The following is a 72,089-nucleotide window of genomic DNA, read 5'->3' as shown; positions in this document are numbered from 1 at the left end:
GTGAAAGCGGCTAACCTTGAAGCTATCGAATCGGGGGTTGGACAGGACGAAGTTGGAGAATCCGATTCACAAGGTTCTGGGTTCATTGTAATTGTGTGCTGATGATGGGTGTGATGAGGTTTGGAGAAGAGTTGCTGAAATGAGGAGTTGGGCTTGGAGGGAAGTGAGGAATCCGGAGAGGGGGATTTGAGGGAATTGGGTCTGATGGTGGCGGAGAGGATTTGTCGGAAGAGGAAGTGAGGAGGTGAAGAAGGAGAAGAGTTGGAAGAAGAAGAAGAAGAAGAAGATAAGAGTTGCCGAAATGAGGAGTTGGGTATTGTTGGTCTCCTCTGAGGTTACTATTCACGACGACATCTCCGGACTTTTGGTTCGATTCTGGTGCTGGCTTAGTCACAGAACAGGAATTGATGTTCAAATTGATTGTCAAAGGTAAATCTAAGTTCTTGGAATGAAACTGTTCTTCATTTCTTGTCGAAAGTTTGATTGGATGGAAACTGATTGGAAAATTGAGTATGGACTGATATGTAATTATATTGAATTGGCTTTGGAATTCGAAATATGTTACGATTATTCTTGGCAGTGAAATCTTGAATTTTGCTACTGAAGTGGGTGATTTACATTTGGACTTTGAGTTCGGGTCAAGTTTGTTAATTGGACTTCGAACTCTGTATAGCAAAGAGGTTAGAACAAATTGATTAAAGGTAGAACTTGTTGTGTTGGAATTGTTGTAGCAACTAAGGTGATATTGTTATCTTGGTCTAAGTATGTTTACTGTGAAATTAATTGGGAAGTGGGCTTGGAGGGAAGTGAGGAATCCGGAGAGGGGGATTTGAGGGAATTGGGTCTGAGGGTGGCGGAGAGGGTTTGTCGGAAGTGGAAGTGAGGAGGTGAAGAAGGAGAAGAGTTGGAAGAAGAAGAAGAAGAAGAAGAAGAAGAAGAAGAAGAAGAAGAAAAGAAGAGAAAAAAGAGGGAACAAAAAAAAAGGAGAAAAAACTAAATTTAAAAAAAAAAAACAGTAAGCGAGGGTAGAATAGACATTTTACAGCCAAAAGACTGCCACGTCAGCAATTTAACGGAATTTTTGGATGGAGAGTAACGGAATAGACCTATTGGTCCAAAATTGAGAGTACAGGGAGTAAACGTGTGAAATTAGAAAGACAGGGACTGAAGTGTTTTTTTGGTAAAAGTTCATGGAGTAAATAGTATTTAACCCTATATTTTATCTTCTCCATGTTGCTCTCCCATTGCTGACTTTATTTATATATAAGTTTCACTTTATCAGAGATGTGTTCATTACTTGTGTTCATAACTACTTTTAATTCAAAAAAATTATTTGATGAGTATTTATTGCCTTTTATTCAAGAGAGAAACCGCGTTCAAAGTTTTATATGAGAGAGAAGCATTTTTTTTTCTCTTCTGGTGGAATATAAACTTTTGTTGCAATAATCTTTTTTTTTCCTTCATTTTTGCTTGAGGGGTAGAACGGGAATTAAATTTATACAAAAATTGAAGGACATCTAAATATCAAATTTAGAGGTCTGACTAGAATCACCTATTTTCTAAACTTGGAGGAAAAAAAAGTGAAAACATGGAATTGTTGTTCCTAGTTTCTCTCAGTAAAAACTAAAAATATCTTCTTCTTTTTTCACGTTTTTAGAAAAAGATTGCCTAACGTTTTTTCACCCTATTTACATGCTTCCCCATCACAACTATGAACATCATTGCCAATCACTGCAACAAAATAGTTGCTAATTTCAACCATGTGAGACAAATTGTTGGACTTGATTATAGATGCGGGGAAGCTTTTATAGAATATTCCACATTGGAATTGGGGGGCCGGACTTGGTGAAAGATTTGCATTACTATAAGTTGTCTCTCAAGAAGAGTGGATTAGACACTGAATCACACATGCTTCAACAAGTTATTAGGTTGGCTAAGAAAAAGCAAGAGCAATTTGTGAGTTTTGTGTTTACCAATATGACAACACTTAGTGGGAAAGAGATTGCAGTGGTGGGCGTGACCTATAAACCTAACCTCTCTGATCTGACCAACTCACTTGTCATAAAATTCTGTGAAGCACTTCAAAAGGAAGACGCTTTCCTTTGAATTATCGATCCTTTAAGAAACTAATATCAAATTATGGGATGTTTTTCTAACCCCGTACGAGTTCAAGTTGCTGATGACATAAGAGAAGCATGTGATGGAGCCCATGCAGTTTTATTTTGTGTGCCAACAGATATGCAATTCAATTTCCCAGGAATGATGGCTAATATGGCACAACCACCGAACTTGTTTTTTGCCCACAGCCTGTTCAATATTGACTACCAAGCAGTTAGGTAGATGGGATTTATAGTCTATGTTTTTGGAAATTAGTATGCAAGGAGATATGAAAATAGAGTTTTTTGTAAGTGTAGGAACGAAGAAATGCTAGCTACTGCTTATTTACATATAGACAGTTGATTTTGAGCCTGACCTACTACCCCTACAAAATTATATTGCAAAAATAGATTGCATAAAAAAAATAAAATAAAAAGAACATGCTTCTCTAATTTTAGACTTGGTTTTCAATTACTTCTTTAAATTGTTGAAGGACTAGCGACTATTTCACCAAAAGAAACAAGATGCAACTCGTGCAATGATAAAGACGTATCTAGTTCTACTAAGTAGCTTCATGGACAACAAAGAAAAAGTAGGACCGCTAATTGAAGTCATTCTGTTTGAACCAACTGGAGCCAAACACATTCTATATATGCATCTTAAGCTATATCTTGAGGAGGTTGTTACGCATTGCTTTGCTCGTTCATGTTTTTAATATTGTTTTACAATTTATCCAAAAGCAAATATTTATACACTTTCAGGAGTTTCCAAATGTACTTGCACTTAAAATCATCGACATTTTTCCAGCATGAGAAGAAGGAGGTTTTTAGATCATGCTTAGAGGCTCTCGAACATTGTATCTCAAACAGTCAAGAAAAACTAAAAGTTTGAATTGGAATGATAACTCGAACACTTTTGGGGACATTATGTCTAAGATTAAATATGCAAACTAGCATTTCAACCATACTCTGTCATTGCTGCTTTAGATTCCATTGTAAGTTGCACAATCTCAACTACTCTCAAGCATTTCTCAAAATAAGATCATCTAGTTTGTGCTAGTCTTCTTTCATTATTATCAAAATAAGGCCAGTGTGGCTACGTTCAACCATTTCAGTGGCTTTATAACCCAATTAATGCTACAACTCCATGTCTCACTTAATTTTCAAGAGTTAAAGTCCAATAGAAAAATCTATACACCAAATTCAAACTTTTTAAGCCGATTAACTTCACTTCAAACAATGAGTTGGGTTAGAGATCCAAAATCTTACACCGAATTAAAATTAAAATTTGGTGTCTCATTCATTTTCCTCAAATAATTGATACATTTATATATAAAACCTGAATTGATATTGAAATCATGGCCAAACCTTAGGTTGCTGCATCCTGATCTTGAATTTCGGCTGCCAAACTTCATAGAAACATGGGCATGTTCGGTAACATTCATAAAAACGATTTCTAAAAACAATTTTGAAAAATAAAAACAAGAAAATGAGATTGTATTTTCTAAATTTGAAAATGAGTAATTATATTTGCACATCCTTCATTTATAGAAGTACACCCTGAAAATTTTTTCATCCAAATTTTCACTCAGTCTCCCTTACATTTAAAAAACAAACCTAAATAATATGATTTTTTAGAAAAATAAGTGCATACTGTACAAAAACCAAACTTGTTTTATATTGCTATATGGTAATCATTTTTTATTCGAAAAACTGCAAAAAAATACCCGAACTTTAGAGGTCATTTCAAATAAATACCCCATCTATAAATTCTTTCAAATAAATACCCGGGCTATTTTTAATCCCACAAAATCTCAATTCTGTCATATATCCCATTAAAACAACCGTTAATTGCCGACGTGGCATGTTTGACATTTTCAATTCCAATTGACTGGACCCACCAACGAGGATATTACCGGAATACCCTTTTCTGTCAATAAATAAAGAATGAATCCCAAAACAATACCCCAAATCACCATAGAATTGAACTCTTTCCTTAGCATTCAAATGCATCTCGTTATCTTCTAAAATTGTCTCTTCAAGACAAAGAAGCAAGTTTGATTATCCTAAGCTAGTTCTTGAGAAAGAAGCAAGTTTGATTATCCATCTACATCAAGACATGCAACACGACAAGAATACTTGTGTGCAACTAGCTTGAGAATACTGCCTCCATTATCAAGTTCGTTCGATCATCCGAGTGTTTCAGGCCTAAACCATGACAGAAAAGAGAAGTAATGTCTATCAACATTTGATAGAACAGTTGTGGAAATAAAGGTGTCCACTTTGGATATGGCATTGGCCTACTAACTTTGAAATGCTCCTGCAATCAAATTCTGCAATCTCTACTTCAAATTGAAATGAATACATTCTGGGTGTATTAAGATAAAAGTGGAACTTGAATTTTTATAGTTGATGAGATAGCCATGGTGAAAGACAATAGCTTAGGTTATGGAGTTTTTCTTTTGGTCTAAATATACAATATAATTTCATTGTGATGTTGCTTAAAATTGTACTAAAACAACTAAAGTGACAGCAAAAAAATGAAAGAAAGAGATTTTGGTATTGAGGATTGGTTTAAGAGGAAATCAATACAGCTAACTGGTCAAGTTGTAATAACCATCTTAATGCATCTCGTGCATCAAACAAAACACAAGGCCACTAGCTTAACAATAGTATGTCTTGATCACTTAATCTGATCCTGATATGTAAGGGAGACATGGAGCGGGAAATAAATTTTGTGTTGCTTAAAATAAATTCTATCTATTTACATGTACTGGCTCCGTTTTTGGAGGAAGCATTGAACTTAGATTGTAGTGATTTTTTGTACCTACAAATTTGCACATGCACATAGTGATTTTTTGTTGAACAGTCGGTCCCTGATTCTATTTTTTAACTTAAATAATTCATTAATATAAAAGTCGTTAAATGTAGTATGAATAATACAAACAACAATCATTGATGGGCCTACTTATAACAATAAGTTTGACTAACAAGTTTGAACTTAATTTTCTATGTCCAAAAGGACAATAATAGAGCTACGGAATGTCTAGCGTATGGTTATTTTTTGTTGAACAGTCGATCCCTAACTCTATTTTTTTAACTCAATAGTTGATAGGAGCATATTTATGTGATATTAATAACGTTAACATCCATACTTTCTTTGTTAATTTAGTGTATTTTCTAGTTATTTACTTTATTTATTTATTTTATAGGTAATTGGATCAAAGAAGAAGAAAAGAAGCAAAAGAGGGATTGAAAGGCAAATTGTTGGATCATGATTCATATACATTTTTGTGCCCTAAAACATGAAAATTATTTGTTCTAAAGTCCAATTTAATGTTGACTAATCCAATTCCATTATTCCCCCAATCTTGTACTTTTGCTTAACCTTTGTGTTTATTTATATATATATTTATTATGTGTTCCTTATCATGGTATGAAATGATGGAGAAGTATGGAAATGCACTAAAAGTCAACCTTAGCACATTTTCCTTGTCCGGCTAGGAGAAAGCGAGCTAGACAAGAAAAGAGGGGTGGAAGCCTAACCAAAAGAACTCCAAATGAGTTGAAACTTTTCAGATCCATTCTAGACATCCTAAGGATCATTTATTATGAAGAATACAAGAGCTAGTTCAGAGCGTAAGGCCTTCAAAAGATCGGACCTGTACGGATTTCGGCAGCATTTGCGGCCAAACCACAGTGAACTAAACTCTGAAATTTTACCAGAATTATCTACACTTATCAAGAAACATTTAGTATGAAGAAGTCGAAGGCCAATTCCGAAGTCTCGGTGGAGATTCAATTGAAGAAAGCTTCAGAAGCAGAAAACAAAGTCAAAACATGGCAGTTTGGCCTAGAACCTTCTTTGGACGGATTTCTTGTCCATTTTTGGAAAGTCTATGATGCTGAAATTATCAAGGAGAGCCCTAGGAGAATTCTACAAGATTATGGTAAGATGAGTCCATCATATTATCCTTTGGATAATAGACATCCATATTCACCTTCTCTCCTTTGGTTGCCAAATTGACTTTGGTGACTCAAAACCACTCCAACACTCTTCATTTCTTGCTTCCCATGCATAATAAAGAGACCTAGCTGCTCCTCTCTTCTCCCTTAGCCATATTTCTATACTTTACTCTCTTTAATAGCTCATCATTACTTCCCTCTTCTTATTCCATCTCTTCCATACTCCTTTCCCTTGTTTTTATGATCTATTACCACTCTCATACTTCACCTCCATGCTTCTTATAATGCTTGAGCTGCTCCCTTTTGCTTTCATTCATCATTTTACTCATCTCTCTTTTCTCTATATAAGCATCACTTCATCATACTCTTAAAGCATCACTCATTCCACCCCATTACATCATTTTTGTCTCTATGTCCACAACAAAACCTCCATCTCCACCTCCTAAAATCCATACTACTCTATCTCCTCCATCACCACCACCATTTCTTATCATCTACCTCTATTAATACCACCACTACTACATCATTTCTCCACTCTTTTCTATCATCATTTTCTCCATCTACTCCACCTACTCACATAATACATAATACAAGCTTCAATATATTTTATCATCAAATCTTCAAGGCAAGAAGGGAAGGGAATCACCACCAAGACGTGAGCTTGGGGACCATCCGACACACCACTAAGCCAACTCTATCCCTCTTGACTCTAGATTATATTTGGTGTTTAATTTGATTATGAAGTTAGTATATGTAATTATGAGTGAGTAGTACTTTGTTGGGGCTAGGGTTGAAAGCCCTATCCAAACTTGTATGAATTGTTGTTTTAATTTACATTTGATGTTATTTGTATTTTCATCTTCATATGCTAATTCAAGAAGTGCATGCATTCATTCAAACTTAACTACTTTGAATGTGTTGTGTTTGTCATCTCATGAAAAAATGTTTAGGGAGTAGTTAACCTTGAGCATTGATAGCATGATAGCACCCTCTATGTGCATATGAAGGTTGTGAGTTAAAATCACCTAGATCTAGGATTGGTTTGCTTACATGATTATCTAAACTCAAAGCTTTATGCATCTAGGAACAATTAATTAAGATTTAACCGGTAATAGGATTTGTTCTTAGGTAGTTAATTCTAGACTTATCCTGTTGGAATTGATAACATTAAAGGAGTTTAAGCCTTTGTAGTCTTATCCGGATGCAAATACGGTAATTGGGAAATAAGAATAGCATCACTTGTATTTGAACTTCAATACTTGCAAGGGAGGTTAGTGGTAGACAATCCAACCCCTAACTTCATCTATTTGATCATTAGTTTAGCTTAGAGTAATTTAATTTCCATTTGAGCATCTAGCTATTTTTCAATTCAAAACTATCTTCAAAAACCAAAATCAAATCACTACTCCATCTTACACATACTCACCATGAGCCTAGACTTCCTTGTGAATTTAGGTTTGTGATTGTACATTTGCATATTCTAGCTCTCCTTAGGTTAACATCCTAGCTAGTAAAAGGAATTCAATCCTCGTGGGTTCGACAATCTTTCTTAAATCCCTATACTATTACTTGTACCCCTTATACTTGAGGGTGGCTATTTGGCTAACACAAATTGGCAAATCTGCCTGTGCAAAACAGTCAACTTCGACGGAGCACTGAGACCAGCACAAGATGAACTAGATGATGATATTTATATAGATGGAAAGCCTAGGATATCTAGTTTCTATATCTTTTTACAGTTTATCAATATCATTTTCATAGAAGAAGTTATTACCGATTTAGTACAAGAAGGTCAAGCTGCGAGTGAATCTGTAGTTGGACGGGAATTTATGTTTCGAGGCCCAAATCACACCAAGAAGCTTGAGATTGAGTTTATGCTTCATATTCTAACTTAATATCGATGAATTGCGTGACGTGAATGGTTGGAATGAGTCATCAAGTTCAACAGCCAATAGGAAAATTCTACCTAAGCACGCTAACCCTAATTCTTTTAGGTTTTGGATTTCCTACACAACAAGAAAGATGAAGGCAACCTCTAATCATATAAAAGGGGATCCATATGCAGCAGCTCTCTCTCCCTCTTCCTCCCTTCTATATGTTGTTTTATTTCTTCCATGTTTAACTAGTTTTTATTAGTTAGGTGGCTGCTTGAAGCCCCTAGACATGAACTACAAGATGACCGGACTTTTGATTTGTTTTTCTTTTAATTCAAGATGAGACTGTAGTTTACTACTTTTCCATTGATGAATTCTTACTTGTGTGCTTTAAGTGCACGCTTAGTATGCATTTTAGGATTCTACCGCTTTGATTTTTTGATGCCTGTGTCAATAGTTGGACTCCTCAAACCTTCTAGAGAAGCAATTGTTAGTTTTCACTATCAAGTAAACTAAGTCCTAGGTTTAGCAAGGCGCTAAGTTATTTGCAATCCTTGTGATGTCTCAAACTCTTTTAGAATTTAATGATCTGCATGTTAAATCTAATAAGTGTACCTTTAGGTTGCATTTATTGTGAATAGTCTAGGTGTAGAGCACTTCCTGCCTAGCGTACGAAGTAAAAAAGAGTAATAGGTTGAGTTCAAGCGTACCGAGCCAACCTGAGCATCTTCATCTAGATTAATTGAATTAGGATTGAACAGATTGTCTTATGTGTGATTGTCGAGGGTGGATGCATCTTCCCTAGCTAGCTTTATTCTCATTGTTTTCTAAAAGCAAAACAAAAATCTGTTTTGGTCACTTTCTGTCCTCTATATTTTTGTATTTTTTTAGAATAGTAAATCAATTCCAAAAATCACCAAATTTTGTGTACTCGACGCCCTGTGTGTCTAGTACATCTCTGTAAATATTTGTATTTTTCTGAGTAGTTTAGATTAGGTTTTTAATTAGGTTTTCAACTGCTGTTCGCTAGGAACAATGGTCACTTTTGTGACATTATTTTGAGTAGTTAGAACTATAGTCTTCTACGAGAATGGCCTTTGTTTAACCTTTGCTACAATTGACAATATTAAGTGTGAATAAGGAAAATCAATAGGTTTTAAATGTAGTTATCAATAGTTCATTAATATAAAAGTAATCATTAAGCGTAGTATGAATAATACAAACAACAATCATTGATGGGCCTACTTATAACAATAAATTTGACTAACAAGTTTGAAATTAACTTTCTGTGTCCAAAAGGACAATAATAGAGCTACGGAATGTCTAGTGTACACGTCGAACCTAAAAAGATGGTCATGCTAGTCGTTGGTGAAAACTATCATCACTTGATCGTCGGTGATTTGCATTTAAGTGACAACACGACCGCAGAGGATTTGACTTATCTAGTTTAGTTTTCCGGTCATGGAAATTGAGGGAAAAAGAGTGAGAGAAACTGAGAGTGTCTAGTCATTTTAGTAGCGTAGAATACTAATTGGTGTTATTAGTAGTCCCAACATGAAATTCCAAGTCCAAGAACTACTCATAACTAGAAAAATGGGATTGGTAAGTAGATTTCACTGTAGACATGGCTTTAGGCTGGAGATAAATCCCACATACATCAACCCATAACTCCACTGCTACGACAACTAATAAACCTTGAATTATCTCATATTCAGTGATGAATGTCTCAATATGAATGGTTTACTTGATGTATCGTGTCATCAATGTACTGTACACGAATGCAACTAAAATGTTCAGTAACCATATATAGGTAACACACTAGTGCTGGGGAGCTATAGCATATTGGTTAGGGAAAATGGTCCGTACGATACCCAAACTTTTCCTCCTTATAACTTTTGGTACCTGAACTTAAAAAAAATATCAATATGGTACCTGAGGTTCTTCACCCGACCGAATATTAGTACATATGTCCGTTAGCTCCGTTACGGAAATTGCCAGCTATCAATTTTTGATGGGTATTATCATCCTTTCATGCCTTAATTTTTTTTTCTTTTTCTTAAGCATGTCTCTCTCTCTCTCTCTCTCTCTCTCTCTCTACCCCCCTGTCGCCTTCAACCCGAAAGCCCCAGGCTTTTTTTTTTTCCTTGATCTGGAAAATTCAATAAAGAAAGGTCAGATCGGACCCGATAATAACTTCGGAATCCTTCGGTCTCTGTGAACAACCTGCCAAAGACCGCCAGCCCAAATCAACCAATTAACCCCGATAGCGATTAACGCCGGAATCCTTCTATGAAATCTGGGTTTATGTTGAAATCTCGGTTCATAAAATTGGATCCTCAGTTCCTGCATAAATCTGGGTTCTATAAGAACTCAAACTTTCTCTCTCACTCACCAATTTACTTTTGTCTTTACATTCCAATGGAATTAGTTGCTTTGTTAAATCATCTCTTGTTTTTCGGTTCATTTCAAATTTTCTTTCTTTTCTACTTCACTTCAATTTTGATGAGTGTGTCCCAAAGAAAAGAAATCATGGCCCTGATAGTACTTTACACCGCCGCCAGCCACCTAACTGGAATTGCCGCCATGGAAAATGAAACGACCAAACACTAAGCGAATTTGGAATTGGATTTTTCGACTGAAAATTCTATCCCAAATCATCACGACCCACCATCGAACTCAACGAGAACAAATTCATTCCAAGAAACGACGAAAGCAGCTTTATTGGCCAAATCAATCTTACTCAAGAACAAGATCTCTGCAATGACCACAAGAACCATGACGAAAGGCATAAGATTGGACTGCGGTTATTCGCTTGTCGCCGACTAAACCCCGGCGGAGACCGGCAAGGCTTCGTTAGTCGTCGTTGTTCTCGGGCTTCTTTGAAATAAAAACACACCCATCAAACAAAAATGGCTCCCTCCCTCGTGGGTCTGTTTTTTTTTTTTTTTCAAGAAAGAGAGGAAGAAAGGTCAAGAAATGGGGGTTTTAGTAGAGAAGCATTATGGGACAAGATTGGAATCAAATTGGGGAAGAAAACCCAGAAAAGCAAAGGTGGAAAGAAACCCAGAAAGATAAGAAGAGGTTTGAAATTTGATGATTTGGGTTGGCCTTTATAAGGTGTGTCTGGATTCTCTCTCTTGACTGAAACTTGAAGAAGATGGTTCAAAGTTGAAGTGGGGCAAGATAGAGAGGTTCAATCCTTGTTGTTGCTGCTGGCTCTCGAGGATGATTGAAATGAAGAAGTAAGAAAGAAGAACTCATAAGCAAGAAGGAAGTGACTATGAACCTTCAAAAAAATATATAACAAAAAAAAACCATTTCTTTTGTTTTTTTTTTATTATATAAAAAGAATAAATAAGAAAAAAAAAGAGTAAAAGGGTAAATTTGTCATTGTAAGTTCAAAATTGCCACCTGGCAATCTCCGTAACGGAGCTAACGACTTTAGGTACCTATCTTCTGTCGGGTTGAGAATTTCAGGTACCGTATTGATATTTTTTTAGGGTTAATGCTCATACACCCTGTTTCTATCAAAATACTTCCCAAAAAACCCCAACAAATTAGTTTCGTTCCTCTTCACCCAGAGAGTCGTCCCTTTCTTTCTTATTCACACAACTTTCACCTTTTTTTTCCATCAGTACCCTCCTGTTATTTCTTTACAATAGTTTATAATATGTTTATTATTTTCTGCTACAATTGATAAAACGTGGTGGGCCCATTCCAAAAATTTATTTGTTTAAACAGAAGACTGATAGAAAAGCATCCTCTATTCAAAGGTAAACAGTACATTTTACTATTCATAATTTCGATCATCGACAGACTTGAATTAGTTGCTATTTGTAGAAGTACTAGCAAAGAATTACAAAAAGAAAGAGAAAAACTGAGAAAGCCGAAAGCCTATAGAGATAGCCTTAATAGAGCTTCACCCAACTATTGGGATATTATTTATAGACTTCAAACTAGAATCTATAAAATAGAGGAAGAGATAGAAAATCTCTTATATGTTCTAGAGGAGGAACAAAAACCTCTTGATTATTTGAGCATTGGTTAGATCCGCACCTCACTGGTATCAGAGCTTGTAAACTAGCTCAAGGAGAACCCCTCCTTAATGGGGACAATGTCAGAATTATTATTAGAGAAAATAAATTTTCTACTGAAATCTTCTGATGAGAAATATCAGAAGTTGATCCTAGAAATATCTAGATGTCAGTCGACTCTAGAAAAATTACCTGCTATAATCCACCAATTGGAAAGATTGGAAAACAAACTGGATTATATCAAAGATCTTCCAAAAACGGAAGAAGAAAAACTAACGAGTGTTAGTAGAAAAATCAAAGAACAGCAAAAAACGCTGGATTCTATACTGAAGGACAAGAAATTGCCTACAGTAAAAAAGAAAACTAATGGGTTCAAACCATTAGAGAAACCAGACTCAAATCGTGTTCCAAACATGATTTTTCTGGAACCATCTACTAGTCAAACTAGTATCCGGTATGAAAACCTGGAAAAAAGAGAAATGAAGATGTTAAGCATCTTTGGAAAAAAGAAAGGAGTTCAACTCCTAAATTCTGAAGAATATGAATACAATGAAATCGAGCACGAGGTAAAAAACGCCTCAATTCCAAAGCTAGATTTCAAACAGATCTACAGACGGGGAACATTTGACCTGATGGACAGCCATCACTTCAAAGTACTTGAATTCACAACCCCATCAACATCCGGAGAGACAGATCTCTTGATGATCACTCCAGCTGAAGTTGCCAGAGCACAAGCAAAGAAGTACCAATTTATGCACATTGGAGCAGTCCAAGACGGCATAAAGCTTTTGGCAAGAGAAGGCATCAACAGTTCAGTCTTATGTGTCCTGCAAGACAACAGACAGACAGACTTCCAAGCTAGTCTGTTGGGAACTCTAGAAGCAGCACTGTGCAATCAAGTAGCATATTTCAACTGCTTTCCCACCTTCACCACCAGCTTGAAGGATGCAGCCCACTGTCTTCGACTAAGAGTCAAAACAGATGGCATATCAATGAAAGAAGATATGCAAGAATTGGCAATAGTATACAGAGTGTACTATAAACTGATGAGCACCACAGTAGAACAAAAGACACGGATTTCCAACATCCCTGGTCTCACTACTGGATTCCTCACCAGCCAGAAGAACCATTCACAGCAGATTCACAAAGTTGCTTGGAATGAAGTAACTTTTCCTATTGAATGGAAATTATCCGGTCCAAAGCTACCAGCAGAAAGTGCAAAAGCAAAGATCTACGAGAGTAGAAGAACTGGAGTAATCAGCCTCAACTTCGACAACCACAGAAAAAGTGATGTCGGTCCTGAGAAGCTCAGGATAAATAACAACCTTCTGAGAAGCAGCTACAGCACCAGAGAAGCCGGTGTCAATGGGATAAAACCCACTATAGAAGAGCCAATATCAGAAGAAGATCTGGAAGCTGATCTGAACAGACCAGTCCACATGCTCAGAGGCTGAGAGGCTCTATGAACTTTACACAGAAGCTGAGAATTGTGAAAGTCCTGAACGATTAGAAAAACTAATCGAAGCAATGAAAGAGTTCAAATTTAGAAAGACAAGAAAAGTCTTTCCTTATCAAGATCTTGAAATGGAAGATGGAGATAGCTCCAGAACTTTCATCAGCAGAGAAAAAGGGAAAGTAAAACTCCCAGTCCAGAAAGCCCCCACGGGTAAAAAAGGGGAAAGAAATTCTCAAAGATTCGTCCCCGAGGACAATCTGCCAAGAGTTCCTATCACAAACTACGGCATATGGTTGAATCTAGACAAGAGTCTAGACAAAAGAAAAACCATTGACCAATGGGTAGATAGCCTAATGATGGCCTCTGCACTTACCCTTGGCAAGTTTGAAGCACCAGATTTGCAGGTGTACTATGAGACTACTCTCACTGGAGTGGCAAAAAAGTACTACCTATCCTTCAAAGAAACCACCAGAGGAAGAGACTGGCTTGAAGAGATAAAAAATTCCAAGTCTCCGTATGATTTTGCAGTACCCCTGTACGATCAGTTCTGTGGAGATCTCTCAAATCTGAGTGAGAAAGCCAAAGAAACGGCAAAGTCGAATATCTATGCGCTCAAGATCTGCGACATGAGATACTTCGAAGAATACCTGAATGAATTTCAGGAATATTACTGTACAATTGGTGAACTAGAGAATACTGATCTAGTTAATCTATTGCACAGAAAGCTCCCTGAACCATGGAGAACAGCTGTGAGAGAAAGCATAGCTGAGAGACCAATTGAAAGATTTTCAGTTGGAGGAATTGCCGACAGAATCCGGCAACTACTGAAGGAGCAATGCAAAGCCAATCTTAGAGCTAAAATGGCCAAGAAGCAACTCAAAGGAGTTGAGAATTTCTGCCATGGAATACTGGATATGCCCACAAACTGGTGATGTCATGAATCCAATTTCCGCAGAAAAAAGAAAAAAAATTATTACTCTAAAAAATTCAAAAAGAGTAATCAGAAGAAGAATTGGAAATTCAAGAAGAGTTCCAATGACAAGAAGCAACAGGATGAAGATCCTAAAAAGAAATTCTTCAAGAAAAAGAAGAATACTCATCAGCATAAACAACAACCGAGCAAGAAAGCTTGCAGATGTTGGTTGTGTAAAGCTGAAGGGCACTATGCTAATGAATGCCCAGAAAAGGGTAAAAGATCTACTAAGGCTCTCTTTGAAGAATATGAGCAAATAGTAGAATCAGCAAACATGAAAGGCTATGAGATAGTATATTCAGATGATGAAGAAGACGACAGGTCAGTCTACTCTGCCTGGTCTGAAGAAGAAAGTTCATCAGAAGAAGAGTCAGATTCTGAAGTAGAGTACTTCGAGTCTAGACAGATAAATGTTTTGAGAATCAAAAACTGGAAAGAGAGCAAGACAGAAACTTTCATGTCTTCTTATCAGGTAAACCCTGATACATTCGTTTGTGACTACTGCCTATGTCACGAAAAGAATGGTCTCCTTATGTTTTGTGAAGAGTCTAAGAAGACTTATCACAAAGAATGCTTCATAGCTGAAGCAAGAAGAAAGACCAAGAAAGGTCTTGTCAGCCAGTTGGTTGAGCAAGAATACGAAGAGTATTTCGCTGAGCAAAAGGCGAAAGAAGAAGCAAAAGAAGCTGAAACAACTCTGTTCCAGGAAACCATGGAACCCTCTTCCTCGAAAAAGGAAGAAATCATCGATGAAGAAGAAGTCGATCAAGATATTGAACTGGTTGAAATACCAGAACATGTTGAACTGATGAAACCACCAGAAACTGTTCATCTCTTAGAAAGACAAGAGATAGCTATAGCTGCGGATACTGGCACATGGGATCTACTTGGCCAACCATCCGGCAAGTTTGATTATAAAGTCAGATATGATCCTCCGTCCTGGTACAATAATCCAGACAGCAAAGAAATAATTCCTACAAATTGGGATGATGGTGCAAATGAATGTGCAGACAAATCACCCACGCAGGAAAACGTTCCAGAAGAATGTAAACCATTCATTCCAAAGGAACAAGCTCAAGAAAATGAGCTTCATCAATCGAAGGTCGTCTCTACCAGTAGATACAGCAACTACATAGAGATTGGACTAAAATTCCCGGATCACAGAAAATATCATCTACATGCATTTGTAGATAATGGATCGGGATTTACTGTTGCAAAGAGATTTGCAATTCCAGATGAACTCTGGAAAGAAGATAAAAAGAAGTCAGCTACTAGTGTTACATTTGATGGAAGCCATCTCACCATGAAGAAAGTAGCAAAAAATGTTCATATCACCATTGGTGGAGGAACATTTATCATCCAGAATGTTTGGCAGTCTGAAGGCCAAGGATCTGATTTCTTGTTGGGAAATGATTTTATTCTCCAACAACGATTCATTCAGGATGAAGAAGCAATAGGCTTCAGGAAAGGAGAACGGGTGTTCTGGGCAGACCGGCTCACACAAGCAAAAAGTGTGGTAGGTCCCGGTTTTACTACTCAACATCAGAGATTGCAACAGAATAGTGGTGATCTTACCCCCTACAAACCCAAATTTCAACCCATACTCCAAATCAAGCAACAAGAAGAATTGCTTGTTGAAGAATCTTCTGAAGAAGAAGAAGAAACTAGTGAAGATGAAGAAGCTAGTTTCATCCATGAGCACAACCTCAAGCACTTTCAGAACAAGCTTGAGTCTCAACAAATTCCCACTCTTGAAAAAATCAAGAAACTACTCGAGCAGAATGTGGATACAAATCCTCAGAAGTTTTGGGAAAAAGACCCAGTGGTCTGTGAATTGAGATTGCATGACATGAACGCTATCTGCCATGTCAAAGCCATTCCTCAGTACAAAGAGGAAGATCAAAAAGAATTCAGAAGTGATATTGAAGATCTCTTGAAGAAGAGATTAATTCAACCTTCCACTAGCCCTCATCATGCTTCAGCATTCTACGTGAGAAATCATGCAGAAAACCTACAAGGAAAAGCTAGAATGGTCATTGACTACAGAGATGTCAATAAGAAAACTGTCAAAGACGGTTATCAGATCGCTCAAGTCAGGGTACTAATTAACCAGCTCAGAGGAGCTAAAGTCTTTTCGAAATTCGATGCAAAGTCGGGTTTCTGGCAGGTCAAGATGCATTCTGAGAGCATACCTCTCACTGCATTTGGAACACCACAAGGTCATTACGAATGGCTAGTAATGCCTTTTGGTCTGAAGCAAGCTCCCTCAATCTTCCAGAGAAAGATGGACAACATCTTCAAGCATGTAAAGGAGTTCTGCGTCGTCTACATAGATGACATCCTGGTCTTCTCCAAAAACAGAGAAGAACACATGAAGCATCTCCATGAGGTAGTAAAGCTGATAGTTCAGCATGGAATTATCCTAGGCGAGAAGAAAATCTTCTTTATCCTTGATGAAGTTGATTTCCTATGAATAAACATCAAGAATGGAGTCATAAAACTCCAACCACATATCCTTGAAAAGATCTGGAAGTTCCCAGACAGAATTCCTGATGCTAAGAGTCTAGAGAGATTCCTTGGTGTCATAAATTATGGGAGAGATTTCATCCCCAAGATCTCAGGGTTAACAGCAATGTTATCTCCTAAGACAAGTTCCAAAAGAAAATGGAGCTTTACTGAAGATGATGAAAAGATCGTAAAGCAGATAAAAAATCTCTGCAGAAACCTCCCTCCTCTTCAACAACCAGAAGAAAATGATGAAATTATCCTCCAGACAGATGCGAGTGATAATTATTGGTCCGGTGTTGTTCTGGCGAGAGCGCTTGGAACTAACATTGAAAAGATCTGCAAATTTTGTAGTGGCAAGTTCAGCCCTGAAGAATTGAATTAACCCACAGGGGAAAAAGAAATTTTAGCTGTCAAGAAAACAATTTTAAATTCTCCAGCATATCTTGGAAAAACCTTTACTGTCCGCACCGATTGTGCCAGAGTAAAGAATTTTAAAAATTTTAAACTTGACAAAGCTGCTGATAGAGGAAGATTAGCCAACTGGCAATTGTTTCTTAACCAATATGATTATACTGTTGAATTAATTGCAGGAAACAAGAACTATCTTCCAGACGCATTGACCAGAGAATTGGCAATGTTCAGCCAAAGAGAAGACGACGAAGGTCGTAATCCCAGAAGCAGAAGAGCTGGGAAAGAACAGGAACCTGAATAGGATCCAAAAGAAACCAAAGAAAAAATCCTTAAAAGGTTTCTGCTAAGCTCAAAAGGCTTGGCCTCAACTGATCAATCCCAGGGTAAAGGATTGGCTAGCCCGTCTCAAACGGCAGACGGTAAAGGCTCATCAAGACCGTTGACAGCTGCTGCTTTGCCAAAAAGCAGACCAACTCCCAGTGGAGTTATAAATGTTTTTAATTACGAATTACGAACTTTTGATACTCCTGTGTTCAGAACTGGCAGGAGACTGGCTTATCACCAGAAGGCAATCCTGGATAATCTCCTATTTGCCTTCCAGGAAAGAAGCAGTGGTCTAATGTTCCCGGCACTCTTTGCTCTAGCTGAAGAGCATTATGAGAATGCCAGACCACAGATTGAAGAAATCCATATGCAGCAGAGTGCTGTAAGAAAAGAAAAAATTTCCTTCCTTGAAAGTCCAGAAAGTGCTAGGGTCCCTATCATGGCACTTAATGAATCAGAGTGGCATGAATTCCACAATCTGATGGGAAGGCACAATTCAGAAGACCTAGTTCCTCCAACTCTCTTCATTGTCGCAGGACCATATGTTGGAAGATACCTGGTAAATGTTCAGAGTGAACATCCCCAAGAACACAAGCTATGGCTTGTTGAAAATGGTTTTGTCCATAACCTGTGGACTAAAACTAATGATGATCTGAAAGGTTTGCCGCCCATTATTGTCAACACAGTCAAAAACATCAGGAAAAATGACTGTACACTCAGTCTGAAGTTCAGATCTACTCCCCCAGAATGGAGTCAGAAGGCAAACGGTGAAGTTGAATATATTCCTCCATATCATTATGTTAGAATCATTCAAAGGAAATATCTTCAACCAGCCTGTGTAGCATACAATGGTCAACCAAATTCAAGCATTCCTTGGATGAAGTCTATGGCCCTGGAATACATGAAGAAGATCATCTCTGAAGACATCAGCAATACCTTCCTGGCAGCAGGAGAAAAAATAATTATCACTGCATACGATCATCCTGACGTAGTCAGCAGTGACCTATTCCTATCTCTCACCAGAAAAGAGATAGATTCGACTATGGCATGCATGCGCTGGGTGGAAAAGCTTGAAACTGACAACCACTATAAAATGTATGTCGATACAGATATCGAAGATAATGCTACTACTGTTAGAATGGCCCAGGCGGACAACAGCTCCTTTGTCGTTGGCTACCATTCAGAAACAGATGAGAACATGTAGCATCACGGGTGAAAAAACAGGTGAATTTTCCAAAAAGATAACTGTAGCACTTTTGACTTTTAAAGAAAAGTTAAAGCTACTTTTTAAAAGAAGAAACTGTGGAAACATTTCACCTACCAGAAGAAACATTTCACCTATGCTTTTGTTTTTCTCCATCCGACCTCCACCAGCAGGAGCACTCAGAAAAGCAAAAGTTCACGGAGCTGTCCTGTATATTTTGATGTTTTGAATTCTAGTTTGAGTTCCGCTCTCTATATATAGAGCTTGAAGTTTCATTTGTAAGGCATCGAAAAATTGTGAGAAGAGTCTTCACTCAAGAAGTACGAAAGCCATAGTAGCAGTTTGTTTCCTATTCAGCAATAGTGTGCTTTCATTACAAGTAAGTCCTTGCTTTCATTCTTATGGATAGCTAAACAGCCTTTTGCTGTTTACCTAAGAATGAGGCTCTGAATTTCTGGCGTGTACTTATGTTGAATAAATAAAATAAGGAATACCCATCCATGTTTGTCAAAAGTAGCAACGTTAAAGCTATTAATATCTGTGTTGCATCTCTACCTATCACTATCTGTTCCATAGTATTGCATTACATCCATAACTATCATTCTCTGTTTCCTATACGAATCTTGAAAGTTTGAAAAGTTTAGCCTACCAGAGAAAACCAGTTTTAAAACTAAGATTAAGACAAGCAGCAGTGATACCGCCTGTTAAAGTATCCGCTAGGCAGGAAGCCGTAGGAGAAAGACTTGGGCATGTTGAAGGCTAGTTTTGTTTTCATTCTTTGTTTTAGAAAGGGATTTCTAAGGAAGACAAATACTCTAAAACTCAGGATAGCATAGGAACTACCCCTTTTAGTCTTTTCACGAGAGAATAGTAAGATACATAAATACATGTGTGCTTGGGCATAGTATTTAGAAAACCTGGGTAAACGGGAAATAACTCATTTTTTAAAGTTCAGGTACCAAAAGTTATAAGGAGGAAAAGTTCGGGTACCGTACGGATCATTTTCCCTATTGATTATTTGAAAAATTGAAATAACTATGACTGTGGAGGTGATACATTAGTTCTGGGGAGCTAAAGCATATTGATTATTTGAAATGAGTTGACAAATTCAAATCTCATTAGCATCATGAGATGGGTGAGATATTGGGAAGCCCATTGTGTAAACCGTGATTGCTACAAATTCCTGGTTGTTAACCATGTCACGGATTACGTTTATCTTCTCTATATCACGACTGAGACAAAAGCAATGAAACAACATATATTATATAGGGAAAATTTCACAAATGGTCACTCAACTATAACTCATGCAACACTTTGGTCACTAAAGTTTCAAATATATCACTTTGGTCATTCAACTATTACACTGTCAATCACTTGAGTCACTTTGTTAATTTTTTAATTAAAAAAAATTATAAAAAAAAACTCTTTGGGTGACTTAAGTGATTGACAGTGTAATAGTTGAGTGACCAAAGTGATATATTTGAAACTTTATGGAATGAGTCATATGAGTGACCAAAGTGTCAAATGAGTCATAATTGAGTGACCATTTATGGAATTCTCCCTATTATATATTATAAGATCCATATATAGGATTTGAGAAACATGAAAATCATACATACATCAACGAATTCAGATTCTAGAGAATAAAAGAGAGTGAAATGCTTCAGTTCTATCAGCTTCAATAACCAACTATAATCCAAACATTATACAGGTCCAAACAATCAGCTTCAAAACAGCGATGTTTCATATTGACAAAATTTAGAAATATACCAATAAGGGTGTAAAGTAATTTGCCCAATTACATCCCAAGGAAAAAAATCAATGGCAAAATTTAAACCCAACTCAACTAGCTATACAAAATTACAAGTTAGTGCTATATCCTAAAAGCCTTGTTTATATATTCTAATCTATTTTACGGAAGAGTAAATACTCTAACATTGCAAGAGCATAATCGACGACAAATCTATTTGCATCTCCTGAAGACCAATCATTGATCTTGTTGCTACGCACTCTTTCCACCACTATTTTAATCATTACCAGCAAAGCTATCACCACGGAGGCATAACCATAGTCAACCGCAAAAGTAAGACAAAATTTGACGATGGTTGTTATACCATTAATAGTCTGCTTCACCAAAAATGTCATCATGGAGAAGGCAAAAACAATGTTATCCCCAACCCTTACTGTAACCACAAAAGTTGCCAACACCACAAAGATAGTTACTGCAATGGCGGCAAAGTAGTTCAAAAGTATTACGGCATCAGTTGAAGACCAATCTGTGATCTCATTGCTAAGTGCTTTTTCCACCAAATATCCTACTGTCAAAACCAAAAATGTCACCACAGCGAAAGCCAAACCAATTTTACCAATAATTGTAGCAACACCATTCAGCTTCACCTGCAGTGGGGTCTCATCTTCTCCTCCCTCACTCAGAGTTTCCATCAACTTTCCCCATTCGGTCCTCATACCAACTGTTGTTACCAGCATTTTACCTGACCCATCTTGCACTTTGGTTCCCGAAAGAAGAAAAGGCTTTTCTTCACACACATTCACTGGCTCACTCTCACCTGACAAGCTTGACTCATCAATCAACAAGCTGCATCCTGATATGAAAAGTCCATCCGCTGGAACTTGGTCACCCAATGCCAAATGAACAATATCTCCCACCAGCAAATCATAAATGGAAACTTTTTGTCTTTTCCCATCCCTAGTGACCTGAATAAAAATCTTTTTCTTCTCCCTGTCCAAATCCTTGAATTGCATGGACTGCCTGTAATCACTAATGGCAGTGACCAAAACAACTAACACTATACTGAGTAAAATTCCCACCCCTTCATACATGCCTTCTGGCCACCCTTCAGTAGCAAGTCCCACTTCAATTGAAACCACGGCACAAACCATAAGAATAATTAATGTTAAATCCTGTAGAGCTTCCCAGACAAACACCAAGAATGATCGGGGAGGTTTCTCCATATAGCGGTTTAAGCCATAAACATTTTGCCTTGTAGGTATACTGCTACCCCTGACACCTTCATCTGGGACGACGGATACTTTTGTTGAAATCCCATCAACTCCACCGTGGCTTTTCAAGGCCTTAATATCATGGCTGCGTATGATTGATGCAAGTTCGTCTGGGTGAATGCTGAAACCCTCTTTTTCGGCCTCTTCAGACAGTTTGTATTCAACCTGATCAGAAACTGGTTGACTCTCTCCAGCTTCATAAGATTAAAAAACAAAATAAAAAGGGATCAAATATATGAGATCACATACAACATTAGTTGACTTAAAAGTTTAAAGATGATACCCTCAATGAATGCTAGTGCCGCTTTGTGAACATAAAGAGCAACTCGAATTTCAATTTCTTGCTAAAAAAAATAAGAATAATAAAGTCAGTCAGTGTTCTAGTTGTAAACTGCAGTAAGAGTTCATGCATGAGCTATGAATGAAACTGAGAATCACAGTAACAACCAGCTACATACCTACTTACGTTTTACATATCTGTAAATGCATAGCTTAATCATCATTTGTGTGTGTGTGTACACATATGTTCTATTGTTTCTCTTGTAAGGTTCTTGAATAATATTTTTAAATCAGCACCTATTTCAAATTTAGACAACTCTCATATTGTCTCACATGCTTGTCTATATTGGAGAATGTCACTAGGATACAACTTTTGTTTGCAATGTGAAAATGAAAATAGGAAAATAAAAATATATGTAAACAAATTTATTGATTGAATATTGACCGGAAACAAATGAGGTAGAACTTAATTCTCCAATGTTCCTTTAATCCTTGTAAAAATTGATTTATTACTTGCCTAAGAATCACTTGTGAACAACTGTTAGACTACCTAGTTCTTGTTGCAGGAAGGGTGATAACGTTGAATGTGAACAGAGTAAAGGACAGGTCCATGTCATGTAAAGGTCACCCCAAAACTCAGTAACTTCCTGTTGGGTTTCAGATACGGTTTTAAAATTGTCTCCCCTAAAGAACTTAACAGAAGGTCAGCCAAAAGGTTTCTCAAAATGCTCCAATTGCACCTTATTATTTTTCAGACCATAGTTTTTGCAACTCTGAAGCTGCTGCTTTCAAACAGAAAAAAATATTAAACCGTCCAAGAAATATTGGAAACTCCGACCAAAAGAGTTGAATTCTAGAACACGGCGAAGTCCTTCCGGCCAATTCCGAAATTATGGGTTTTATTTTGTTTATGCTGGGCCTAAGTGCCTCTATTGCTGGGCCTATGTGCCTCTTGTTGCTGGGGCCTATGTGCCTCTTATTGCTGGGGTCTGTTGTACCTCTTGTATTTTGATGTACCTTTTGGACCATCTAATACAATCGACCAAAAAAAAAACATGAAGGACCATCAGAAATATTAAATTTTTCCCACATTTGATAATATTTTTGATGTTTGACCATCATTTGAACTACCACAAAGAGAGAGATAAAAGGTGATGCTTATACTGTCCCAATAAATCCCCCCACCAAAACCCTTTAACAAATCCATGGACATGGCTGATAATGTTATTATTTTATACAGAACAAACCAAGGTTTTAGAAATCTTAGGAGGGTAATGTGACCGGTTCAGAGGTGAAGACAAAAAAACACCTAAAAAAAAAAAACAATTTTTAAATTTTGAGTGAATGGACGATTAACGTATGCTATGGTAAAGAAAGTAAACAAAACAGGTCCAAACTCATCCGTAATACTGGAGTATAGAACAAATCTTAGCATACGTTTCTTTTATTTTTATAAAGGCGAATCAAATATAGGTGCTGACAAAAACAGAGTGGCATTTTTGTTTGAGTGAAGTTCATTATCAATAGAAATTTAAAACTGATGTAATGTTTTTGAGAATGACCCAAATCTTGAAACCAGTTTTTATTACTTACAATCTACAAGTGAAATTGATACAAAAACAACAATTTTCCAGGGAAGCCTGACAAACCGTGTGTGAGCCGCGTTATGAGTCAACATCATAATATCAAAGACTTACTGCCGGTCCACCACGAATATGAAATTTTTTGTTATTTTGGCCAATAGTAAGACCTTTTAAGAGGGTGTATATTACACGAATGTATATGATAAAAATAAATAAATAAATAAAAGGGGTATGAATCGTTGGTAATGCGACTGGGTAGGAAAGAGACTGATGGCTATTGTAAAAGAATCCATGACCGAAAGAAGCTCATCTCAATTTTCTAGGGTATTAGTGAATAATGTAAAAAGATAATGCAAAGTAGGTTTATCATTCTGTGAGGAGGAAACCCAAGCCTATCATTTAACCATTCAAGATTTCAAGCATCAAATAGCACGGAGAATACGGCGTCTGTATCAATATCAGCCCACTACCAGTACATTAGGTCTCAATCTCATTGTCATCAAGTCTTTTTCTACCATCCACCCCTATGTAACTAAAAGCATTCTTTTTTCATTTCTAAATTTCCCTGGAAATTTCGTGGCTTGCCATTCTTGGGAGAGAGAGGTCAGAAGACCTTTATTTAAATGCTACCCATGTTGGAGCTAAAGGACCCAGCACCACTACCAACCCCAAATACGGTTTAATTGTTGGGTTCTTGACCATTTACTTAATTTGGGCCCAATAAATGTCAACTTACTCCACTAAAAGATTTGTGTGCCCACTTACTCAATTTAAATGTAAAAAGACAAGTTTGCCCTTTAAATAATTAAAAAATCATTGAAGACCTTGCTGAAATCGAGCCACCAGTCGTCTGAATCACCGGCCGTTAGAATCCTATCACACGTTGCCGGAGGTTTCCAAAGAGGTCGCTGGAGACTTTACTACCCCCCAATAAAATTTTATAAAGTTTATTGGGGGGCAATAAAATGTTTATTGGGTATTACTGGGGGCAATAAAGTTTATTGGGAGGCAATAAAATAGGACGTGGGACTCCGGTCACCGGTCCAGAGGTTACCGAAAGTTCACAAAGAGATCGCCAAAGACTTTTATTAACCCCTAATAAATTTTTATTGGGGGGCAATAAAAAGTTTATTAGGGGGCAATAAAATTTATTGGGAGGCAATAAAAAGTTTTTTGGGTATTATTGGTTTTTTGGGTATTATTGGGGTGATAAACAGTTTATTGGGGGGCAATAAAATAGGTCACTGGTCAACGAAGTCCCGCAGCCGGTGTTCGGATTCCGGTCACATGTGATCGGAGTCCCGCAGCCGACTACAGGAGTCCGGTGAAGTCTCTCTCTCTCTAAGTGACAAAGAGAGAGAGGGCCAAATTGTCCCAAAAATAAATAAATAAATAACTTAATTGGGTATTAGGGCAAAAAATATGTTATTTGTTGGGTAAGTGGGCAATCTTATAAGATTTTTGGGTAAATGGGGTTAGTGTAGCTCAAATTTGAGTAAATGGACATTTTCCCTTAATTGTTTTCTTATCAAGGTGTGTCTGACAAATCACGTGGGTACTCTAGAAAACTTCCAAATGAGTAATAACTTGTATTTTTATTTAATAAAAATATTTTTTCTTCTTTTTATTTTAGGAAAATTATAGAAAAAAGTCTGTGGTTTATTTAAATTTTGTAAATCTGGGACTGTAACATAGAATCCGTTTTGAGTATTTCTGTGTAATATTTAGTTCCCTGAATTAGAATTTTCATTTCACCACCAAAAAAAAAAAAAAAAGGACTCTGTGATTCATGTTCCCTCTCTCAAACATGAAAGATCAGCTTATCCCAGTCCGACAAGTGGATCCCACCTAAGCCTGCCTGGAGCAATCGAAAATATTCGAGTCTTTGAGCTCTCTAGAACCACTATATACATAGATAATATTGAGCTCTTTGAGCTCTTTGCAGTGGTGTTTTTTATCTATTGATTTACTAAAAAAGAGATAATTTTAGTATATATAAATATTTTTCTTAATTTTAATTGGATAGCCCTACCGCCCAACTTAAGATTTTCTTATTTAGTAAAGCAACCTTTTGACGCTCACGTTTTTTGTCTGGTTTGGGTGGAAGCTGGCAGTAGCGCTTGCTTAACCAGATACATGGAATTGAGATCTCTTTCGCATGCAACAATTTTTACATGGCGGTAAGGCTGCCTTACCTAAAACTCTCTCTATAACTTTATTTTTTTTTTTTGGATAAGGAAAGAAAATTACAGTGAAGAATCCCTAAAACAACCTAATCCATGAAAATCAAAATTAAAGGCATGAAGGACAAAAAGAGGAAGGTCATGATGTCAGCTGGCTATGTCCGTGTCGTGACCCAAATCCGCAAAAGTATATTAACACAGTCGATCAAGGTCTTTGAACTCTCTCTATAACGTTAATAGTTATTATTTGGAGGGAGATTTAAATTTATGCTTTGTTGGTTTGACAAAAATATTATAAATTATTAAATTTAAACGAAGTAGGACCATTCTAACTTCCAAGTTCCAAAGACTGCTAAAGCATGAGGTGCCAAAACGCGCCCAAAATTTGAATCCCTCTTCCCTATTCGGCTATTCCCTATTTCCTTTTCCCTACTCCGAAGGGGCAGCGGAGAAAATCAAGCACACAAAACAATTAAAATTACATTTCATTTTCTTATCTCAGTCCTCCTAAATTCAAATGCTCATCTAAATCTCAGCCTAATAATCCTCTATTCTGCTTCCGCTACCGTAATAAAATCAAACTAAATGCTGAAAATTATATCGGTTACTGAACACTAACACCTCCAGATCTAAAACGCACCCTTTGATCGCAATAGAAGAAAGAAAATAAGAGAGAAATTGAAGGTTGTACGGACCTGGATTTGCTTCTTCTTCCTCTCAGCCTCGGCACGCTTGTCAAGATCGGCGAGATGTCGGAACCTCCTGGCGGGGTTCTTGACGACGCGGCTGACGGCTTTTCTCCAATTGCTTGAGGCCTCCGGCGAGAGGTGCTTGTGCTGGACGTCGAAGTCCTTGTGCAAGTAGCTTTCCATTGCGATCTTTTGGCTCGGAGGCTAGCTAACCCAAACCAAGAGTCAAAACCAGCATGAAGTTGTGGAGTCGTTTCCTTTCATATATATATATATATATATATGGAAGCTTCTATTCATACCTCCAAAATTGATATTTGGACCTCTCACTTTTTCCAAGTAATAGTTGAATTTGTCAACTCATGTCAAATTACCAATAAAGACACAAATAAGGGGAAAAAAAATCTCTTCTTATCTCTACGAACTGTAATAGTCTTCAACTTGAGAAAAAATTTCTCCTCCAATGTAAAGCCTAAAATATATATCGCCAAATGTTATTTAACGTTGAAGTCAAAATTTTCTGAATTTGATTTTGCCTTCGTAAAGTGATAGACTTCCCTGCTCACATAACTGACAATTTACAAGATCTATCACTGCGCTATAAAAAAAATAAAAAATAAAAGGAGAGAAAATGGGAAATATAAAGACACCTCAGTTGATGAGCCCTACTCATTCTGAACGCAATCAAACATGTGAACGAGCAGTGACAAAAAGCAGTACTCCAGCACATTTATATGACAACCGCAGCAATGGGTAGTTGTCCACAAGATCTTCCCGCACATCATCAGTGCAAACCAATTTTATGTGGAACTATTCTATAGATATGATGAAAAATTCGACCCTCTGATATAAATCTATGGAGAATGCACTAGACTCATGGTTGATTATTGTAATTTCCTCCATTATCCCTTATATATCTAAAACAAAAGGACCATGCATGTTCATTTCAAGCTGCTATGGAAATAAGTAGGAGAGAATCAGTTTAGGGACAATGACACCTAAATGCAATGAAAATAATACTTGGAAAACATATTTGTACGAGATGATGAACAAACATGGTATTGTTGCCTATGCTAACCAAGAGTTGACAATTCATTGAAAAAGTTCTAGCACTTCTGTTACTCGTATATGGAGGATGAACTTCCAAAAAAAAAAAAAACGCTGCAATTCCAAATCTTCAAAAACTGAAGGAGATCCAACTACTGATTTTTGAAAGTATGAATAGAAGCTAAAAAAAAAGGGTATTTTATTGATTTTATTAGACGATGGGCATTATAGGAAAATTAGAGAGGTGTAGATACCAAATTAGTTATTTGTAAAAGTAAGTTGGAGGTCTATTAAGTATGGAGGTCCAAATGCCAAATTTGGAGGTATGAATAGAAGCTCCCTATATATATATATATAGACACAAATCAGACGATGGACCAGAAAGAGATATGTGCCTTGCCTTCCAAACCTTTTACGAGGCTCTCATCCAATAAATGGAGGCCATGTCATCAGGGTCAATCTTTTATGCTAATTTTTTTTTTTTTGGAGAGTCAATTTAATGAGTGAAAGAAAAGAGTTTAAGACGCGTGGTGACGATGGACCAGAAAGGCAGAAAGAGATATGTGCCTTGCCTTCCAAACCTTTTATGAGGCTCTCATCCAATAAATGGAGGCCATGTCATCAGAGTCAATCTTTTATGCTAATTATTATTATTATTATTATTTTGGAGAGTCAATTTAATGAGTGAAAGAAAAGAGTTTAAGACGCGTGGTGACGATAAATCAGACGATGGACCAAAAAGAGATATGTGCCTTCCAAACCTTTTATGAGGCTTTCATCCAATAAATGGAGGCCATGTCATCCCTGACGAAAAAAAGGTTTTGTGAAGGTTTACTTCACTTTTCGACAAAGTCTGGATCAAAATTATTCGTGTTTTATTATAATCGTGAATTTATTTGACTAGATTTGTAATTGCATAAATTAACTTATTGAATTAGACGTAAACAATAGCGACCTAGCTCTGCTAGGGTTTGGGGCGGCGGCGTCTCTTTGAGATCGGTCTTCCCAGTATCTACTACGCTTCAATGGAGTCAATCACGGGCTTTGGTCCATCTCTCACTCTTCTTCTTGCCTTTTGCCATGGGGTGGTTTGCAGGGTTTTTGGCCGATCGAGGGTTGGAGTCTCGGGGATGAAGGTTCTGAGTTCTGTGGAAGGAGTGCAAGGCCAATCATGGTCTTCAGCCGTCGTTCACGGTGGTGTTTTGGCTGATGGTGACGATGGCTGGTCCTCATGCTCGACTGTTGGGGGTTTATGGGTTCATGGTGATTCTGGTCTCGGGTTTTGTTTGTGCAGGTTGTTTCGATGGTGGGTTGGGGATTAGGGATCATGCCGGCTGTGGTGGTGGACTGGCCATCAGGAATCACGATGGCGGATCTGCAGAAGGTTCCGGATCCTGATTTGGGATCTAGGTGGTTTTGGCACACTAGTCTGGATCTGGGATCCGGGTGGAGACTGGGCTTGGTATATGGCCTATAATCTTTGGTAGGCTGCATATCAGTTGCTAGAATAGATTGGGGCTCCATTGATTTACTGGTATTTGATCCAGGACCCAATTCTATGGTATTTGTTCGTGAAAGATCGTCTGCCAACATGGCCATGTTCTGACACCCTTGGCCGGCTTCGATCTTTAGGTGGGAGAGTACCTTCATTCCGACACCAAGTTGATTTTTGTCAATTTGTGCGTTGGAGTTCGATGGGCAGTCAAACCACCGACCACTCAATTCACTACACGGCTGCAATCCGTAGTGTAAAATCAGCGCTGCGTCTCGACGTTGCTGCTCCTTGCGTTATTAAGTTTTTATATTTCATATGTACTTTCTTTTTCGTACTGTTTTATTCATTTCTTGATGTTTTTTGGCGTCGTATCGTTGTAATATTTCAATTTCAATAAAGGGCTGACCTCCTTCGATTAAAAAAAAAACCTAATATTAGATGACATAAACCGTAAATTTCATCCTCTTTAGTTGAATCAAACATTTATTTATTAACATTAAGTTTTAGTGAGTGATGTGACACTTGTAAAGCCTCTGCTTGTTTGTTGATGTGGCTATTGGCTAGTGACAAATTAAAGACTAAAAGTTAAAGATTAAATCAAAATTATATAAGTTATCAAAACATTTTGGAAGAAGAAAAAGAACAAATGACTAAATATATGGATGAAAATACCTAATTTGATGAAGAAGGTGTAAATTTAAGGACTTATGGATGAAAAATCTCTATTTAGAAGGAATTAAGAGCAGAACATTTTTAATGTCATGAAAATGGTGTAACTTGACAAGTTGTGTTAAGTAAATGGTGCTAATTTTTGCAATTATAAGTTTAGAGTGTAAATCGACAATCATGACCAAGTTCAAGATACATGTTCGATAATAAGCCTTATAAAAATGAATGTCTTTGACTTCACAAAATTATAAGATACTTATAATGCTCACGATTATAAGAAAGAAGAAGCTTGTAAAGATTCGATCTAATTGGTGATTATTGTATAATAACATAGAAGAAAATTAAATATAAAAAGGAAAGGAAGAATGAGAGTGAGATTCTGCACAACTATCTAAATTTATTGATTCTTTTTTTACGTTTTTAGTAGAAATGCCAAAGTTATAATAATAATGATAAACTCAGAGCAATGGGCTAAAGTTGGGTAAAATTTGTTACCAGAGTTGGTGTATCGTGCCTCCTTATATAAGAGATTACATGTCAGGGTAAGATGGTCTTTGCGTAACCTAATCCTAAAAAGGTTACTTGTCTTTCAAGTAAATGAGATAAATTTTGATTCTACATTCCTTACTTAGGCTATCCGAGGGTAATTCAAATACCACAAGCTTTTAGAGACCATATATAGGTCCACCGATCCATCTTCTGGAGGTGCCCTTGAGGGTATTAATATGTAATTAGGATTTTCTTCCCTTTTTGGGGTATCATATGGGATGCTAATATCCAGGTTGTGTATCACTCTTTGGGCTTCTTCATAGGGGATCCCTAGCATCATGGGCTTTCCCTTAGGCTCTCTGCCCTTTGTGTTTTCTACCTCAGGTTACCTTCTTCATTTATACTGATCTATCTCTCGGTAGTGTTCTATTGGTAAAATCCATGCTCCCACACTACCCAAATCACCAAACATAACTCCATTAATTAATATCAGAATGCAAGTGACCTTCATCATAACCTAAAAAGCTCTGTGTCTGAAGTTCTAATGTGTAAAATATGAACTAAAAATGTAAAAAAATCATGCATAACGTGTGTATATATATATTAAACAGAAAATTACTAACTATGTTTGCCAGTATTTTCCCACTACTTTTCACATTTTTAGATAACTTCCCACAACCATTCATGTGATTTATCATCTTCTCTACTATATATAAATGTAAGCCAAAATTTAGTGTCAAATGCTTCACCAAATTTTGAAATACCTAAAATAATTTTTAGAAAAAAAATTCACGTAATAAAATTATCTTAAAAGGTTATTATGATAAACAAAAAAACATAGGGTTGGAGACTTAATAAATTCCTATGATCGATCCTGGAATTTTGAGGTAGTGCATACTTTTTTCCATCCTGATGTTGTTGCACAGATCCTAAAGATCCCCCCTAAGCAAGCGTCCTATGCAAGATAAGCTTTTGTGGAGTATGGAGATATTTTACTGTTAAAAGTGCTTATTGGGTAGCTAGAGACCAAGTACTTGGTAATGCCTTAACTACAACATCAAATGGTGATCCATTTAGAGAATTATGGAAGAGACTATGGAAAGCAAATGTTCCTGGAAAAGTTCAAAATTTGTGTTTGGCGCGCATGTAGCAATCTGCTGCCCACGAGAGACCGCCTGCTTACGAAGGGGTACATGGGAGAAGTCAACTGCATTCTATGCACGCATAGACTTGAAGACACCCCATATGTTTTGTACGTGTCCCGTAGCTCTTGAATTATTATCTGGGGCTCCCTTTAATCTTCATAGCTCTCTTCTTCCTAATCTTAACTTCAAAGAATGGATGTTGGAGCAAGCCTTGAGTCTTAAGGCTGAGATCTTTGAGAAGCTTATGATGATCATATGGTCTCTTTGGAAGAATAGAAATTCAAAATTATGGGAGAATAGGTCACAAACTACAACTGATATACTCTTTAGTTGTATGACTTGGCTTGAGGAGTTTCAAAAGGCAAGAAAGCATGTTGTCATGCCGGTCAAACAGTTACAACAGAAGTAGAAGCCTGCTGCAGCCAATAGAATAAAAATCAATGTTGATGGTGCTTTTTTAAAGCAGTTACCACATGGAGAAATTCCTCAATTCGTGACTCAAATAGCAAGTTCATTGCTGCTTTTGCTCAACCAATGCAGCATGTTAATTCTGCAAAAGATGTTGAACTGTTAGCCATTAGAGCTGGTATTGACCTACCTAAGCAGTTGCAACTGCACCAAGCAACAATTGAATCTGATTGCCTGCAAGCGGTTCAAGATATCGCCTATGTAGAGATTATTAGTCTTTAATTTGGACTTTGGAAGTGTTATGATGACATTCGAGTTGGAATGATGGACATCCAGGGGGTACAAATTAGTTTTGCACCTAGAACGAGCAACAAAGTTGCTAACAGGTTAGCCAATATGGCTTTTGAATAAGAACAAACTGAAACTTGGTTTGGAATAGAACCAAATTGTATTCTAGACATTGTACAATAGGAGACTCATTCTCCTAATTGATCTTGGAATAAAATCTCAGTTTTCTTAAAAAAAAAACAAAAAACACGAGAAAAAACATAAAATTGAGGGAGTGGGTGAGAAGAAAATTTCCATGATCTCCTCCTTTTAACAATAATACGTACAAGGTATGAAGCTAATTTCCATTTAAGTGAGGAAGTTTCAAATGTAATTAAAAAAAAAAAAGTAATTTCCTTTACGGTGCGTTTGGATGAGAAAATTATGAAATCCATAGGAATTTATAAATGATGGAATCTTTAACTCCATCAATATAAAATTCCATGAATTGCAATTTCTGTTGTTTGGTTGTATCCATTTAGGATTTAAAATGTGTAATAAATTAAGAAAGTTTAAAACAAATAAAAAAATAAAATAGAAAAAAACCTTGTTTTGGAAATGAAAATTGAATACTGCAAGGGAATTCGTAAATGACACATATTTTGGTGGAAATTGAAGTGAGGAATTTAAATGATGAATTCCTTCGTTTTTTTGCACAGAGAAATTTAAAATTTCTAGTCTGATAATGCCAAACGAGGGAATTAGCTTGTAGGAATTATGAAATCCTCACTTTCAATTAAATTCCATCATATTTTCCCTCATCCAAACACACTTTAAACTCTAAATATATAGTAGTGCATCAATACCACTTGGTACGTGCGCGAAACTAAAATGGATGGCATAATTTTCCGGTATACATAAATATGAGTATGATTGATAATACTTGCTCATTTTCCTAGCCTAGTAAACTAATTTTAAGGGAAATGGCACTTTATGGTGTCTACTATGCCACTCCAACTTATTTAGAAAGAAAATTAAAATATTGACGACTCCTTCAAACCTACCTATTTTAATTGTTCATCTACATATATATATATATATATATATATATATATATATATATATATATATATATACAGATCCTATCCAGAGCGAGGCATCGCTTTGAAATTTCAGAGCGAGGTTAGGGTTTATGGTCACTTTTCGGTCGCATATCCACATCTCAACCGTTCAGTTTCTAGGTACTAATGTATAGATCATCTCTACAAAATTTCAGCCAAATTGATGGTCGTTAAGGCATTGATAACTGCCTTAAAGCTAGTACGGTTCAGGTTGGACTGATTCAGTTCGTCCATTGGTTTAAGCGAGTTAGATACCTTAAAGACCATCAATTTCGTTGAAATTTTGCAGAGATGATCTATATATTAGTACCTAGAAACTGAACGGTTGAGATGTGGATATGCGACCGAAAAGTGACCCTGAATCCTAACCTCACTCTGAAATTTCAAAGCGATGCCTTGCTCTGGATAGGATCTGTATATATATATATATATATATATATATATATATATATATATATATATGAACACATTTGTGCCCTTGTCAATTAATTGCTTTGCATTTTCATCTTGTGTTGTGTTCTTTGTATAAATGAAAGGCCAAGAAGACTCTTAACCTTCAAATTTCAAGCTTTGAATTGATTTTGTCCAATAAAGCTTCGTCTTCTTCTATATTTTTCAATGTTGCACTATGCCAAAAACCTTATCATACTACATTTTTTAGACAACGAAAAAAAAGTTTTCGTCTGGTGTTGATTGAAACTGCTTCATACAACAGGTTTAATGAGATTCAGTTGTATAAGGATGTCAAAAATCAGATTTTTTTTAGTCCAAGATTATTGTACTACACTTAGAAGGATTTGTCTATTGTCATGAAAAAAATTAGGCAGCACATCTCCCTCCCACCTTTGCTCAAATTTGGATCGAAATTTTGACTCATCTTATACATCAGTATAGTTGTATATGTTGTATGAGAGTAAGTTCCAAAATATCATACAACACCTTTTTTGTTTATGTTGTGCAAGTTTGGAAGAAAATTAGATTTACCCTAAAATGAGAGTCATTACCCAACAAAACGGTCAATTTTTGGGTGAAATATATACTGGTATATGATTGTAAGCTCCTACAACAGAATGGTCTATTTTTATTGTGTGAATGTGAGATGAAATCTTAGGCTGGAGAAATGAGTTTGTGATTTGCACTAGGCGGGAGATTTGCTTGTTGAGTCCCTAAGCTGAAGTTTCAAGTGTAGACTATCAGACAACCAAAATTCATTTATGTGTTGTCTGAATTGATTATACAAAGTACAAAACTAAACTTAATACGCCTTTGTCTACTGACAAACTTATTGCACATTGTCAATCTCCCGCCCACTTAGCCGTTTTCAACACTCAGCTACCTAGTCTTCGAGAAAAACAGCAAAACCCATCTTCTTCTTCTCAAAGCAAAACCTGTCTTCTTCTCTTAAAGAATCAAACCATCTTCTTCTCGAAACCCATCTTCTTCTCAAAATCCATCTTCTAAAAACACTCTATTAGGGTTCAATATACTCAATTAGGGTTTTCAATTTGGGGATTTGAAGGACGAGGAAAAAGGAAGAGTGGTTTCTAGGGTTTCTTCAATCATGGAAACCCTAACTCGCTCTCTCCAACTCATTCACAACCCCCTCATACTCCACTGCACTCTGAAGCTCGTCTCTGACCTGGTGTCACAATAGCCCAACTTTCAGGCCTCGTTTTCTACTCCGTTCACTCCGATTCAGTGAGTGAGCTCTCAAAGATCTATTCATTAGACTCTCCACTATCTCTATCACTGAAGCCGAAGGTACTACAATCTTTGCAAGCTCACTAATTAATCGACTCCGATTTCATTTATGCTTTTCTCAGTTTTCAATTCTTGTTCTCGGAGCACCGAAAAGAAACAGCTTCTTGGGCTATGGAGCCTCGCGTTGGGGGATGATTCCAATTCGGCTAGAAGAATAGTAGTGGATCCAAGCTGGCATGAATTGGGTTGCTTCTTGCTTCCTTTTATTCAAGTATAATAAATGGGTTTTGTGAGTTTTACTTGTTTCATCATTAGCTTTGGTGAAATTGTGTTTCTTTTTAAGAATCAAAGGTTGCTTTGCTTGGGTACTAAGGTAAATTTGGCTTCTTTTGTGAACACCCATCTCGACTGACTCAAATTGGATTCTTTTAACCCGTCTTCTTTTTTATTTGTACTGATAATTGTGTGGCGCAATTTCTCTTTCTGATGATTGTTGGTTTTCACCTGTAAATATCTCAAATTTACTATATTTTGTGCAGTTGTGTTTAAATTTGGGTACTCTGTAATAAGTTTGCTACCTTTGAGAAGTAAATGCTTTGTGGCTGGATATTGTTAATGCAATTTGTGATGATGATGATGATATCTGAGCTATATCATTTATGGGTTCTAATACAATAAGTATTTTCATCGTGATTGCGTCCTTGCTCTAGTTTCTTGTGATGTATTATATATGTATCATTCATTCCTTAATTGATGATTATTTACATATTGATAACCCAAATAGTCCTAATAGTTGTCTATTTGGTTGGTTTAGGGTTTAGTCTACAATTGAGTTGACAACCTGCATATGATGTGTTAGCGTGAGTCATGGCTTAACATTAGGAATAGAATATATTGTAATTATTTCGTAGTTAGTACTTACCTGTTGTATTTCTGTAATTTTCTTTATATACCTCCACTGTGAGATAAATCAAATATCTGAAAATTCATTCTCTAAATCTCGTTATATTTGACTTGATGTTAATAAGGACAAGTATAGATTCATAGTTTGTCTCTAAAAGTGGTTTTCATTCAAGCAAGAGATGCAAACATGTCTAAGTTTAAGAATGAAAGCTACCTTGAGTTTCAAATATGACATATTTTCAATTTGAATTGTCTCTTTGAAGAAATTCCTTGAGTTAGAGTATAAGTTTTTTGTGCAAACATGTCTAAGTTTAAGAATGAAAGCTACCTTGAGTTTCAAATATGACATATTTTCAATTTGAATTGTCTCGTTGAAGATATTCATTGAGTTAGAGTATAAGTTTTTTTGTGTGGGATTCAAGTTCCGCTTTTACCTTGGTTGTCAATACTCTTTGAGATAGGTGAGTATGCTATCACTATCTTTGGCAGAATAGCTACTTTAGCCATTTATAGAATAAATATGGTTCTAGGACAAACACATGTGGTCTTCTTAGTTTTTCTTTTTCGCAATTTTTCCTGCCATGCTAAATTAGTTTTCCTAGCTGTACTCTTACACAATATTCTTTACATCAAAAGGTTGGCGTGCACATATATGCAAGAGCATCGACTAAAGGGAAATGCGTTCAGGTTAGTTAGAAATGAGCGAAGTAGTGGCCTTCATTTTTTTGGAACTGTTGAAGGTGAACTGATAGATACCTGATAAGCTACTTTTTCCAGTCCAATATGGGGGCAAAAATCATGCTATTGTCATGCCTAGTGCAAGTCCTAATGCTACTTTGAATGCTCTAGTTGTCTCTGGTTTTGGTGCTGCAGGACAGAGGTGCATGGCACTTAGCACAGTTGTTTTCATTGGAGGTTCAAAGTCATGGTATGGCGATTTCCTTTGTTTTGTATTTTTTATTTTTACTCTTTCGAATTTGTTTGAATTTCTCAAGATTTAGGCATTTTACATTAGTCATTTTTTTTAAATATTTTTTTTGTTGGAAGGTTAAAACTTAAAAAAACTATTAAACCCACATACAAAGCATAACTATAGGAAGGTTTCTGTTGGCTTTTAAATCACTTGGTAGTTCATATGCATTAGAAGATAATGACACTAAAGGATAGTAAACCATTTCCACATGCTACACTCACAATGTTCTACTTAGTTAAAGGGCTATGCCAAAAAAAGAAATATGGGTCTTGTGAAGACTAAAAACAAATGTGGATACATTACTCTGTTTTCCGAAGACCTAATTGAAATTGGTTACCATGTCATCTTTATTTTACTTTTGACAAAAAGAACATTGTTCTACTCTTCTTGTAGAATCAAGATTTATAAAGATTTCATACTCCTACTCAAACTTTAGATAATCTATATGGCACTTGTCTTGTCTAGGTCCTTTCACTTGTCAAGCAAAATCACCTCACTTGTCAGAGAACATGGAGATTACCTTCATGGCTGATACCGTACATCTCTCTCTTTCTCTCTGTGATTTTTTTGTGGTGCAAACTTAAACCTCTATGTATGCATTTAGGCCAAGTGTGCATTCAAGGAGTGCAAGTATTGCTCTAATAACTATCTCTCTGTGTTTCTATGTGTGTGCACTTTCAGTCATGCACACATCCACCACTTTCTAAGTTTATTTTTATATAGCTATTTACTTTGTTGCCATTTGTGTAAGTTTGAGTATACAGCCTTGGAGCAGAAGCAAGACGTAGACGTTGAATATGGTGAGAACATGCAGGAACTTCTGTACAGTCCAAGGAGTTGTCTTGTGAACTAGAATATGCTTGAACAAGAGGTGGGAGGATTGAACCTTGGTGGTGGACAACTGATATATATATATATATATATATGTGTGTGTGTGTGTGTGTGTGTGTTAATTGGATTTGTTATCTACTGTTACTCTATATTTGTTTCCTAAAATTATTCTCTTTGGTTATGTTTCATATATTTATAAACTCAAATTATTCACTTTGGTTCTGTTAATTGGATTGCTCAGTTTGCTCCCACATTTTCTGTTTTGAAAGACCACATGTCTTCCAAATTGGGGTTTGCATTACCAACTGTAAATGTAAGTCTTTTTATTTTGTCGTTCTCTGTAGCTTCTTGCATGTGTCATTTTGTCATGTTGCTCATGGGTAGTGTGGCTTTTGATGTGGGATAGTCCGATAAAAGAGGAGCAGCAGGAGCAAGCATTAATCATGGCCGAAGTGGGGGGTGGGGTGTAGAAGCAGAAGAAAAAAAGAGGAGCAGCAGGAGCAAGCATTAATCATGGCCGAAGTGGGATAGTCCGATAATCATTGATCTATTTCTAGCACACTAATGTTTTTTTTCCCTGATGCAATGTTAAACAATAAATTGTTACCGATTCTTTTTTTTTTTTGAATAAATGAATTATCTTCATATAATAGGAACTCAATAGAGTTGATTATAATCGTAGTGTAACACCTCCAGAAAATAATTTTGGAGTGCCATCAAGCGATAAGAAAATTGTGCTAGCCTCAAGCCAGAGTAGTCATTACATACCCTTCTGTTGTCATGTAGGGACATAAAAAGAAGATGTCGTAGTACCCATGGTGGTACATAGAGATAGATATACTCATTGAACATCTAGTGCGCCGCTATTTCAAGATCAAGTTCTCCTTCAATATTATTCCAGAAGATTCACTAGAGTCATAGGCGGTAAATAGAAGCGTATTTGGTTGAAACAATCCACTGGGGTCCCAGATGCGATACCCTAAATTACTTAGGCTCATCAAGTTGGGCCACAGTTGGGCCTAAAACCAAAAAGCAGCTCCACCTGTTTTGGACACCCCAAACAAAGGCCTCCATTCTGATTTGGGCCATCCAAATGATTTGGACATCCCACCAAAAGTTTGCATCCCCTCACAGGCAGCCATCACACCAGTATCTTATGCTACTACTCCTTGAGGACAGAGTGTGAGATTTTGTGCCTTTGCCATTACTGATCGGAGCAGGCACCCATCGCCGGCGCCTACAGAATCTGAGCCTCTTGCTTCACCTGCATCAGACCCAAGCAGCCCAGCTTTGGGCAACAGAGTCGTGACAAAAATGACATCGCTTAAAGCCACTCGCCGCCACCATCATTGAATGGAGCATGAAGCTTCCCTGAGCCGCTCGACCCCCATCTGCATATCTGAGTACCATCACTTCGCCTGCGTGCATCGAACCAAATGGCCCAGCCATTGCCTCTGACCCAGCTTGCCTCTGCTGGCCATCAGAGGCGTTTAGGTCACCATGATCTGCACTGCCTCTCACAACCGCTTCCAGAATCAGGTCTCCCATCAAGATTTGGTCTGGTTTGAGCCGCGCCCTACACAGACGAATCCAAAAATCCCAATTTTGCACCCATTTATCCTTGGGTTTCAACAAAGTAGACCACCGATCAATCTCATTTACATCACCCATTTCACTTTGGCGCAAAGCAAACATGGGGATGCAAATATGAGGGCTAGATTCGTTGGTTACCATACAAGATTGGCGTTGGAGGGCCATCATCAGGTGGCTTAGGAGGGAGACCGGTGTTGGCCGCCATTGATGGAACACAGAGGTCCAGAGCCCAGGGTTTATGTATATATTCATTAATTGTGACCAATTTATGATTTTGTGGAACAATGAGTAATAGGAATTGTATCTTGGTGGATCCAATATATTTTGAAGTTTTAAATATGGGTAGGAGTACTATTAGTTTATTTGATTGTTTGCATTAATTTTTTTTTTCCATTTGATCACTATTGTTCATTAGGTAAAATGGACATTTAAATGATCATCCAACAAATTTTTATATATTAGACAATCTTTTTTTATTTTTCAAAAATAAGTCTTCTAATTTACTTTTTACACAACAGAAAACACTAGAACTCTGTTGTCTAACAAGCTTAACAAATAACGGATTTAAACAAGTTCTGTTGTCTCAAGGCAGTGTTTTAACTATTGCACCTGGCATCTGCTGAGCCATCTTCCGAGCTATCACACAACACTTATAACACATACCCGTCGCCTGTGTGTTTCTCAGACAACTATGTTCCACCGTTGTCTGAATTTTCAACAGACAGCGGCTCGATCTACAATAGTGGCACTCCAGATCACACAACGGTTTTCTCCCATCGTCTGATAAGGTTTTTGGTATAGTGTTGGGAAATCTAATAGAATTGACCGACAATGATGCATAGAAAAACAAGTAGAAATAGAGAAAACTGAACCTAAACAACAATTAAGAGCATCTTTCTTTGAGATTATTCAGGATTAATTGAAGGCGCATATGGTAGGTGGCGTGTACAAAAACTTTCTTTTGTTCCTCCTTTTAGCGTTGAAATAGCTACTAGTATCCTTGAATTTATTTAGAGCAAATTTCATTTTACCTCCCTAACATGTACATGTTAAATCAATTGTGGTCTTGCACTTTTAATTTCATCACATGTACCCCTGTTCTCTCCAATTTAATCAATCATGTCCAATAATTCATTTTTTTGTCAAGTCTTTTGTAAATTGAAAATGTGGTTATAATAGACTCACTTGTATGATGATGATTCACAAATGTAGTATACAAAATTATATCATATGTGACTACAATTTCAAAATACATCACACAATAGTTGGCAAAAAAAGCCAAGGGTTATACAAGATTGATTGAAATTGGTAAGTACAGAGGCACGTACACGTGATGAAATTAAAAGTGCAAGGGCAAAAATGATTTAGGGTGTAAAGATCAGGGAGGTAAAATGAAATTTGCCCATTTATTTATTTTTGGTTTTTTTTTTGTCAGAATCATCCTTGAAATTAAGATGTTTATTTTTTCAGATGAATGAAAGCGGCAGTATTCATTCAAGCCACAAGTGAATTGAGGTGATGGAGAAACTTGACTTTTGAAGCAAAGAAATATAGCAGCTTGGGAAAATGATAGAGAAATGCAAGCATATGTTATTATGGACCAATAGAAGTTCTACGGTATATAAATGTACCAGTACATAGAGTAGACATAGTTCGATTGCTTCAATACAAAAATAGACTATTTCTATGTTAAAGTAGAGTAGTCACATACTAGTCTAGCAACGAATAGAGCTAGTTTACCTCTTAATCAAATTAGCTAGTCCACTTGACGTATTACTACATGGATGTACCATAGACAAAATCAAGAACCAATACCTTTCTTTGTAGATCGGTATGGAAACTTTTACGTATAGTACATATTGAACAATTCAACTTCATCTGGCAAAAATAGATTTTTTTTTTAACTTAATTTTTATTATTAATCTAATATTGGTCGAGTTTTTTTTTTTTTTTTATCAGATAAACAACTCAAATGCTACAATTAGTCTTTTGTGAGTCGAACTCACAACCTCCCACTTTCAAAAAGGGGAGACAATACCACTAGACCAAATGGTACTGGGCTAATATTGGTCGAGTTGTATAACCGTTGTTTGGCATAATATGCAATTTTTTTTTTGGCATGAAAATAGTATGCTAATTGAAACCCTCCATAATAAAATCTTATACTCAAATTACTGTATCGTCATTTGACACAAGGGGAAATTATAATAAGAACAATTAAATATATTAATGAGGCTAGGGAAGGAAAAAAGCTCTGAACCTAGGGTTTTTTTGTCTTGTGAATCGATTCTCGTCCGACTGCTCACCACGTCGAGGCAGGCCTCTGGCCTCATCAGAGAGTGGTGAGTGCGGCCAGACGGGGAGGTTTTAGTTAAGGGGTCAGTGGCTTCGGTCGGAGGGTTCTGGCTCTGATATAGGTGTGGTTCAGGTGAGGGTCCAACGCGGCTGGGGTCTTCTCATGGTGATCTTTAGGGGAAGTTGGGTTGCCCTGTCGAGCGATTTGACCATCGCTTTGATGGGTTTCGGGGCTAGAAGCACAGCGCTAGCGGAGTGGAAGTGTCGACTGCAGCATCTATGCTTTCTCAGGCTTCAGAACAGTGCGTGCGGGAGGAGGATAGCTGTTTTACGGCTATGCGGATCAGGTGACAAGATGCTCTTCCGATTCTTTGTTGACGATGGGCTTCTCTATTGGAGGAGTTGTGCCGGCAGAATAGTGGCCAGGCTGGTTCATGGGTTTTGGTGCTTCGTCAGCAGTGGTGGCTGGTGGTACTTCTCCATGGTGGCTGGGCTTTGCGGTGGGGAGCTTTATCAGGGATCTCTGATTAGGCTCTGGGGCTGGGCCTTTTAGGCCAGACTTAGTTGGGCTGGGGCTCTGTGTTTATTTGCAGTTTTTTTTTTCAATAATTCCCTTTGTGGGAGGTAGTGGGCTTTGGCCCGGTCTAGGCATTTGTTTTGTGTTTGTTTTTTTCTAGTTGTTAGTTAGGTGACAAACCTCGATCACTTTTAACTCAATCGGGTGGTTTGTCTTGTCTATGCTAGTGGGAACTCCTCTATGAGCCTCTGTAGAAGTATTTGGTTTCAACATACCACAATGGTGTGCTCGGCGTTTGGAGTCAGGTAAAATAGATTACCTACGGGGCGAGGTGTTTTTGTTAGTATAGACTACTTTGAGCTTTTAGTTGTCAAAATAGAGTAGTCTTCTATACTATTCTTTGCCCATGAATTAGGGCCATATTAATGTATGAGCTCTTTATCTCAAAACAAGGGGAAATGTTCGTCGCAGGGTTATATAAAATTAAATGCGGATGCATCCTTTAATTGCACAACTTTTAGTGCAGGTCTAGATACTCTATAGGTGCTTATCTATGGGTCTTTATGCATACCCAACAACATATACATTTTGCTAAACACGCTGAGCTTGCATCATGTCGGGTGGCCTTACACCAAGGCTTCCATCCCACTACTACACTATCTTGTGCATACAAGGAGGTTAGGAAATGAAGTTGCTCATATACTAGCTCAAGATGCTCTGATTCCAAGATGTAATTTTATCTATTTACATGTACCGACTCCGTTTGTGGAGGAAGCATTGCACTTGGATTGTAGTGATTTTGCTCGCATAGTATTTTTTGTACTTATAGATCTGCACACATAGTGAATTTCCTTTAAAAAAAAAAAAACTTAAATAGTTTATTAGTATGAGAGTAATCATTAAACATAGTGTGAATAATACAACAATAATCATTGATGGGTCTACTTATAACAATACGTCTGATTAACAAGCCTAAACTACTTAGCATGTTCGGGAAAGTTTTCAAAATATATATATATATTTTAAAACATAAATGAGAAATATTGTATTTTTCAAATTTGAAAATGTGTTATGTGACAGGACCCGACCCAAGTTTCACCCTGAAACCCAGATACGAGCCTATGGGGCCCACTTCAGGTGAAATCCTACCGAAAAATCGGCAGAACCTCCCCTAAAATAGGCTACCCAAAATTTCACAAAACCTGGTCATGGTTAATAATAAACTCCTACTCACATGCACAATCCAACATTTACATTCCACGTGTATAAGTTACATTCAGAAAGTACGAATTCCACATTAACTTCAATACGATAACAGATTTTCAAGCATTAACATTCTCCAAAATAGAAGGTTATCAGAGCAGTGCTGCATAACTAAGCCGATATCATACAAGGTAGGTTAAGTATTAACCTACAGTCAAAAATGGAAGCGTTGATTCCTATGCCTCAAGTTCCTGGACGCGATCTCGGCCAATCTGAAATCTGGGCATTTGAAACCAAAGGGCCCAGGGGAAAACATTTAAAAACCGTTAGAGTGAGTGGACAAAACTGAAACAAGTTATGAAACAATTAATTAAATGCCTCCCCATTTCTCTTGTTAACAAAACCGACATGCAGCGAGATTTCATAATATTTCCAACTCAATCATTTTCAAGAAAACTCATTTGATGATTAGAAAGGACTGCTATCTAGTCATCTCATGCCATCTGGGAGGGACTGCCACCCAGATGACCCATCGGAAAGGACTGCCAATCGGAATAGGAGGCGGTGGGTAGAAGGGACTGCCAACTAGCCACAGGTAGTTAGAGGGACTGCCAACTAACTACCTCATGTCATCTGGAAGGGACTCCCAACTAGGTGACGCATCGGAAGGGACTGCCAACTGGGATGCAGTCTGGAAGGGACTGCCAACCAGACTATTACTTAGAAGGGACTGCCAACTAGGTAATATACGCATGCGCCAAAGATAGCCTCCTTGCCAACTCCTTTCTTTAAATCCATTTCTTTCATGATACCACATTTACTCAAATAATATTCCATTAAAAACTTAATACCATGCTGCATGCATTATTTACATAAAATAAAAGTCCACTCACAGGTAAGTCTCGCAGCTAATCCTGCTGCCTGCCCGTGTCCTCCTCGCTCGAGGGATTAGAACGTCCTGTAGCAAATGGACAGGATTTAATTAACCTCGATAAGAAATTAATCTAAGAGTCAAAGCTTAATCCTTTGGAAATTAATACTCATTACTCAAAAGATATTTCCTCTAACAACCAATTCTTCAATTTAGGATTCAACTCTCGAATTTTTAGAATTCCTTACAATTTCAGTGCCCTTAAAACTCTAATCTTGACAAGGATCGTTTCGATAACTTAACCAACTAAATTTCAATTTCTTAACCAAAACTAACCACCAATTTATAAAGTAATTCTCTTCCCAAAATCTCCAAATTCTCTTTTAATTTTTCCTTTTCAAATCCCAATCTCCTCTCTAATTTCCCAACAAAATAATTCAACAATAGCCTTTTATCAAGAGACTTAACCCATAACATTTATAAACCATAATAATCAAACAACCATATTCAACATCAAATTCCAAAGAAATCTCAATACCCAACAATCTCAAGTTTAACACAAAACTCAAAGATTAAATCCAATTCTGGTCAACATATTTAGCTAAAAATCATCTCCACAACACACCCAACAATTTCTATACCTGCAATAACAACCAAAAACAAGCAGAAATAGCCGGAAATTCAAACCCAAAATCAAGAACTCGGCTGCAACTGTTCACGCTACTGTTCACGTCCCCAATCACCTTCAATTCTTCCTCCACAGGCCAACACAAGCTGCAAGAAGTTAGGGATGAGGATTAGCGTCGCCCCAGCAACCAAAACCCCAAAGGAATCTGCCAGAACCCGCCGGAAACCGAAGGTCAAAGCAAGTCTCTGATTTCCCCATTCTGGGAATTTCTCCTCAAATCTCTAAAAAACAAAGTTACCCAATCGAAAATCTTAACTTAGATGCAAAAGGGGGAAGAGAGGATGATGGCCAGTGACGAGGCCCGCGGTGGTCCGGCGGAGGTGATTTCACCGGAAATGGGTTCCGGTTCGAAGAGAAGAAAAAGAGAAGGGGGGGCTGGAGTCGGGTCTGTCCCAATTTCACTCTCTCTCTCTCTCACCTTTTTACCCACTTTCCTCTTAAAATATCAAAAATATCCACCATGAATAGTAACTTTCCATTTTGGTCATAACTTTTCTGTAGAAACTCCGATTTAAACAAACTACATGTCCACGAACTCAATTTTTCGTATACTACGACATTCACAAGGAAATTCCTAACTTAACTGACAAAAGAAAAAGTCAACTCCTCGATCAATAACAATAAAATGTAAGTAGTAAAAACTTTAAGGTACAGGGCACAACATTATGTGTTCAAGTAAATCCAGAATATGTGTCTGGCCCAAACTCTAAGTTACTTGTGCAAGTTGTAATATGATTTATGTTAGAGATATTCGTAGATATCCAATCAATGTACGATTACCTTTCCATGTACAACTCTACTTCTATGTTTGTAATCCTCTATATAAAGTAGGGGTGGGTTCGGTACGGTATCGGACCTTGAAGCCCAATACCACCTACCGTACCAAACTAAGTTGATACACAAAATAGTCTACCATTACAGGCCACAGAAGTCGGTATACAGAGATCTCAGTTGGTTGGGCCTCGTACCGAGTTTAAGATTGGGCCAGATTTTAGCTACGGCCCAACTAAATTTTTAAAAGCCCAAACCTGTCAGCAAATGAAAAACTGCAATCCTCACATCAATTTAAAGGCCCAACCTGCAAATGAAAAATAAGCTAACTTCACTACTTGAGTTCATCACTCCAGTTCATCCCCTTCATCACTCCATAGTTCATACAAATTTTAAGTCAATAATTCATAGTTCACAGTTCACACTTCACATAAATGAATCAAAATATCAAATGATACAATAACTAAGTGCAATAGTTGAAAACAAAGTGTTCAAGGACTCAAAGTTCATCTCATCATCACTTCATATTTGCTTGCTGCCTTGCTGAGTTGTTGTGCTCCCTCAAATTCAATTTCTGCAAATTCAGTTTCTGCAAATTCACACTTCATACTCAGTTTCTGCAAATTCAGTTTTTGTTGAAAATAATAAGAATGCTGGCAGTTTGGAACAATAATAGATGACTTAAACCGATAACAAATTGGAACAATAACAGATGACTTAAACCATAAATAGCTTTACTGTAAACTGCTGCTTCTGAAGCAAGCTTTTGATAATACTGAAACCCAAAAAACCAATAAACTATTTTTCCCCTCTTTCAAAGGCAATACTCTCCATTTGATTTCTCAATTAATCTACAAATGCCTCATATAATGAAATGCATAGCTTAAGAGTTAAGAGTTACTGGGATTTCATAAACACCATCCAAATTCATCTTCATACAGGAATAATTCTAAGTTTCTAACTATATCCAAATCGAAGATATATGCTATCATTACATTCATGGAGGATTGGAGGCTTCGAGCAACTCAGAAACTCAAAAAGCATAAAACTTTAATCAATTCTGATAAAAACACCAGGGTCTAGAATATTTCAACATTACAAGTAACAACAAAACCAAGATTCTGGATTAGAAACTCCAAATACAGCATGTTAGACCAAACAAGAAAAGCAGCAAAAGGAAAACGGAAAACCTACCAGATTCTCGGTATGCACGGTCTGCAGTCTGCACCTACCAGATTCAAACTTTGCCTTCTTCTCCCTCAAAGATCAAACTTAGTCCTCGATCCTCCTGTTCTTCCAAGCACAAAAGGAAAACCTTGAAAACCCAGAATAAATTGGTAAATCTCAACAATCCAAAGCTTCTAATCACACCTTAAATCAACAATCCAAAGCTTCTAATCACTAAAATTGAAAACAATCGAAGGTCGTACTCACCAGCAGTAATGGTTTGAAAGATTCGATTGATCTTCAAAGAGGTTGAGACTTTGAGAGGCTCAGAACCTCAGAGCCATGCTCGGGTTCGAGAGAGAGAGACCGAGGGAGTGACCAAGAGAGGGACTGAGGGATTAGGGTTTGGAAATTTTTAATCTAATGGTTGTGAATTAAAACTGAAGAAAATCAACGGCTATGTTTGATAATATAAGAAATATTTAAAATAAATAAATATTATATTAAATACTTGGTACGGTACGGTACGGTATACCATATTTCTGTAAGAATCAATACCAGTACCGTACCAGATACGAGAGCTCGGTTCGGTTATACCGTACCACAACTTCGGTTACCGAAAATCTTGGTTTGGGATGGACTCGGTTGGTTGGTTTGGCTCGGGAGAATTTGGCAGCCCTAATATAAAGAGACCCCTGTTATCAATGAAAGTATAGCAAATAGCCAAACCTTGATTCAGGAATCTAAAACCTTAAATATGAATACAAAACCTTGAAACCTTTTCTGCCCCCGCAGCACACCTTAGAGCCCTTGACCCTAGGAATCCAGAACCGGCGGCAGAACCACCAGAACAGGTCGGAAACCTACCGAACCGGCCACCTGAAACTCTAAACTGTCTGCAGCAAAAACTGTATCGGTTCACCACCTTCCGGACCTCCGATTGCCACCAAATTTTTCCAGCAGTAGCATCTTGATCTCATGATTCCATAACTGGTCAGATTGTTCCAAAAACCGATCTAAAACTTGCAGAACCAACCGCCTGACTGACGGTCCGCATGTAGAAAACCGGACAGAAAAGTTTTTAGGGTAATTACGACCACCACCGATTAATTGCGGCCACGACCGACCAGTTCCGACGGGCGACAACCACCGCCGACCATCCCAATTCTCTTATGACCCTCCAACAACTTTCCGCTGATTTTTCTGGCGACTTTTCCAGCAATTTTAGAGGTATGTTTTAAAAGTTCCTGTTTTTGAAGTTTTTATACTTTTTCCCTTCTTTTTCTTCGGGGACTTGCAACCTCCCTTCTTCTACCCCCCTTTCTTCTTCATAGGGGAGATCATAAGCTGAATTGTGGGGGTTCGTGCACACTCTAAGCTTGGACCTTGTAGAGTTCTCCAAACTTAGAGTTTGTTGAGAAATTATGATCGACCACAAACACATCATTGTTTCGATCTAATCCAATACCTCTTGGAATCAAATTTCTTGGGAGAGACTAAGCTCAGAAATTTCTAATTTCTTGGAAGTGATTACGCTTAGAAATTTCTAATTTCTTGGGAGCGATTACGCTCAGAAATTTCTATTATTTTCGTGAGCTTTTTCCGCACTGAACTAACCCTTTTCTTGTTCTCTGCTCAGGATGAGTAACTTGAACAAACTAGACTTTGCTCCATTGGGAACAACTGGCTCTGGATATCACAAGTGGCTCCGTGATGTTCGCCAGCATCTCAAAACCGAAGGAATCCTGGATACTAGGCCTGGGCTCGGGTCAGGCCAGGCCTGAAAATCAGTAAGACCGAGATTGAAACTATCGGTTTGGGTTTTTTTCAAAATGAAAACTGACAGAAAACGAACCCATTAGGGTTGGTTCTATCTTTCGGGCTTTTCGGGCCCAATTTCCAGTTCAAGACGCTTTGCCTATTTTCCAAAGACAGTTATGCACTTCTGTCATCTACCACTCATTCTGGTACCTAGAAAACTAGAATGCATATCCAATTATGTAATACCCTGAAATTTCATTATTTTTTTTCCGAGGATTGTTCCAGAATTTAATTAGTAGTTGTTGGGCTATTTTGTGGTTCGTGGGTGAGGTGGAAGTGTTTTGGACGAATAATTACTCGAAACGTTTTATTTTCGAGGGGTCAAAAGGATAACTTTTTATTCGTTGATTTTCTCTTAACTTCACAAAAGTCGTAGAGCGCGTCGATACGAGTTCATGGACATGCGACACGTGAAAAATGGAGTTTGTATGAGAAAGTTATGGTCAACGAAAGTTTATACTATTTTTGGAAATTTCTATAAATAGGGGTTTCTGTTTTGAGTAAATCAGAAATTTACTATTTTGGAAACTTGCCAAAACTGAAAATCTTCCAAACGCTTTGTTCTCTGTCCTCTTTACACTCGACCCAGTACATTCTCTAATCTCTGGTGACCGGCGACGATGAAACCAACCCAGACCTCTTCGCCTCTTCATTTCGCTCCTCCCTACAATGGCCTCTAGTGGCGATTCTCACCCACGGCGGCGCAGCAAGACGGCGAAGACGAGTACAGTCGGATCTGGCTAGAATTCTCTCCTCGAGCAGTGATGGCTAGGCTTGAAACAAAGCATGTTTGTGTCGTAGAAGCATCCCTTGTTGATCCTTGGTTGTGGTTTCGAGCGATTCTCAGTGTGGAGTTGCAACTCAACGTGAACAGTAATTATTGGGCTTTGGACGGCGATAGGCGGCGATCTAGACCGAGTTGGCTTGAACCCCAGGTATTAAAGTTGCTCTACTTGGTATTCTTGATATTTTGGATCGTTGGATTAATATGGTTTTAAGTTTTGGCCAGTGGTGGATGTGGTGGTTATGCAACCGCCTGTGGCGGCGCTTTGGCGGCGTTCCTGTCATGTAAGGGACAGTTTCTATTTTTATATATCATTGACTCATCGATACGAGCGTTTTATATATAATACGTAATTTTTGGAGATTGTCTGATTATGTTATGATTTTTACGGTTTTGAACCGTTTGATTATTCAATCTATGAGGATTTGAGTGTTCGATTGACTTGTGGTTTTGACATATCGATCGTAGAAGTATTCCAGAGACTTTGGGTGGTATCAGATGTGGTTTCTCCTCGATTGGCGTCACTTTTGTGGTTTTAGTTCAAAACGGGGGTTTCAGACTTTAATCGCTTGTGATTCGTGTACTAAGTTGGGACCGTATGTGATTAGGTACTTGACAGAGTTGTGTTAAGTGGATTGAGGTGATTGTGCTTATCTTGGTTGGTGTGTGAAGATGCAGCGGGATTCAAAGATGAGTAAATCTCACGATATTCGTTATGAGCATAGTTACGATATTGTCTTGGAGTTATTAGTTTAACTGTGACTATAGTTGGTATTAGTGGCACTCCTAAGTGGATGACTATGTGTGTGTGTATTATTTACGTGAGATATATATGTATTGGTGACTTCGTTATGGTGTGAACAATACTTTGAAATGAGTTAATTATTGTGATAATTACCCAAACAACAATCACTGGTGGGCCTGCTTAAAACAATAAGTTTGACTAACAAGTTTGAACTTAAATTTCTATATCCAAAAGTACAATAATAGAGCTACGGAATGTTTAGTGTAGACGTTGAACCTAAAGAGATGATAATGCTGGTCGTTGGTGAAAACTGTCATAACTTGATCATCGATGATTTGCATTTAAGTGACAACACGACCGCAAAGGGTCTAACGTATCTAGTTCAGTTGTCTGGTCATGGAAATTGAGGGAAAAATAGTGAGAGAAACTGACAAAGTGTCTGGCCATTTTAGTAGCGTGGAATACTAATTGGTGTTATTAGCAGTCCCAACAAGAAATTCCAAGTCCAAGAACTACTCATAACTAGAAAATGGGATTGGTAAGTAGATTTCACTATAGACATGGCTTTAGGCCGGGGATAAATCCCAAATACATCAACCCATCAACTCCGCTGCTACGACCACTAGCAAATCTATGAATTATCTCATATTCAGTGATGAATGTCTCAATATGAATGGTTTACCTTGATGTATTGAGACATCAATGTACTGTAGATAAATGCAACTGAAATGTTGAGTAACCATATGTGATAGACTAGTGCTGGGAAGCTATATAGCATATTGGTTATTTTAAAAATTGAAATGACTACGACTGTGGAGGCAACGCATTAGTATATTCTTTCCATACTAAAGACCTCCTTAGATTTTATTTCCTTGAATAGACTCACTTTTCGATTGCATATCCACATCTTAACTGTTCAGTTATTAAGTATATATGAGTAGATAATCTCTACAAATTTTTAGCCAAATTGATAATCCGTAAGGCATTCAAAACTGCGATTTACAATTATGAACACGAACGGTTCAGGTTCGACAGTTTCGGTTCGTTCACTGATTTAATTTAATTTGATATCTTAACGATCATCAATTTGGCTGAAAATTTGCATAAGTGATTCTAGTAAGGGATCCCTTTTTTCGGTCTTTTTTAGGGATAGGGCATTAGACCAACTTTTCGATCATATGTTGACATTTCAACCGTTTAGTTTTTAGATCCTAATGTGTGTGTGTTGTTTGTGTGTGTGTTGTGTATCAAAGTATTCAGATTCCAGAGAATAAAAAAGAGTGAAATGCTTCAGTTCTATCAGCTTCAATAATTAACTATAATCCAAACATTATACAGGTCCAAACCATCAGCTTCAAAACAGTGATGTTTCATATTGATAAAATTTAGAAATATACCAATAATTCACTCAACTAGCTATACAAGGAAAAAATCAATGGCAAAATTTAAACCCAACTCAACTAGCTATACATAATTATAAGTGTAGTGCTATATCCTAAAAGCCTTGTTTATAATCTTATCTATTCTAATCTATTTTATGGAAGAGTAAATACTCTAACATTGCAAGAGCATAATCGACGACAAATCTAGTTGCATCTCCCGAAGACCAATTATTGATCTCGTTGCAACGCACTTTTTCCACCACTATTTTTATCATTACCAGTAAAGCTATCACCACGGAGGCATAACCATAGTCAACCGCAAAAGCAACCCAAAATTTGACGATGGTTGTAATACCATTAATATTCTGCTTCACCAAAAATGTCAGCATGGAGAAGGCAAAATCAATGTCATCCCCAACCCTTACAATAACCACAAAAGTTGCCAACACCACAAAGGTGCATTGCATCATTTGAGCTGAGATTCTAACTTCACCAACAGATCTAAATATGGCACTGTAATTGATCTTCAGTAGTGCCGTTTTTGGACCATGAAAAGCGACTTGGAAATTTTCCTGGTCAACAATAAGAAAACCGAATTGAAAAAAAATAAAAAAAAATAATAATAATAATAGCAATCACTGCCGCTCCCTGCTAAAGTTGTATGAAGAGTTCACAAGACAATTGAGAATGATAGTAGTGACCAGTTACCTATTTGCATACATATACTTGTATTTCACACACATAACTTGACCTATGGGTAATGTGCGTGGAAATATAGTATGTATGCATGTATATTTGCATATTTGTTTCTCTTCTAACGCTTTCAATAAGATCTTTTAAATTTTCATTGCAATTATTTACTAACCTGGACCAACTTCCTAACAGCATTCAGCTGCTCAGCGGAGAATCTATGAATTTCCGGTCCTTCTGTGGCCAAGCCATCACCAGTCCCTTTGGCTGAGTTTCCAACAGGCATGCACTCCGGGACAAATGCAACAGTCATGCTAACTGATCCAATAAAAATGGTGAGTCCCCATAGTGGGACAATGCTAGCAACCACTCCCAAGAACTCAACTATGACAACTTCAAAGGCCAAAGTGCAAATCATGATTCCTACCAATATCCAGTTGTCAAATGTGTTTATCATCTCTATTTCATGCCTATTCATCTGAAGCATCTGACAAGACAAAAGCAAAGAAAAAACATGTATGATTCATATGTGGAATTTCAGTGTTAGAGTTACTGTATTCTACTACATGCTATCAATTCACCACAATCTAAATAATATATAACTGAAACAAGATTCTCTGTCCCCAATGATTATATGCATGTGTCTAGATATATGCACACATATATACAAGAAATCAAATTTTGATTAGTACTGAAGTGTCAAATGAACCCTGTGGCGGATGCAGTAGAGAACTAGCGTTTCCTTTTACCAGTTAAAGTTACCTTGCAAAACACTATTGAGTTGAATATCACAGTGTCAAGAACAGCAATTGCATCTGGACTAGTAAGTCCTAGTAGCTGCGTCCCATAGAAATTGAGAACTCCAAGGACAGTCAGTTGATAGATACTCTGGCCAATGATATTCCTCCAAATGCCCCTGGTGATGAAGCTTGTACCCGTCAAAAACTGGGGCATTTGTATAAGTGCGCATGCACCAACAGTGTACATATTCAGGTTGACCCAAAGTAATTGCACAGTAGCAAGGGGAACGTTTCCTGAAAGTGGTGTGTAATTTATCACTGTTTGTGTCTTTTCATAATAAATATAAGTGTCACATGGAAGAAAATTAGCCAGACGTCCCAACATACCTGAAACACGTCCAGAAACAGCATTGATCACCAGAGCAACTACGTTAATTGCTAACTGGAACTGCATAAAATTTTGGATGTTTATGTATGCACGATTCCATCTGGCCACACTTGCTGCAGTTCTAAAATTGTCATCCAATTTGATAACATCAGAACCTCCTCTGGCAACCTGTATATATTAACCATCAATTGGCTACTTAAAATTTGGAAGAACAAGTAATCAAGAAGCGGAGACAAAGAATAGAGAACCAGAGAAAGCAAGACTTTTCAATGAAAACTAAGGTCGATTCAGATGCCATGCCAACAACAGCATACGGTCAACTTTTCCTTTTTATATTAACTTCCTCATGAAATGGTTAAGAACGATACTAAGTTGATAATGATGAGAAACTAATCCATCTTTTATTTACACATGGTGGGGTGTTGAAAGTTACGCCATCAAGCAAATTTGAGAAACTAAGTCTGACAAATTTAAAGACATCAGCATGAAATCTAACAAGTTTCAAACTATGTAAAAAGATATGGAAATGAAGGAAAAGAAAGAGAGAGAAATGTAACTAGAGAAAAATGCTGCAGGATTGTATCCAAAATAGAAGTGCTACAGGATCGAAGAAGAAAAGACCCAATATGGCAGAATTAATAAATAAGTAGGACAGGAAAGACTTAAGAATGCAATAAGTAGACAAGTAGCTGAGACACAAACCTGGGTTCCTGCTATACCCATAGCAAGTTCATTGTCTGCCACCATATTTTGACCTGACCCAATATCATGGTCACGTTTGATAGATGCAAGCTCATCTTTGTCAAACTGTAGTATTGCTGCTCTTTGAACCTTAACAGCAACTTCAACTGAACCCTGAAAAAAAAAAAAAAAGACAATCATCGTCACATAGCACTATAGTTGTAAACTTCTAGTCTAATTTGATAAGCCAAAGCCCTTAACTGAGAATGACAATATAATAGGCTATATACAGACCTACATACATATATAGACACACAGAAAAATATTCCTACCTACATAGCTTAACCTGCATATGTGTATGAACATCCACAGATTCTACTACACACATGATTTATACAGATCGAGTTGCACTCTTATAAGGTTCTCAAGTAATTTGTTAGATAGATTTGGACAACTCTTGATGCATCTCAGTTGTATATATATGAAAAACCACAAGGACCTTCCAAAATGATTTTTGTGTGTACACAAGGAACTGAAATTGGAGACATGGAAAAGTCTGAACAGTTAACAATGTTGACATCAATAAAAGTATCTACAGTAAGAGTTGAGTTGTTCCCTATCTAAGCATCACTTGTGAACTGAACTAGCATCTTGTTAAGGCTATTGTGGGTGAAAATTGATCGGGCTAGTTATGAACTGAATGCTGGGGTTGCATTTTATCTACTCGGCACTCTTATTTCACATGAGAAAGCAACAAACACACAATCATGCATGTAACTAATCAACATTTTAACCCCATTGATCACAGTTTCCTGGAATCTAAACTAACCCATGTCGTCCAATGCAATTCAACATCTAATCGAAACTAGCTAGTAGAATAATACAATTCGTATGGATCAAATCTGATTGATCCCTTGTGAAAGTTATGAAGAATCATCTGAAACCGACATACCATAGTTAACTATAGGGTGAAACTCATTTGACCTCTTTGCACTTTACACTTACAATTGTTTGTGCGCCTGATCATCTATGGCCTTATACTTTCCAAATTGATCAAAACCATCAGTCAAGTAATTCGTCAGTTTCTTTTCATGAATTGCTGACTTGACGAGTCCACTTGGGCTAATTTTTAACATTGACGATGTAATTAAATAGTGTGTTTCTTGGGTGATGCCATGCAACCCAAGAAATTGAAGGATTAGATCGTAGTTGGCTATGATCAGGCATGGAACCAAGGGGGTGCTGGGATGTGTTGCAGCACCCCCCATTCTTTTTAGAGAAAAAAAATAACTTAGATATATTGACTGTACAGAAGCAAGTGAATGCATGAAGATAGAGGGAAGATTAGAGAAGAGCATGACAAAAGCAACTATATATGAGTAAATGCATGGTAATACAAAAATATTAAGGGATTGAAAAGAAAATATATATTAAAAGATTGGTACAAGCAAAGCCCAGGTACTGTACTTCCTCAAATGACAAAACATATACTTTGAAAAACTTTGACCCAATCACAAAGAAAATCAAAAGAAGCTAAGCTGCAAGTCACAAACTACTAAAGAAAAATCAATCAAACTGAAATTTCTGATAAATCTTGATGCTACCGGCATCGACGCCCTGGGTACGGAGTAGATGTAGAAGATAAAGGAATAGTTTTGCAGCATGAAGCCATTAAATCATACGGACTCATCGAAGTCAAAGTACGACAAATAAGCTTTATATGAACTTAGGAAAACTTGACAGCATCATAAGATAAAATTAGCGCCACTCAATTTAAATTTCTGGTTCCGTCCCTAGCTATGATTAATCAAATTGGAGAGTACAAGCAAAAATGTATAAATTAAGAGTTTGGGGCACAAATGAAGTTGTGAGTAAGTAAAATGAATTTAGCTCTTAACTATATAAGTTCATTTGAAGTGATAGTTAACCACGAAATCAATGCTGTAACCAAATTCAACAACAGGTCTCTGAAGACACCATTTCTAGTACGTACTGTAAAACCCAAAGCTAGCTCTCCCTAACATTTCCAAGAAGAATAACAAATAAACATCAAACTGCAAAAGAAAAAGTGTGAGTGAGAGAGAGAGAGAGAGAGAGACCTGTATCTCAGCCCTGGCCTGGTTTGCCAGATCAACGACACCACGGAACCTTCTAGAACGGAGAAGAGCGGCTGCTTTCCTCCATTTACGTCGAGAATCCGTGGAAAGGTGCTTCTGCTCAGCTTCCAAGTGCTTTTTCAAGTAGTAGTTCTCCATTTCTGCAAAGCTCGCAGGATAGTACCCAGGAGATTCACATTTAGTTTCTAGTGAGCATTCACAAAATGGGGAACGGACGTGATTCCCTACATGCACCCCCAAACATCCCTACATGCACCCCCCAAGCATCCCTGCGTGCACCGCGTTTTTTTTTATTCCTCCATTATTACTGTTCTTCGTCGCTACGTTGGCGAAAGTGATACCACATACAATTCTTTATTTTTAGGTTTTTTTTTTGCACATTTACTAACAAATGCAAAAACTCATAATCAGTAACTCCCAAGTCTGCAAATTTTTTTAAAAACTAAAGTAGAATTGAGATTTTCGATATGTTGAGCGTATAATAGTATTCCTATTTAAGATAGGAACATTATGTACTTGTAGCTTGTAGGCAGATAAATAGGCACTGACCTTCGAATCATTATTGATCATGTTAAACAGGACCTAAATTCATTTCTCGATCAACCAAGATGTGATGAGACTTACAAAGTTATTTAAGATAGGAACATTATGTACTTGTAGCTTGTAGGCAGATAAATAAGCACTGACCTTCGAATCATTATTGATCATGTTAAACCGGGCCTGAATTCATTTCTCGATCAACCAAGATGTGATGAGACTTATAAAGTTATAATTAATTGGTTTACGGAAGCTTAATTTGTGAATATCTAATTCTGGGCAATATGATGATGCAATGCGGCAATAGGGACCTAATTTCTGTCCTAATAAGAAGTGAGAAAATTACTTGTTTATATGCCCGTGTGTTTCTTTCTTCTTTTGGGTGTCGAGTACTTCAGAGATAACTTTGGGATAGTTGGAAACTGACTGGATCTACAATAAGGGTTGAATTAACACAAGGCAAAGTGCTAAGGCACATCCTCCCAAACCTGATTTTGCTAAGACCATCTTCAACGGTTTGGTTACAAACTAAAGCAGAGCCGCGACTGGTTTTGTGATCCCCCTGCTTGCTGGTGTTACAAAAATAGGCTTCAATGATTTCCTGATTACACAAGCAGAGTTCGGAGTCTTCTCCAAGCAATATTCAGTGGCCTCCAGAAACTCGGAACACTCCAGGATTCTAGTAAACAGCATCTATCAATGGCAGTTTGGCAGCTCCCTGGATACTTGAAAAGATTGTCACTGATATCAATGAGAAATCGCAGCTGGTTTTGACGAAATTTTTCACACATACTTAGAGGCTAATTCCACAACAGATAGCAGATAGTTTCGTCAAGATTGGACAATCATTCGGTCCTCACTCTTCTTGGAATAGAGGAACGCCTCCTACTACTCAAAATCCCCTGGGTCCAAAACCAAAAAGAAAAAGGAAAAAAAAAAACAAATACCCTTGAAAAAGTTCCAGGGATTCTACATTTTAAACCCTGCCCAAGTGGCAAGTGACATGGGTTGAGCCTGGAATAAGTCGTGTTCGGTCCTTCCAAAGCAACCAAAAAATGATGGCATCTTTATGGTCTAAGTACATTACCTACCTAAATTCTTTAGTTATATCAAATGATAGTGATCGATTTGACGATTCCTGTCTATGACTCTGGTTTTGCAACAAATGATTCAAGCTTCTGTAGCCAGTTCACATATTGACCTTGTTCTTTTTTGTGTAGGTGGTGCAAGAGGAAGTTAGTAAGCTCTTCTCCAATACCCTTGGCCACTAGATATTCCTTGAGTGCAAGATGTAATTTGATATCCACATAGCTGCCACAGATAATAGAGACAGAATATAATACATTAGAGTACGAAAACAATTATAAATTGAAGTTACATTATTCAAAGAAGGAAAGCAAACATATTATTTGGTAGATCAATACCATTTTATGTGATACAACATGAAGGTGGATGTGCATAGGAAAGTCCCATCAAACAATTTAAGCATGCAAGTCTTTTGGTACAGCCACCAAAAATCTGTTATTCATACTATAATAACCCCAAATAATTAGACTGTACCCCTATAACAATAATAGGGGATGAAAAAAAAACAGGAAGACCAAATAAAATTGGTAAAGCTAGAGCAATGTCGCAATACAGTAGCATTGCATAAGCCCTTTCACCTTAATAATGGCTGCAAGGTAACAAAATTATATCTCTATCCCACAAAACCTCCTCCCCTGCTCCCTTAATGCTGTCAAAAATCCTCTTCTTTCATTCTAGCACCACTCAAAAGTCAAAACACAGCCATCACACATCTCCATAAACACCCTTCTTTTCTCCCTCAAAGCTTGGGCTGCTGGTTGCTCCAACTCCACCCTAAAAAGCTCATGACAATCAAACAAACATGCAACATCAAAAGCATAGCTAATTCTAAGGTAACTCCACTACATAAGAATTGCACTCCTTCAATATTTGGAGTGGCCCAACTTTCTTAGAGGTTAGCCAAATCTTTTTCCTCAAATAAACTGAAAATTTATCATCTTTGGTGATCTTCTTGAAGTGGCAATGTTTTACATGAGCAACATAAGCATCTCCTCCTTCATAATGTGTGCTTCTTCAAGTAGCGAAACAAAATACCACAGATACTGCAGCTTCTACGCACAATCAACCTTAAAGGATCCTTTTGCTCTGCAATTGACTTGACTCTCATAGGCAAATTCGGTGTGAAGAAGAATCATGTGCACATTTTTCATATAATTCCGGTAATGCATTGCAACAATTTACCACTACTATATATTGACTACTAGTTTAGCCATGGTCTTGTGGTTGGTAAGTGCTACAGTATTGCAATTGCTTCCGAACTTCCTCACCAACTTCCACCCATTAGTTCCTAAGCACTTTGCAACTCTATCATGAAAATTAGACGTATGAACTCGATATAAAGTTATAAACAGACCACCAACGATTCAGTCACATGTGATTCTCCTTTATACAAGGAAAGGAGAAAAAGAATACTGTAAAGCAACATGGAACAATGCCATAAACAAAACAGAACTCATGTCCCATTTTTTGTCTAAAGACCTATGAAGTCCATGCAATGAAAACCCTAGTTGAAGAAGGAATTGGTAATGGTGTGTACATTCCAGTAATTAATAAGATATATTGATATACTCTGCATCTCTTCTTTGCCTAAAATATTTTTCTTTTCAATAAGAAGTTAAGAACACACTTTTGTTAAAAGAGAAAACAAAGCAAAACATAGGGGACAAGATGTCAACTGACAATGTTAGCCGAAAGATCTAGGCTCCAACTTACGAAAGCATCAAGTAAAACAACAGCTGAAGTCAAATAACTAGACCCATTACCAATCCAATCATTAAGAATAGAGTAGTATGGAAAGAACTATGTCTGAAATCTGAGGAAATGGATGCCCAAAGATGAACTAATAGTCACAGAACTCTCGAAAATTCTCTTATTTCTGTGATTCTGTCCATCCAAATAACCCAAAATACAGCAATTACAGCGCATCTGCCCAACAACTCGTATTAGACTCACTAAAGACCCTTTTCCATATAACTAATGCAACTGGACATTGTAAACACAAACTTTTATCTATTAGCCACCACTTCCCAAGTTTAATGTTTAGCCAAAATGTCCTCCCAAAATCATCAGCATGTGCCTCCAACGTAATTTAGTTTGCAGCGGGTCTCTAGAATGGACTGGCAGCTAATAACAAACCATCAATCATACTCAGGGCTACTCCTGAGATTTGAGAGGCCTGGTGCAAAATTATAATTGAGGCCTTATACAAAAAAATCCAAAATTTTTTCTCAAAGAAGCGAAAATTGAAAAAGGAGAAGAAAATTTTCAATTGATGCCTTATTAATTTCAGACTTAAATGAACAAAAAAAAAAAAAAACGTATTATGATCAAATTGATAAATACAAAAAAATTACTTTTTGTTCTCTCAAAAGAGCAAAAACTGAAAAAGGAGAAGATAACGTACAGAGGAGTTGCTAGAGTTTGAACCAGAGACCTAAAGTGTGGAAACAAGGAGCCTTAACCAATCAAACTACAGCACAGTTTAGTATAATTAACATGTTTGTTTAGATATAAATATATACATGCTTTACTGATCGGAGGCCTCCCGGATCAGAGGCCTGGTGCAGCTACACCACTGGTGCTGCCTTAGTCCGGGCCTGATATACCAACATGTAAGATATAAAATAAATAACTAAATGAAAAACTCTACTAACAAAGTCAGTGGAATACTGTTTGCAGAACTGTAGCAGCATATCTTAATGTCTTCTTGGGTTTCTTTTTATTGGCTTATTTCAGTGACTGAGATGATATGCCTTCTATATGGGATTTAGTTGTGGGTCTTTAGGATTGGTCTTCTTTTACTATTTTCTCAAACTGAGTGCAGTTGCTGTCTAGGGTCTTTGTTTTTGCTTTTAGCTCATTTTCTTAGGTTACTGGATTTCTTATCCAGCGTTCCATGCATTCTCTATATGAAACAGATGTCTGTTTCCTATCAGAAACATAATTAACATTATATTCATTTCAAGGGATAGATTTGATTTTATAAGGGATTATTGGGAATATATCTGCTTATAGATAGATGGGCTAACTATAATTCTGCTAGACTCTTCTTACTTTTGGCTTTCTACTTCTCTTCAGAACTGCAGGGTACTCTAATAGCAACCAAAAGAGGTATTTCCAGCATTTCCTGCCATAAACATGGGCTAACTGTAATTCTGCCAGACTCCTCTTACTTTTGGCTTTCTACTTCTCTTCAGAACTGCAGGGTACTCTAATAGCAACCAAAAGAGGTATTTCCAGCGTTTCCTGCAATAAACATGGGCTTCAACATCCGTCACAGTGTGCTTGCAGGGCTATGCTTCATCATGCAACTGACTACATCAGAAACTTTTTAGAAAGGATGTCATACCAAATCACTAACAGGGCTTTGATTCTGTCATAAATAGAGGGCTAACTACAAGTCTGCTAGACTCTTCACTTCTTATTTTTTGCTTTCTAGTTCTATTAAAAATGTCAGTGTTAACTCCACTAGCAACCACAAGGGGTTTTAGTGTTTCCTATAAGAAGCATGGGCTTGAACATCCATCAAAGTATGCCTTTGTGGCTATGCCTCACCATGCAGCTGACCAAACCACTATGCCGCAATGCCCTTGTTATCTTTAAAAAGTTCCACCAAAAGATCCACTCACAAACAATTAGACTTAAAATTAACTTACGATCATCCATACCATATATGCCCAACGATAGCAACAAGATAAGTTTAGATTTTGTTGCGGTAAGGAGAATTCATATGTTGACATTATGCAAGATGAAAACTGATATCCATTTGCAATTTATCTGGTAACCATAAGCACGCTGACCAAGCTGTATACAGAAGGAAGAGAAGAACTAGTGATCTAGAGTCCATTCATGCTCTTTAATCTACCTTTTAGGAAGAGAGAGCAGCGACCACCCCAATTGCTCAGAGCCTCAGACACATAATAGGTCAACAGCTAAATTTTCTCCAATGATCTATGTATCTTACTACAGAAAACAACCAAAATGCTGGACTATCACAAGTTTCAGCAGACAGAAACAATGAAAAAGCCACACCTCTATATGTTGAGGCACTTTGTCGTTAACGCCACATAGCTATGCCATTCTAGCAACCTTTTTTATATTTTGTTTTTTCTTTCTTTTGGCTTATGTTTAAAGAGAACTGAAAATAATTGGCAAGAAGCAAAAGTTTCTGGCCACCAACCCCCACCCCAAAAGAAGTGATACAACAGTTTATCTTCACCATCTGTTGAAGTTGATATACAGTAAATGCATATCTGACTAACCTGAATGAGGGACCCCTATAGACCGAAGGGCCAGTTCGCGCTGGTGATTGAATATAATAGAATTCCCAGATTGCAAACGAAGAACCAATACCGTCTTGCTCAAAAATCTCACAGTCAAACTGCAGTATAGAGCTCAACCCAGGCTTCTTCACGCATACCTTCATCACAACATCCCTTGGATACAAATACTCCTCTCTGTCAGTGGTATCCGAAAAGGGACCCAACATAGCTGAAACAGCAACCTCTTCTCCAGACTCCAATTTTCTCCTCAAAACCACATCTTTGGACTGCGGTGAATCCCATTCCACCACAAAATCTCCCAATGAACTGCTTCTGCTTGTCTGTACCAATTAATTCAATATCAAATCATAAACATTCTCCATTAAGAAAATAATGCATAGGCATGCAATCACATAAACCCTATACAAATTCATGGTTATTCACTGAATCCCTAGCAGGTGCTCTTACACTATCAGTTACTAATGAGGAACAGATACCCATTTGTTATTTACACGTTAAAGCGAAATAACAAGCAAATTTTAGTTGAAAAAAAAAATCTGATTTTCTTGGGTGTCGAACGAAACGTAGAATGAATATGAAGAGGGAGAGTACCGGATAATAGTTAGAGGAAAGCTCATGTTGAATTTCAGACTGGAGGAGCTTGACCAAGTTCAGATCCTGAACAGCTTTGCATCCCTTCCGTACTAAATTGCCCACCTTCCGCATTTTCCCTCTACTAAGTACTAACAACCTTACAACCCTGATAGAGAATCCGTAAAGAACTGTCCTTTTTTGTTTTTTTTTGGCAACTACGTGGAATTTATATCACTTGTTCATTCAACTATGTTCTAATTCCGTACTTCAGTCGCTTGATTTAAAAAGAGAAGTGAAATTTGTACACCACATATTACAATCTGCACATCTTTCTTAATTTTTTAATATTTTTTGATATCCTCCTATATTTGTTTCACATATTACAACATTTTTCTTCACTCTCTCTCTCTTGTATACTCTATTTCTTTATATAGGTACGGGATCTGATCAGTTTGGACAGCCCAGATCATTTGAGAAGAATCAAGGTCGAGAGCCGGATCGTTGACCGGAGTGCTCCTACTGGCGACCTAATTCCATCTTCCCCGTCCGACCACGACACGACGGCGGACCACCAACAATCGAAGCGTCTCTTCATCGCGACCTCTTGGTGGTCTCGGATCATCCATGCACTGGCTATAGAGAGAATCGAAGGCCCGAAGTTCATGATTATTGGGGGCAATAATATAATTATTGGGAGGTAATAATATGAGTATTGGGAGGCAATAATATGATTACTGGGGGGCAATAAATTCAGATGTCGGAATCCGGTCACCAGTCCTGTAGCCAGATTTTGGTGACTGGTTGTCGGATTTCAGTCACTAGACACCGGACTCCGGTCACCAGTCACCAGAGATCGCGGTCTGCCACTGGTCACCGGAGCACAGCAAGGTGGAGGATGACTTCTCTCTCTAAGTGAGAAAGAATGAGATGGCAAAAAAGTCCCAAAAATAAATAAAAAGAATAAAAAAAATTAATTGGGTATTAGGGAAATAATCTCTTAGAGAGTTTTGGGTAAATGAGGTTAAAAAACTGTTAGTGGAGCAAGTGGGCAATTCTCAAGCTGAAATTAGGTAAATGATCATTTCCCGACGTCGCCGTCACACTTCTGGTGGTAGTTCTTTCAATCGTCGACTGTGGAGGAAGAATTGACAACTAGAAATTTTTGGAGCTCCAGCAATCATCATCGAATTCCGGCCACCGATTGACTTGCATGTGGTATGAAAATCGATTCCCTCGTCATGCTCTCACATTAGTTTACTTAGCTTTTCAATTCGATCGATTTTGACTGATTTTGGTTTGGGGTTGCTTTGGCCCCATCGCTGTCTTCGACGCCAACAAGTTTTCCAGCGATCTTCTGAGTTGTTCAAGTTATGAACCTTCTTTTACTCGTTGTGCTCTACATGCTGGTATAATTGGTTTTCAGTTTTGATGGATGGGTGATTTGATTGTTTCGGCCGTCATCGCAGTTTATTGTGCTTGGCGATCAGTCTGTGTCACTGTGCTTCGAATGCTTTGGCCCCCTCTCCAATTGCTACAGAAGCTTTGGCTCTGCAAATGGTATGTTCTCTCTCTGCAAAGCTTCCCACAGCTATATATATATATATACACAGAGACACACACACACGGGCGGGTTCTAGAGAGGACGTCCGCACTTTCGCTAAAGTATGGACGGCGCTATTGCAGCAGCTTTCAGGCAGTGACGGGGCGGCGGGGCTTGCCAGACGGAGGCCGAATGCATCCCAGATAGCTTCTGGGCAGCGATCGAGGTCGGAGGAGGTCGAGATTGCAGGTTTCTGGCGACGACCTCACATGCAACTGTAGGTTTCTGAGCAGCGCTGCAACCACGTCGCTGGCGACTCCACCTACTGCAGACCTGTCCGTCAGACCCTTGGCCTCCGTCCGGCAAGCCCCGCCGAGCTGCAGCAGTTTAGCGAAAGTGCGGACGTCCTCTTTGGAACGGCTCCGTATATATATACAGATTTTATCCAGAGCGGACCTCCGCTCATATATGAGCCAATGAGGAGAAATGGGTTTGAGAGGATGAGATGCAGCTTTGAGTTGGTTGGAGAAGAAGGGTAATATGGGAAACAAATATAAGAGGAGATCAGAAATATTTAAAAAATAGGAAGGGTGTGCAGAATGTAAAGTGGGGTGTGCAAATTTCACTCCCCTTTAAAACCTCATTTTAGTCGCTCAGTTGTATTTATATCATTATATATCATATCACTTTGATCTTTGCATCTATTTTTCCTTTTAAAATGTGACCTCCTCATTTTAAGAATATTTCCGATATAAAAATTCTCTACCCGCTATTTCTATAACTTAAACCCAAAATTTCCTTTCAATGTTGTCTAATATTCTCTCCTTTTGCAATTTCTTGGTAATATTAACCGCTTTCTCCCTCTTAGAGCAAGTGCACTCCAAGAATCTTTAGGCAAAGACAAAAGGCAAGGTTTTGCCTCCCATTTGTGCACTATTCACCAATATTGCCTTTGTCTCTCATTTTTTTTATGCACCCAAATAGGCAAGATCATTGCCTCTCAATCATTCACTATTTAATCTAATGGTTTTTTTTTTTTTTTTTTTTTCAGATGTATTCCAATGGTTATTGTGCAATGATATTTTTATCTCATTGCGCCACTTGTCATTATCTAATAACAAAAAATTTAAAATTTTGATAAGATTTTCAGTTGACCTCCTATCGATAGATAATAAGATTTTAGATTGCTTATTTGATTCCATCAATTGTCTAGGAAACATGTGCATTATCTTCAACCCTTTCAATAATGGAGGCTCAATGTATGAGATGCCCTACTTCTTCACTCAAACTATCTTCTGCCTCTTTATTTATCTACAATCATTCTCATTCAAAACATTTACCATAGTTTTTATTTATTCTCTATATGCAATGAATAGGTTATTGGTGAAAATTCGTCATGATAATGAGGAAGAAGAAGAACGACGCCTCGCGAATGAAGTAGCCATTGTTGCGGTAGTGCTGGGTACAAGATCGAGTGTCTTGACTAACCACGACAACGTGGTTCAAGGTCCGGTAACGCCCTAAATGTGGACAAATTACGAGAGTCACAAGGCAAAAAAAAAAAGGGGTATCGAAAAGATGTTGAACAATGTTTTTGTATCCTACAAGCTCGTTTTGTCATCCTTAGGGGAGGTGCTCATTTGTTCAAGAAGGAAACTCTTCGAAGTGCCATGATGACTTGCATTATCCTCCACAACATGATTGTGGAGGATGAGCGGATCGATGATGATTCAGATTTAGAATGCGATGTTGATGACTCAATGAGCTTGGATGTGGTAGAGGAATATGAGCAACCCCACAATCTTTTATTGTTTGAGCCAGTACTGGTGGGAGTAAATGAAGATAACCTTCCTGGACTTAATAGATCGTTATGATCTTGTTCGGGATGAGTATGGTGATCATATCCTTCAAGAGAATCTAGTGGAGCATAATTGGAAAATAAAAACTGGTGGAGCATAATTAGATGATCCTCATTACAAATAAAAACTCATTTTTTTTATTGGATAATCATTTGGGTTAAATACTGTTTACTTCCTATACTTATAGGGTTTCAACGTTTCAATCCCTGACCTTCGAATTTCACCTAAAAAGTCCTTGAACTCTCAATTTCCTTCCAATTGGTCCCTGCCATTACGCATCTGTTAAAAACTCCGTTATCTTCCCCTAAAAAGTCTATTATACCCTCAATTACTTTAATATATATATATATATATATATATTTCTCTTCCTCCTTTTTTTTCTTTTTTTTTTTACCTCTTCTTCTTTCGGCTCTCTCGCCTCCTTCTGTTCATCTCCTCATCAAGATGGTTCCAATCCACATACCTTCAAGAGGTGAAATGAAAAAAAGAAATAAAAGAGAGAGAAAAAATAAATTTAAAAAAAAAGTAAGTGAGGGCATAATAGACATTTTTGGCAACTTTAACAGAAAATTTTGATGATAGGGACCAATTGGGAGGAAATTGAGAGTTCAGAGACTTTTTAGGTGAAATTAGAAGGGTATTTAATCCTAATCATTTATTAGAGCATAATTGGAGAATTAATGCTCATTTATGCATAATTGTTAATCAATGTCGTATTTCTATATATGTGCTTTGCTTTGATATTAATAAAATGGGTGCGGCTATTGCCACCCTACAATTTTTTTAGTTCACCCTACAGACATTTGAATTATTAAAAAACTATATTACCCAACTGCAAAATAACTAATAAGTACACTAATTTTCTAAAATACAAATCTGTCAGGAAAATGAAATACATAACTAATTAATTGCATACAAAGACTATTTAATTTCACATTGGATAACATCAATTTTCATCTTCTCCACTCAAATCAAAATTTATTACTATTTTTTTTGTTTTATTGCTGCCTCCTCAAACTTTATTACATTTGGAGAAAAGTTGTATACACACAAGAATCAATGACCTCACTACCAATGCTCTCCTTCTCTTCAGTTGTTATCAAATCAAGTGACTAATATAGATGCCCAAGAAACATAGAAGCCAAATGAAAAACTATACCTTTAGATAGATGTAGAGCCAAACTTACTCAACCACAAACTCAATAAAGCTTCCATTCGACAATACAAGTCATAGTCAAGCCCCTTCTTAAAAAATCTCATATCTCCATCTTCTTTGTTGAACCCCCAAAAATGTTTCACCCATAAAGCAAAGCGATCCTTTGCTCCCTTCAAAATACATAATTTATCCACATCCTCCATGCTTATTTGAATATTGGATGGGTCAATCTTACCCACAATAGGCTGCCCCATGATATTCGCCACATCCTCTAGTGTAGGAGTGAACTCACCCCACGAGCACACAAAAGTGTGAGTATCTTTACTCCACCGCCTAACAAGATGACGAAGCATGGCTTGATCTTTGTTCATAGTGCATAGTCGGAAAGAAGAACTGTAGGAAGGATATTAGTTTTGTTCAAGACCTGTTGAACTTCTGAATTGCCCAATTCATGATTCACCCAGTTGAAGTGATAATTGACAATACCAGAGAGATACTTGAATGACAATAGAACAGCATTCACCTTTCTCAATATTAAGTCTTGAAATAGAGTTGAGATTTATGGGCAACGATGAGCCATCTCGATCAATGATCAAGTTTTGACCATGTCCAATGCCATGAAATTTTGGAACACGCAGCATGCCCCTGTTCAGTCCATCATCTAATGAAAAACTTGTGTCCACTAGTGAGGAAAGAGCACCCTCAGTTGAGTCAGAAGCCATCAAAAATTAAGAGCCCAAACACCAATCTGTTAAAAAAAAAAACAAAAACAAAACAAAACATATATCAACAACTCAAGTCTCTACAAAAAATGTAAAATATAGTATTGGCAGAACAAATTTCACCAAGCAACTCAAACAAACACATGCCTCATGTTTCTGAAAATAACCATGAGAATATTGTCAAGCAATCCAAGCAAATACAAGCATCATGCTATGATAATCATGAGAATAGTCGGTATCAACACAAAAAGAAAAAGAAAAGGTGAAGTAGGGAGGATTTGTAATAAATGTGCTTGGGTATCAACACAATTTGTCTCACATGGTGAAGTCAGATTTTGTTGATTATGTCGCTCGCTATTGTTAGCCAAATATCCACCCTTAAGTATAAGGGCCAAGTTATAGTGTAGGGATTATGAGTAAGGGATATCATACCCAAGGGATTGGAAAACCACTCTAGTTAGGGAAAACCTAAAGGATGCTAGATGAATATGCAAATGTACAAATCACAAACAATGGCTCACAAGTGAACCAAAGTTCATGGTAAATATATGCAAGATGGTGCAGTGGTTTGATTTTGGTATTGGAGATGGTTTAAACTCAAATTAACACACAATAAAAACTTGAAATGTAAACTAGGCTATGCTAAACTAGATGTGATAGAATGGATGGAAGTTAGAGCTTTAGGTTGTTCACCATTTGCCTTCCTTGCATGCATTGATGTTGTTCACCATTTGCCTCCCTTGCATGCATTGATGTTCAAACTATAAGTAATGCAATCCTAAGTATCCAGCTGTGTATCTAGTGTACGTCTAGTCTTTGAACTTTACCAAACGACACGTCGTTTGTCAATCCATGTACAAAAAAGGGGAACAATCACCTTTTTCTCAAAGAGGAAAAAAAAGGAGGGAAACTAAAAGTCACATTCCCAAAAAGACTAAAAGAGGAAAAAAAGGAGGGAGATTAAAATGTTTTCAAAATCGCTCAAAGTTACACGTGTTACTCGAAACGAAAAGCCTCTCAGAGACTGTCACTATAAGACAAAAAGAATGGAATTTTGGAGCAAATCAGCCTCAAAGGCCTACAAAAAATTGACCCCCTTTTCTCTCTTCTTCTTCCTCACACATACTATATGAGTGAGAAAAACCAGCAATGGCAAAAAAGAGCAGCAATACTCATACTTGGTTGAGCCCCGGAGCGATCGTCGATGAGCACGCAGAAGAAGAAAACTACCACGACGCGTGGTTCCCGGCGACGGTCTAGAAACCACTGAAACAAACGAGCATAAATTCGAACGAGATCCTAATCTTGTACGATACCTGATTCACTGAGGGGGGACCCCCCCCCAAGCGGCTACGTAAGTACATCGATGTGTCGTTCATCAGGCCACCATCGTCGTTGGACGTGCCTGGGAAGATTTTCGAGGTCAATGACGACGTGAACACGTTTCAGGAAGATGCGTGGTGGCCTGGAGTGGTGATAAGTGTGGAAGGGGAGTGGTACAGGGTGGGGTTTAAGGACTTGCTGAATTTGCTAGTGGTTGGTTGGAAGGAGTTGAGAAGTCACTTCGATTGGGTCGATGAGATTTGGTCCAGGCCGTATGAGAAGGTATATAGTCATCCTTTTGATAATGCATGTGGGTATTTTGTTGGGTTTGATTGCTTGGTGGTTTATGATTGTATGGGTTTTAGTTTTGGTTTATTTGGGGATTTAGGGGTTTTCAGGGTTTAAGAAATGGAGGTGAGAAATTACCATACTCTGTTCTATGGTATGGTCCATTCTAAGGCCTAAACTCCTTTGATTTTACCAATACCCACCGGATAAGTGCGAAACTAACTATCCAATAACAAGTTATATTACTGGATAAGTATCAATTCATTGCTTCTAGATGCATAAATGTTTGAGTTTAGATAATCAAGCAAGCAAACCAATCCTAGGTCTAGGTGATTTTAACTCACTATTCTCACATACACACTTATTGTGCTATCATGCTATTAATGTTCAAAGCTAGCTACTCCCTAAATATTGTTCATGTAATGACAAATACAAAGTATTTAAATTAACTAGATTCAAACACAAGCAATCACTTCTTGAATTAGCATGTGAATATGATCATAAAAATTGCATCAAATAAGATCCAAACATCAATTCATTACAAGTTTGGCTAGGGCTTTAAACCATAGCCCCAACAATAGACTACTCACACATATCTACATAAACTAGCATCAACAAAATGGAAAACATTAAGCTATCAAAGAATAGAGTTTAGAAATGACTAGGGATGATCACAAGTGAAGGATGATGAAGTGGTTGATCATGGAAACTTTGTATGGAGATGATGTGGTGGCTTCTCTTGTGCTCTAGCCTCTTCCTTGAACTCATTCTTCAAGACTTGAGATGATGATGAAACTTGGTATATATAAAAGGATTAATTTCAGTTTAGTACGCTGTGGTTTGGGGGTAACATCGTGTCAGTCCCTGCTATTTCAATTTGATCAACAACACCCCTGTGCTTTCAATTTCAATCAGTCGTGCCCAAATTTTACTATTCCGTCCAAATTTTACTTTGTCAATCCAGTCAAAGTTAATGTTCAAATTGGACGGAACAGTAAAATTTGGTCACGGCTGATTGAAATTGAAAGCACAGGGGTGTTGCTGATCAAATTGAAAGAGCAGGGACTGACATGATGTTACACCCAAACCACAGGGTACTAAATTGAAATTTATCCTATATAAAATGTTATGAGTAGGGATGTAGTTGGAAAATGAAATAGTGAATATGGAGGTTTTGTAGAGGAGATGGTGGTGGATTGTGTAGAGAAGAGATAGAGAAAATGATGTAATGGCTAAGTGTGGGTGATGTCCTCTTCCTTAAGAGAATAAGTGCTTAAATATATGGAGAGAGAGGTGAAATGGTGTTGAGAAGCAAAAGGGAGCATCTCAAAAGGAGCATGGAGGTAGAGTATAAAAATGGTAGTAGATCCCAAATTCAAGGGAAAATGGCATAAGAGTGATGGTGTAGGTTGAAGTAGGAAATGATGAGTGATGGATGTTGATTAAGCCTAAAACATTATAGATATTGAAGTGTTGATGATGATGGACTTTTGGTAATAGGGAGTGTTTGGTTGAATTTGAATCAAAAGGGTTGGAATTTGGTTGAGATAGAATGATGGTGAATGGATGTAATAGAATAAATGTTATGATACTCATCCTCCTTGCTCCTCTATGAATGTGGCCCGAAAATAAATGGCACCACCGTGAATGGTGGTGCGTCGCCTCTTGTGCAGCCAAAAGTGGTGGTGCACGGAAAATTTGCCAGAATTTCACTTTTTTCTCCTCTTGTCAAGATTTTCTATAAAATATTGAATTGGATTAGTGAACATTAAATTGGACTTTAAAACAAGTACTTTTCATGTTTTAGGGCACAAATATGTATATTAATTATGATCGTACAAATATGTATATGAATTATGATCTAACAGCTATCAAGGGGGCTAATGTTGATACTCGAAAATTGAAACCTATTTTTTGTGAAGAGTTATAAGGTTGAAGATTGGGCCTAGACTAGATTTAAGGCCCATTGTATTGATATTGGGTCAACGAGTGAAGCCTAGAGTAATAAGCATAATTAATAATACACCTACTACGCCATCTTGTTCATGCCTAGCAAGCTTGTCGCAGAGTTTGCATTTAGAACCTAAGGGAGGCAAGCCAAGCCATGTCATGCCATACCATGCCTAATAATAAGCAAGGGACATCACAAAGGCCAAGCCCCTCCCTAGGACAAAGTCACACAAAGCTCATTTGAGAGTCAGTCCAAGCCAAGCTCAAACATGCCAAGCTCACATGGACACTCCATGACCAGGCACACTCTCTTTCATAGGCACACTGTCTCTCATGAACGTCCATCGGCAACCATTGTTCACTCAGTCCAAGCACATGCTAACACATGCCATGCAAAGTTGCACACGCGAATTCTTGGTGACATGTGCCTTGACTCGCTTATTACATCATGCCACGCAGCCGACTAGCATCGTGGATCTAAGCCACTAGGCCAAAATAGGCTTATTAGTGGGTTGTGGTGTGGAAGGTTACAAGATTTTGCAAGGCCTATGGAGGCCAAATGTCAATTGTCCAAGGCGTCTTAGGAGTTGAGGACCATACTTAAATTTGGGTTTCCCACGCATATGCTAGTAATGGATACCTCATCTCATCACCCTATTGGCTTAGAAA

General features: G+C 37.5%; 3 protein-coding genes and 1 long non-coding RNA gene across 6 annotated transcripts; all 4 read right to left on the bottom strand.

Moving 5' to 3' along the window:
* Positions 1-20,637: 20,637 nt before the first annotated feature.
* On the bottom strand, positions 20,638-26,824 carry LOC112193154 (putative calcium-transporting ATPase 11, plasma membrane-type). Its single transcript, XM_024333207.2, has 3 exons — positions 26,608-26,824; positions 22,151-22,211; positions 20,638-22,061 (listed from the first exon to the last, which is right to left on the bottom strand). The coding sequence occupies exons 1-3, from the start codon at positions 26,782-26,784 to the stop codon at positions 20,749-20,751; spliced, it is 1,551 nt and encodes a 516-aa protein (XP_024188975.1). The 5' UTR covers positions 26,785-26,824; the 3' UTR covers positions 20,638-20,748.
* A 16,521-nt stretch (positions 26,825-43,345) lies between these two features.
* LOC121052158 lies at positions 43,346-45,049 on the bottom strand. The gene is made up of 3 exons (XR_005808213.1): positions 44,771-45,049; positions 44,152-44,216; positions 43,346-43,537 (listed from the first exon to the last, which is right to left on the bottom strand). It is a non-coding gene; the product is annotated as an uncharacterized LOC121052158 (long non-coding RNA).
* Positions 45,050-51,453: 6,404 nt separating this feature from the next.
* Positions 51,454-56,528, bottom strand: LOC112193117 (probable calcium-transporting ATPase 6, plasma membrane-type). Its single transcript, XM_024333151.2, has 6 exons — positions 56,086-56,528; positions 54,008-54,160; positions 53,305-53,473; positions 52,940-53,211; positions 52,353-52,664; positions 51,454-52,059 (listed from the first exon to the last, which is right to left on the bottom strand). Exons 1-6 carry the CDS (start codon positions 56,239-56,241, stop codon positions 51,631-51,633), a joined length of 1,491 nt encoding a protein of 496 aa, XP_024188919.1. The 5' UTR covers positions 56,242-56,528; the 3' UTR covers positions 51,454-51,630.
* A 524-nt stretch (positions 56,529-57,052) lies between these two features.
* On the bottom strand, positions 57,053-62,801 carry LOC112193118. 3 transcript variants are annotated; one of them, XR_002933787.2, is made up of 4 exons: positions 62,601-62,801; positions 61,989-62,329; positions 58,065-58,500; positions 57,824-57,951 (listed from the first exon to the last, which is right to left on the bottom strand). XR_002933787.2 is itself a non-coding variant. In XM_024333153.2 (3 exons), the coding sequence occupies exons 1-3, from the start codon at positions 62,712-62,714 to the stop codon at positions 57,783-57,785; spliced, it is 624 nt and encodes a 207-aa protein (XP_024188921.1). In that variant the 5' UTR covers positions 62,715-62,799; the 3' UTR covers positions 57,053-57,782. The 3 variants fall into 3 exon arrangements, 2 of the variants coding, with proteins under 2 accessions (XP_024188921.1, XP_024188922.1); XM_024333153.2 differs by lacking the exon at positions 58,065-58,500 and having other exon boundaries at positions 57,053-57,951; positions 62,601-62,799; XM_024333154.2 differs by lacking the exons at positions 57,824-57,951; positions 58,065-58,500 and adding an exon at positions 59,694-60,972.
* Positions 62,802-72,089: the final 9,288 nt, after the last annotated feature.

Source organism: Rosa chinensis, chromosome 3 (genome assembly GCF_002994745.2).
Source record: "Rosa chinensis cultivar Old Blush chromosome 3, RchiOBHm-V2, whole genome shotgun sequence".
Classification (NCBI taxonomy): Eukaryota; Viridiplantae; Streptophyta; class Magnoliopsida; order Rosales; family Rosaceae; genus Rosa; species Rosa chinensis.
The sequence above is the reverse complement of the archived record's forward strand: the minus strand, read 5'-3'. Positions and strand labels throughout refer to the sequence as shown.

What these genes read in the sequence shown, in the direction of transcription:
- LOC112193117 (XM_024333151.2), bottom strand. Translation starts at nt 56,241, where the DNA reads ATGGAGAACTACTACTTGAAAAAGCACTTGGAAGCTGAGCAGAAGCAC. An exon ending in AGGCCAGGGCTGAGATACAG is followed by an intron (nt 54,161 to 56,085) that starts GTCTCTCTCTCT and finishes TTTTTTTTTCAG; the next exon opens with GGTTCAGTTGAAGTTGCTGT. An exon ending in TGGGTATAGCAGGAACCCAG is followed by an intron (nt 53,474 to 54,007) that starts GTTTGTGTCTCA and finishes TAATATATACAG; the next exon opens with GTTGCCAGAGGAGGTTCTGA.
- LOC112193118 (XM_024333153.2), bottom strand. Translation starts at nt 62,714, where the DNA reads ATGCGGAAGGTGGGCAATTTAGTACGGAAGGGATGCAAAGCTGTTCAG. An exon ending in TTTCCTCTAACTATTATCCG is followed by an intron (nt 62,330 to 62,600) that starts GTACTCTCCCTC and finishes TAATTGGTACAG; the next exon opens with ACAAGCAGAAGCAGTTCATT. An exon ending in TATAGGGGTCCCTCATTCAG is followed by an intron (nt 57,952 to 61,988) that starts GTTAGTCAGATA and finishes TATCTGTGGCAG; the next exon opens with CTATGTGGATATCAAATTAC.
- LOC112193154 (XM_024333207.2), bottom strand. Translation starts at nt 26,784, where the DNA reads ATGGAAAGCTACTTGCACAAGGACTTCGACGTCCAGCACAAGCACCTC. An exon ending in GGAAGAAGAAGCAAATCCAG is followed by an intron (nt 22,212 to 26,607) that starts GTCCGTACAACC and finishes TATTTTTTTTAG; the next exon opens with CAAGAAATTGAAATTCGAGT. An exon ending in GGCACTAGCATTCATTGAGG is followed by an intron (nt 22,062 to 22,150) that starts GTATCATCTTTA and finishes AATCTTATGAAG; the next exon opens with CTGGAGAGAGTCAACCAGTT.